The 66,836-nt window shown below is 42.2% G+C and overlaps 1 protein-coding gene across 1 annotated transcript; it reads right to left on the bottom strand.

The window, feature by feature from the left end:
• Positions 1–8,086: 8,086 nt before the first annotated feature.
• Positions 8,087–59,430, bottom strand: poc1bl (POC1 centriolar protein homolog B (Chlamydomonas), like). Its single transcript, XM_084080933.1, has 11 exons — positions 59,289–59,430; positions 46,095–46,617; positions 41,505–41,674; positions 35,397–35,586; positions 32,049–32,234; positions 30,069–30,186; positions 28,079–28,255; positions 20,317–20,448; positions 18,404–18,514; positions 12,412–12,564; positions 8,087–11,423 (listed from the first exon to the last, which is right to left on the bottom strand). Exons 2-11 carry the CDS (start codon positions 46,535–46,537, stop codon positions 11,292–11,294), a joined length of 1,812 nt encoding a protein of 603 aa, XP_083937059.1. The 5' UTR covers positions 46,538–46,617; positions 59,289–59,430; the 3' UTR covers positions 8,087–11,291.
• Positions 59,431–66,836: the final 7,406 nt, after the last annotated feature.

Here is a 66,836-nt window from a genome sequence, read left to right as displayed (position 1 = left end):
ACCAGGGCACAGAACATTTATGACAATTTGAGAACCGCTGGTTTAAAAAATAATTTACAAAAATTGGAAGCAAGCGTAGATAAGCAACTACACTTTCAAAGTGCAACAAGTTCAAATAATCAACTTGCACTTTAAAAACAAGCCCAAAAAAAACGCAACCCGCAACAATTACAAGCAACTTTACACAAAAAATAAGCCCAACGTCGCTTTATAATAAGTGGACATGGCAACCCCGAGAGAAAGTTCAACCCGGGAGTGTCGAGTCAGGAGAAATGTGTCAACGCTGTTTCCGGTTTGTTTAAAAAAAATAAAAGCATTACCTTCCCACGACTGACTTTGGTTTATGTTGTAAACTCTACTATGAATAAACAGGCTGCATAGAATCAGAAAGAGAACGTTTAGAGCAGTGGTTTTCAATCCTTTTCATATCAAGGGGGTTTTTGAGCCACAGAACCACCATTTGATGAGATTTAGCCTCTCAGATCCAAAACTTAGAATATTTTGTTATCGTTGGATAGGATTTTGCTGTTGCACCATAGGAGAAATAACAGGCAAACGTTGATCAAAATAACAATTCTTTAATTCACTAGGCCTAATGCAGATGTTTAACAATAATTTAACTAGGGGTCCATTTGGTTTTATTGTACACTCTCAAGAGTCAAAGATCTACCCATAAGGGTCCATTTGGTTACCAACTCTCCATCATTTAGCTGGGGACCACCTGGAACCCCCTCAAGGACCACTGGTGTTCCCTGGACCACTGGTTGAGAACCTAGCAAGAGTTCCCAAAACGTTCAGGCCGGTGAATTATTGATCAATATTGTGATTGGCTGAATTTGATGTTTCCATGAAAGTTGCCCACTTGCAGTGCAAACTGAAGTTCCCCCACGGGACAAAAAAAAGGTCAAAAACAAAAAGGTGGACATTTTTAAGAACCACTTGTGGAATGTCTTAGATTTCTTTGTGTGTGTTTTTAATCATTTGAATGTTTCATGCTGCGTTTGTATTTCTGTTGTATGTAAAGCGCTCTGTGAGACTCTCTGAGAGAAGTGTTATACACAAATACAATGTATATACTTACTTACTTCACCACAATACACGTTATTAAGACTTGTTGAACATGTTTCACCAGGCAGGTCATGTCATTTGTTAATGAGGAAATCAAACGTGGCACTGCACTGGCTATGACGACATTAGAGACAATGGATAATGATGGTGCTGTTGTTCCCCAAATGGAAGGGAAGTTTTAAGCCCAGCCTGCTCTTAAACTAACAGTGTCTGCCTCCTGGACCAAACCTCCAAGATGGTTCCACAGGAGAGGAGCCTGACAGTTGAAAGTTCTCTAGGTCGAGATTCTAGACCACAAAGTAAGCCTTCATAGCCTACTGGGAATGCAGGGACGCACACACTTGTATACTCACACACACACACGCACACACACACACACACACACACACACACACACACACACACACACACACACACACACACACACACACACACACACACACACACACACACACACATTAATAGTACAAAGCCTTTGAAAATAGCTGATCTTGATATTGATAGGCCTATGTTTTGTAAAAAAAAATATCCAAAACTACAAAATCACTAGTAACTAAAGTTTTAGTTAGTGGAGCAAAAGTACGATGTTTGCCTCTGAGGTGAAGTAGAGATAAATTAAAGCATTAAAAACTGGAGATGCTCTCGTAGTTAAAAAAAAGGAAAAAGAGTACATGTACTTAGTAACTTTACAGCAGAATATAATGTATATGCTATAGCTTAGCTTGTACATACAGAAGAAGTTAATGGACAATGAGGCAGATGTAATCTTTTGTTTTGTCCACACTGTCACGAGATGACATGTTTATAATCCCAAAACAAACAAGGCTTATCTTCCATTACACCTGCAGTATTATCCATATCGCTGCAGGCTATACACACTGTGTTAATGCCCTTAACACAGCGTCAAATGGACTGTGGTGTTCCTTCAGTCATAAAGGACTCGCAGTGGTGGAAAAAGTACTCAAATTCTTTACTTAAGTAAAAGTATCAATACTGCAATATAAAATGACTCTGTTAAGTAAAAGTCCAGAATAAAACATTTACTTGAGTAAAAGTACAAAAGTATTGGCATCAAAATGTACTTGAAGTACCAAAAGTAAAAGTACTAAATATTTGAAAATAACTGATCTACAAGCTCACAACGCGTCGCGATGCGACGCGTTGTGAGCTTGTAGATCTGCTATTTTCAAATAGCCTATGTATAAAATAGGGCTAAAGTGGTTAATGTATGTTTCATTATCATAGTTTATATCTGAAAAGTAACTAGTAACTAAAGGTTTCAAATAATTGTAGTGGAGTAAAAGTACAATATTTGCCTCTGAGATGTAGTGGAGTAGAAGTAAAAGTATTGGAAATTGGAAATACTCAAGTAAAGTACAAATACCTCAAAATTGTACTTAAGTACAGTACTTAAGTAAATGTACTTAGATACTTTCCACCACTGCCAATATGGACCAAAGGTTTCCAGTGGGAAGTCAATCAAATGTATATACAGTATGAGTGACACATCCTACTACTGAAAGAGCGACAGCTCGTGTGTTTTCCAATGTTGACGTTTCTCTCAGAATGTATCTCTCCCCTGTCTCAGTAGCAGGGAAAGAGGATTTTGCAAACTGGAAATTATAAAAAAAAAAATAGACTTAAAGGTAGGGTAAGTGATATTTTTTGGTTAAAACAAAAAGTATTTTGTTAAAAGGTTAAAATATTATATTCTGATAGTAATCATTGCTATAGAGTGTTTGTTCAGTAACAGGAGTCTCCCTGTCTCTTCAGCTCTTTAATAAACATTTTAATAAATACATTTTTCGGTAGGTGTCAAAATTTCAGCCAATCAGGAGAAAGTACCCATTTTTAAGCTTAATTTGTATAGTATTCCAGTTCCAATTTTGTCTGCTCATTTCTTAGTGTCATCACTTCCAATTTCACTTGTTTAATCTATATCCTGATTGAGTTCTCTGTCCTGGTTGGATAAAATTGGAAATGAAACTGAAACTGAAACGAAAATGCATTTTCTGTTTTATAAAGAGGTGGAGAGACAAGGAGACTCCTAATACTGAACAAACACTCTAGTCTATAGCAATGAGTACTATCAGAATATAGAGCTATTTAACACTTATTTTAACCAAAGCAAATCACTTACCCTACCTTTAATAGGAGTGTATCGATTCATGACAGACTGAACCGTCTAACTTGTCCATTGAATCACCTGTTGCATCATTTGGATCTGTCCGACCTTATAAAGGACTTTGCCTTAAAAGAAAGCAGTAATCATAGGTCACACATTAAGTCGTAGGTAGGACGGTGTCCTGGAACCGAAAATAGCCGATCTACAGCTTTGTAGATCGGCTATTTTCGCCGCAGGTCGCCCTCGTACAGTACGATGACGCATAATGTTATTACAGCCATTTTTAAAAAATATATTTTTGGGGCCTTTTATGCCTTTATTGATAGTACAGGAGGTAGACAGGAAACAGGGAGAGCGAGGTGGGGAGTGACACGCAGGAAAGGTCGACGGGATACGAACTTGCGACGCGCTGTCAGGCTGCATTAGAGCCTATATGTGGTATGCAACCCGGACCGCTAGGCCAGCGGGCCGGGCGCCCCCATGCTATTACAGTCTTGACACAGTCTGATTGAATGTTGTTCCATAAGGCCCGTAATAAAAAGTTAATTATCCAGACACGTTGAAATCCATCTGGCACAAAAATGTATGTTTGAGGATTAAATTAAAATGATAAATAATGCAATGCCCTCCATTCAGGGGCCAGAGGGTAATTCGAGGTGCATTACTGGTTTGAGTTTGATTGAGGACATGTTATTGTTGGAACCACAAAAGCCACTGTGTTGTAATGTGGCCATGCTACACTGGCTTTATTGTACTGTCAACGGATCTCTCTCTCTCTCTCTCTCTCTCTCACACACACACACACACACACACACACACACACACACACACACACACACACACACACACACACACAATGTGTTAATATGAAGGTGATATGTGGTCTGATCATGTATTAATAGGGTGTTAATTAGCTGTCAGCAGATGGTAATGATTAATACAGCGGTTCCCAAACTGGGGGTCGGGACCCAAATGATTTTGGGGGCTCCCCAGATGAGTATCTTAAAAGGGATAGTTCACCCCAAAAAAATACTTATTTTCTATCGATTAGCCTAACTCACCCCATGGAGACTTCAATTCATGGATTTTTTTTGTCACATTCCTAAGCCAATAATTTGATGACGAGCAGTGGGTTCCGGTAGGAGACACAAAGGAGACTCTTTGTGTCTCCTACCGGAACCCACTGCTCGTCAGGAATGCGACAAAAACTAAAAACATATCCATGAATTCAAGAGTCCACGGGGTGAGTAATCGATAGAAAATAAGTAATTTTGGGGGTGACCTATCCCTTTAATGTGCAACATCTGTTTTCTCACTGAACAGTAAACAGACCAACATGCAGTATAAGTGTATACAGGGTATCACATATAGCACATTTCTAAAGTTACAATTTAATGACTTTTAAGACCTTATTGATAACAAATTGGCCACATCGTCAAATATTACATACTGTAAGAAAGTGCAAGGCATTGTGAGCTTGTAGTTTGGCTATTTTCACAATATTTACCTGTGGAACCGAGTCAAACTAAATGTAATTCCTGCAATTCCAAGTGCTTGTCAGGGTGGGGGAGGTCCCCAGTTCAAATATGATTATTTTGGGGGGGTCGCGGCCTGAAAAGTTTGGGAACCCTTGGATTAAATACATCATTGTGATGGAGAGCAGAGAAGAGGGTAAATCAATATCCTCAAAATGTTATATCAACGAATAAATGCTATAGGTTTGTTCCGTCTGGAATGTCTAATCATGGCTCTCTGATTGTCTGATATCCACTCCTCTGAACGTCTTCTTAACCCATTGAGACCTGAAGCCGATTCTACATGTCTCAACAGTATTCTGAAAAACGTTTCTATGTCAGTGGTGCTCAATCTTTTTCATGTCAAGGACCCCCAAATGATATGTATTTGGCCGCGGACCCCCATCAAAATATTTAGTTCCAGTAACCCCCCAGAAGCAAATATTTGAGTTAAAAATGTTCGCTTTAAAAATATATATATTCAAAGATTTGCACACATTTTAAATATAATAGCAGAAATAGCAGATCTACAAGCTCGTAGCGCGGCACTCGGTGCCGCGCTATGAGCTTGTAGATCTGCTATTTTTGAATAGCCCAAAGTGTAAAATAATGCTTTTTAGCTCAAATCTAAAATTGTCTGTTCATCACAGAAAGATTAATCTTTTTATTTTTCAAATTTAGAGTGGCCAATTATTTTTTACCCCTTTTCTCCCCGATTTAGTCGTTATGCCAATTGATTCCTCCCCACACACATTTCTGTGTTGTCACTGCTGTCGTATCCTACTGACTCACCTGCCAGTGAGGAGCCCCCACCGGGAGGACGTAGAGCCTTGGGCCTACTCCTCCCGCCCAACACTCCCTGCTGACAGGAGCCGTCACCCCCCAATGACCGATATCACCCACCCCGCCCCGGCTTCCCTCCCCCGAACACGGGCCAATTGTGTTCGCGTAGACGCTCGACAAAGCCGGATGCACCACGGTGGATTCGAACCCACAACCTCCCTGGTGGTGGGCAGCGACTTTACCACTGCGCCACCCCAGAGCGCCCTATCAAAGAAAGATTTATGACACCGGTGGTGCAACCTGTGGTTTATTTATGACACCTGTGGATGCAACCTGTGGTTCTCAAAATGTTTTAATTTCATGGACCACCGTAACTCTGAGAGGGTACAAACGAAACCAAATGGACCCATTGAGGGTCCATTTGGAACCCCCCTCCTCAAGGAACCCTGAGGGTCCCTGGATCCCACTTTTGGAGAACCACTGCGAATATAGGCCAATCTCAATCCCTTCATTGATCAAAAAAGAAGGGGGAAAAAAACTGTTCTATGCATCATCTTTATGGCAGTGTTGATTTTGTCGACTAAAACTATGACAAAAAATGTTGGTCGACTACCTTTTTTCACTGACGAAAACTAAATGAAAACTAAATAAAAACTAAGCTACGATGACTAAAACTAAGACTAAATTCGTCAACAAATAAAAACTAGACAAAAATGTTAGTGAGGGACGAGTGGAGAAGAGATCCAGTATAACTAAGACAAGTCATTTTATGTTTGGTTGAGCGCGGGTGTTGTGCTCTGAAAATAGCAGATCTACAAGCTCACAACGCGACGCATAGTCGACTATAATCTTATGATATTTAGTCGACGAAACTAGACAGAAACTAAAACATTTCAGATGACTAAAATATGACTAAAACTAAAATCAATATTTGCTGTCAAAATCAACACTGCTTTATGGTTCATTCCCTATCTATTTAAATCTACTATAATAACAGATTATCTGGTTTGAACTTTGAGCAATGATTCTACTGTCTCCTTACGTGGACAGAGGTGTAGTTTTGCTTTCCTGTCAGTAGATGGTGCTAAAGGACTGAGCATAGGCATACCTACAGTGGTTACAGTTTCAGAATGATAAAGAGTTTGCCATTTAGTATTCAGTAAATGCCAAACTTATGTTCACAGATTGGATTCACGTGGCTCATACCAACATTTCGGTCAAAAGCACATGTATTGGAACAGTATTGGCTAGATACAAAGGGCTAATCAATTATGTCTGTTGTTATAATTGTAGTGAATGTTATTGCCCCCCAAAAAACAATTGTTTGAATGTACAAGGAGCAAAGGACAAATATACAGCACAAGTAATTTCTTTTCAGCTTCTTTTTTTAATCTTTCCATCATTTTAACAACCTTGATCCCTGAAACAAATCACAAGACACCCAATCGCCCATCCCAATTCAGTCATTATTTTTCTTCAATCATACCCACACCATGAATACAAGAACGCTCGCCCCAAAAACACGCTCGCCCCGGGTCAAATCCGGCCACCTCGGAACGGTCACCACCAGGTATTCCTAAACGTGACCTCAGTTTAAAACTATGCCTAAACCTAACCTTATTACTAAACTTAACCCATGTAAGGCCTGAGGCCGATTCTAAAAATGCCTTCTAAATCCTAACAGTTTTCTGAAAAACCTATGTTGCTATAATATCAGTGGTTCTCAAATTGTTTCCATGTCAAGGGCCCCCAAAATGATATGTATTTGGCCGCCGACACCCATCTCAAAATATTTTGTTCGCTTTAAAAAATATATAGATATATATTATATTCAAAGATTTGCACAAATGTTGACAATTTCTCTAAAATAGCAGATTTACAAGCTCATAGATGACACAGGAGCTTTCCCGTTCTTAACGGGTTAACCTCAGTAAAACGAACCTCAGTAAAGAACGAATTTTGGGGGCGAACGTTTCCGGTTATCCACACCACCAAACATCCCTTGTGCTTAATAGATCAGAGGTTCCAGAGATGCACTGTCCCACTCAGGTCCCTTTTAAACCATAAAACACAGCATATTAACAAAAGTCGGTACAAAACAGCGCCAACTAATTGGAGCCCGACGGTGTCTGGAGTCATTTTCAATGATCAGTCACCCCCCCCCCCCTACACACACACACTGACTAGTATGAATATTTGATATTCATAAAGGTGCAAAAGGACTGCGCAAAGGAAACCGAGCAGTCTTCAACAACTACGCAGCAGCAGCTATTCAGCGAGTTAGCGAGAAATCCTTGTTTTTCTAAGCCGTTCTGTACAGCTCCATGCTGAGACAGGTGCTTATTGGAGAAAACGTACGCCCCCCCCCCCCCCCCCCCCCCCTCTCTTGTAAAACTGGACTGGTAAAACTTGGTGAAAGTGGTGCAACACCTTTTAAGCCAAATGTATGATTGATCGATCGATCGTTTGATGATACTTTATGGTCGGATTGCTCTGAATGGTGCGGTGCATGTCACCCGAAAATAGCCGATCTACAAGCTCACAACGCGTCGCAATGCGACGCGTTGTGAGCTTGTAGATCGGCTATTTTCACCAAGCATTGGAGCTGTTAAGTGACGCGAAGGACACGCCGTACAACATGTGAATGCATTTGACCTCAAGAGGCACAGTTCTTTTCGGCACAAACAGACTAACCCAACTAACATGAAATAAAAAGAAGAAGGCACAGCGATGGATTTTACATCTCCAAGGTGCAGTAAGTGATTTTCTTTTGTTAAAGTAAGTGTTAAATAATAGCTCTATATTCTGATAAGTAATCATTGCTATAGGGTGTTTGTCCGGTAAAATACGTGTCTCCAGCTCTTTAGCAAAACGGAAAATTCATTTTCAGGTCGGGATAACAAATGCATCCAATCACGATGGAGAAACTCATACAGGACACGGCGTAAACGAGGGAAATTGGGAGTGAGGACACAAAGAAGTGAGCGGGCAAAGAGCTGAGGAGACGGGAAGACCCCTGTTACTGTATAAACACTCTATAGCAACGATTACTATCAGAATATAGAGCTTCTTAACCAAACAAGATGACTCCTTAACCAACCTTTAAAGGGCAAGACCACTTTGGTAGAGGTTTGGGTTGTGTATTTACCTTGCCATGATGTACTGTAACTCCAAAGCTGGACAAGAAATCAAAAACTGTCAACTTCCTGTTGATTTTTATTAGGAAGTAAAACCCGGGCAGGATCTGAGGATCCGGATCTTCAAATAGTAAAATCAACAGGAAGTTAACATTTTTATCAAAAAAGAAAAAGAAAAAAAAGATTTGGTGATGTTCTATATTGTCTGAATCAACTTTGTTTGCGTTCATTTATGTGCTAAAAGAGTGACTTTGAGGAGAGCTGTTTCACCGTACAATGTAAGTCAATGAGGAGCATATTTTGAATTATCAATTCCTAATCAATGGAGCAATTATTTTTGATTTCTTGTCCACTTTTGGAGTTACATCACGACAAGGTAAACACACAACCCAAACCTCTACCAAAGTGGTCTTGCCCTTTTAACAGAACAGGGCAGACAACTAACTGTACACTAGTAAGAAAGATACTTGCTTTCGAGTTGGGGGGGAAAAAAAAGAAAACAGGCTGACATCGCTGGCCCACGTTGCATCATCTCCGAGCCACCATTACCGCCCCCCCCCCCAATTTTTTTTTAATAATTATATTAAACAATCGGTAAACCTTAAGACTCCCCCTTCATCAAATTGAGTAAACATTAGGATTTCATATAATTTGTGACCACCCAGAGTTATCAAAAATATTAACCCATGATGACACTTTTATGCCGTGCAACATGACGTCCAACATGACGATTTAACATCTTAGAAAAATAAAAACCCAAATGTTTGTCTTAGAAACTCTTTGAGGAAAGGCACTTTTTTTTCTCCTTTTTTCGTTTACGTGCTGGACTGTTTAAATCATCCCTCGCATCCCGCATTCAAGTCCTGTCAGTAAGAGGAAAAACAGTTTAAAATATTTTAAAATCAAAACAAGAACAACATTAAATTGTGGAATGATACGGAAAACATGTGCTGGACTCCCATTGGCTGCTTTGCACAGGCACCATTCAAAACCGGGAACGCATCTGTGTCATTTTTTTTATTTCTTTGGGCTATATTCAAAAATAGCAGATATACAAGCTCATAGCGCGGCACCGAGTGCCGCGCTATGAGCTTGTAGATCTGCTATTTTTGGGAGAAATCGTGGAAAAATCTGTGCAAATCTTTTGAATATACATATTTTTAAAGCAAACATTTGTCACTTAAATCTTTGCCTCTGGGGGATTCTACTTTTGATAATAACGTATATCGCTATAATATCAGTGGTTCTCAAAAATGATATGTATTTGGCCGTGGACCCCCATCTCAAAATATGTTGTTCCAGGGACCCCCCAAAAGTTGTAACATAGTTAAAAATGTTCACTTACAAAAAAAAGATTTTCAAAGATTTGCACACATTTTCACGATTTTTCAAAAAATAGCGGTGCCGCGCTATGAGCTTGTATATCTGCTATTTTTGAATAGCCAAAGAAGTCTTAAAACGACACAGATGCGTTCCCAATCTTAAAGGGTTTAAAAACCACTTCAACCCCATAGCATCCGTATCGTGGGGAAAGCTTTCGTCAGGAAAAATAGCAGATCGACGACGGCTTTATCCCCAACAATAACAGAAAGCATAAAAGACACTAGTGTCGAGCCCTGAGGGACTCCCGCTCAATCCATATTTGGGGTTAAAGTGGTTATGAGATGAGAAGCACACGCTTCAGCAGCAGTGAACAGAGAGCTCATAGTTCAGCGTGGTCCCCCTTCACGAGAACCCAGTCCTCATCCACTCTCTTAAGGCCCTGTTCAAACATTACATTTTACATTACATACAGACCCCCGACGAGACCAGTTTCATCCACTCTCTAAGGCCCTGTTCAGACCCCCTCAACGGTTCCAGTCCTCTTCCACTATAAGGCCATGTTCTGTTCAGACTGGCCTCCCAAAATCCAGCCCCAATTCTCCTTTCATATCCAGATTGGAGTCAGATAGGTTTTTAATGCAGTCTGACTCTGAACAAGGCTAAGGCATGTGATTCAAATCTGATTAGCAAAAAAACAAATCTAGTTTCCATGTGTTTTTTTTTGCCGCTCAGACGGCGACTCCGATAACGCCCTAATTTAACCTATTTAAAACGGGAAAGCATCTGTCATTTTTAGATTTTAACCACTTTAACCATCATCTTATACTTTGGCTGAACCCCCGGGGACCCCCACCAGAAGCAAAGGTTTGAGTTAAAGATGTCCGCTTGAAAAACAATATACATATTCAACGATTTGTACACATTTTCAAGATTTTTCTTTTAACCAAAAGCGCGCTATGAGCTTGTATATCTGCTAATTTTTGAAGAGCCAAATACTTCTTAAAAATGGCACAGATGCTTTCCCGGTTCTTAATGGGTTAAAACAAATAAAAGAAGGCAATTGGGGAAGAAATAAGGCCAAGAGCGTTGGCCACCAAAACGACATTTCCAGCGCAATTATCGTCCGTCCGTCCGTCCGTCTGTCCGTCCGTCCGTTGACCCGTTCACTGTCAATTCCCAGTTAAAAAATGGAGTGCAGGTTTCAGAGGGTTCTGGTAACAGAGCGCTGCGCTCGGCTGGCAGAGAAGACGACGACGAGGACGCCGGCCCCCTGCTGGTGGTTTAGTTTAATTGCACTTTGGGGTATAAAAAAGAATTGTTTTTCCCACTTTTGTCGTCCGTCTACCATTCGAACGTCCACTGCTGGTGTCTGTCTCCCGGCGCGCAGGGCCTCATCTGGACGTCGGCGCGTCCCTCCGCCGTGCGGAACGCCGAGACGCACGTGTCCGAGTGCGGGTGATATATGGTGCCATCCTGGATGGAGAGAGAGAGAGAGAGAGACGAGAGAGGAGAGGAGGATTAGAACTTATAACCCAGACCCATACCCTAGGTGGGGTCGGCGAAAGGGCGTACTCTGTGTGGAGTTTGCATGTTCTCCCCGTGTCTCCTAGGGTAGGGGGTAGTTAATACCCTCACAAAAACATGTAGTAATCCTGGTCTCTATACTGCCTCCCCCTGGCCAGCCGGGGCGCCTGATGGAGAGGAAGGGAACTGGTTGGAATAACGTGTTACTTCCACGCGCTACGTCCAACCGGGGAAACTCCCCCCTGTCAGGTGACAAGAAGGTCAGTTGGCTCTCATGCATTGAAGGAGGCATGAGCTCGGCCCTGGCCTCCCTAGGCTGGTGGGGGGAGTGTAGTGCCCAGGATCACTTAGCAAATTGGCACCGGGTGAAAAAAGGGTTACAAAATCGAGGGATAGAAATTATAGAAACAAAAAAACTAACTGTGCTAAAATACCTAAATTGGAAAAGTGTGTGTGTGTGTGTGTGTGTGTGTGTGTGTGTGTGTGTGTGTGTGTGTGTGTGTGTGTGTGTGTGTGTGTGTGTGCCCGTGCGTGTATGTACTGTACTTGTATTACGATACGTGTGAGGTCCAAACGTCTCCCACAAGTCCTGTAAATTTGAGAATTCCCCAAAAGTCATTGTGGAGACAATTATCCATGTCCTCCTCACAAGATAAATGGACGGTTTTATGGTTACAGATTTTTAGAGTTACTGTAACTGTAGTCGTACAATTAGGGGAAAAGATTCAGGTTGGTTTTTAAGAGGCATTTAGAGGTTAGGTTTAGGGGCTGGGGTTGGAGCCATGCCTGGAAACGACCAATCGACGAGCTCCGCTTGTTGAACATCAGCTATATTCTGTGCAAGACGCCGGGCGGCAGTGGTGTAAAAAGTACTACATTTTTTTAACTTAAGTAAAAGTATTAATACTGCAATGTAGAAAAGCAGAAAGGAGCTTACGTCTCTGAAGTGCCACGTGATTTGTGGCGGCGTGGGGTCTCGGTCGTGGGGGCAGTGCCTCATCCCGATGCCCTCCTGGCCCTCGGCCACCTGGGCACACAGCTCCGTCACGGAGTTGAAACGGATCTCCTTCTGGGTCGTGTATTCAAAGTACTGTGGAGGAGGGAGGGAAGAAGTTAAGTGTTCATTTTGTCGACTAAAACTACGACTAAAAATGTTCGTCGACTACCTTTTTTTCACTGACGAATAGTAAATAAAAACTAAAACTATGACTAAATATACTAGACAATTTTCGTCAACACATACAAACTAGACTAAAATGTTAGTGAGGGACGAGTGGAAAATAGATCCAGTAGAACTAAACTAACATTTAAAACAATATCTCATTTCTTCCTTACTGTAGTCCATTGATTTGGTAATCTTTACATAATATATATATTTTTTGTCTTTTTCTTCTTTTAAGTAGTTTTTGTGTTTTTATTTATTTATTTGCACCACTGCTCCCCTTGGAAACTTGTATTATTACGGGGCCAGAGCTCTGCTCTGGACACGTATTGTTATTCGCATTATTCTGTCACTTCTTCTTCTTCTTCTGCCACTTTTCGCAGTTCTGGCTGAACCGCGCTGTCGGTTTTTACGAAACTCGGCCATATGGTAGATGGTCATGAAAAACGATCAAAAAATAATTCTCACAATCTTTCGTCCAAAGGTGGCGCTATAGCACTCAATTGAAAATGCCAACTTTGACCAGGTACAATTCATGCCCTGTTTGACCTACAGCCATGAAACTTGGATACACATATGCGTCTCCTCATGCTTAACAACTTTCACACTCTGACTTTTGACCTCTGACCTTTAGATCTCCCACCATTTTGAATTATATGAAAAACAGTCATTGGCTCCTAACTTCTGCATTTTTTCACTTATGGAAAATCCGTTGGAAATTTTTGTATAAATTGGTCCAAAGTTCAAGTACGAAACGTTTCGTGCAGATTGCTCAAAAATCCCAGGAGGAGATAGATTTTAACTATTACAGTTTTATGAAAATTATTCATCTGTGCCTAAAACATACATGCAGACTCACATTTCTTTGAAACTTTGCAGAAATGTACAGGGTCATTCCAAATATCACTGAAACCAATCTTACTCCAATTGGCCAAAAGGGGGCGCTATAGCAATTTTTTTAAAAGGCAGACTTTAAACAGGCATAAGTCATGCCTCGTTTGGCCGAAAGTCGTGAAACTTGCTTACACATGTGCCTTGACTCATGAGGAACACACGTATCGATTTGACCATTAAGCTCCGCCCTTAGATTTTCCGCAATTTTGAGCAGTTTGAAAAATACTTGTTTTTGCCAGTTCTGGCTTAACCGTGCATACGCTTTTTACGAAACTCGGCCATATGGTAGATGCTCATGAAAAACTACCAAGAAATAATTCTCACACTCATTCGTCAAAGGGTGGCGCTATAGCACTCAATTGAAAGTGCCAACTTTGAACAGGTACAACTCATGCCCTGTTTGACCTACAACCATGAAACTTCGATACACACATGCGTCTCTTCATGCCCGACAACTTTCGTGGTCTGACTTTTGACCTCTGACCTTTAGATCGCCCACCATTTTGAATTATATGAAAAACAGTCATTGGCTCCTAACTTCTGCATTTTTTCACTTATGGAAAATCCGTTGGAAATTTTTGTAGGCAGTGGTCCAAAGTTCATGTGTAAAATGTTTCGTGCAGATTGCTCAAAAATCCCAGGAGGAGATAGATTTTAACTATTACAGTTTTATGAAAATTATTCATCTGCCCCTAACACATACATGCAAGACTCACATTTCTTTGAAACGTTGCAGTAATGTAGAGAGTCATTCCAAATATCACTGAAACCAATCTCACTCCAATTGGCCAAAGGGGGGCGCTATAGCAATTTTTTGAAAATGCAAACTTTAAACAGGCAAAAGTCATGCCTCGTTTGGCCGAAAGTCGTGAAACTTGCTTACACTTGTGCCTTGACTCATGAGGAACACATCTATCACTTTGACCAGTAAGCTCCGCCCTTAGATTGTCCGCAATTTTGAGCAGTTTGAAAAACACTTAAACCCAGGATTTTTCAGCTATTTGCGTGAAACTGTATCATCTGTGTGATCTCCTTTTTCACTTTACTTGTCTGTTGGGCCAATGGCGTCTCCCTTAAATGAATGCCTCACAATCTCAAGGTCGCCAGTTCAAGCCTCACTTGATGCAGACTTCATTTAAGTTGAATTGCAAACAACATGACTGTATCAATGAATACATGTGCAAATGGTAAAGATAACCTGAAATGCTTATTTGAGAGTACGTTTTTTCAACGTATGACATACTTCATTCTGAAAATAGCTGATCTACAATCTCACAACTTTTCGTGGTTTGTGAGCTTGTAGATCGGCTACTTTCACTAGTTTTGGTTCTGAGGAGATGTACAATTTCTTCATTGGTAAATGGTTTGTGAACGAGTGATCTTAGTGTTAGTGAAACAGGGGCTTGGTTCATGAAAGAAGGCAAGAGTTTATGATCTTCAACAGACAATATCAGCCTGGACAAAGCTATAGCACTATAGGTAGTGTTGCAGCCTATTAGTCTGAAGGTTGAGAGTTCAAATGCTGTTAATGGCAGTAGGTTGAGATTTCCAATCAAACCATTATGTTTCCATCTCTCTCTCTCATCAATCTATTGTTTCCATGTCACTCTCTCTCTCTTCAATCTATTCCGTTTCCATGTCTCTCTCTCTCTCTATTCACTGGCCCCGTATTATCGCTGCTTGCAGCTATATTTTTGTATTGTTCTTATTGAACTTTTAATCCTGTTGTTTAATGACTTCTCTGTTTAATGAAGCTGGCTTCTTCCTTTCCTTGCACGGCAACTTGTCATTTAATATGTATTGTTTCTCTATATATTTTTTTATAACAATGTGCTAATAAACTAAACTAAAGCGTCTGCCCGATAGTGACAATATGGTTCCTTTCTCGGCTTTAAAAATCCAGTATGCTTTATTCAAAGGGCTTGGCCCTCCTCTCAATCACACAGACACTCTCAATCACACAGACACCTAACGCATTAAACTCCACTCCCCATCCCTGTCTGCTGTGGTTTCAACATCCCAGCCCGTCAGGACAAAAGGCTGGCCTGGCTCGCCGGGGCTTGCTGCCCTTTAAAAACACGGAGGGCCAGGTAATCAATCTTCATACTTTTCAGCCGTCCTTTTCTCTTCACATCTAACCCTGCTCTGGGCCCCTGTCCGTGTCCAGTGGCTTTCAAACTTATTTACCCAGCAGCCCTGTGTGCCATTCAGTCTGCCTATGAAGGCTCATGTATCTTTTAACCCATTAAGACCTGGAACGCATCTGTGTCACTTTTTCATTTGAAAAAAAAAGCATTATTTTACACTTTGGCTATTCAAAAATAGCAGCTATACAAAGTCATAGCGCGGCACAGAGTGCCGCGCTATGAACTTGTAGATCTTGTATTTTTGAAAAATCATGAAAATGTGTGCAAATCTTTGAATATATATATATTATTTTAAAGCAAATTAACTCAAATCTTTGCTTCTGGGGGGTCCCTGGAACAAAATATTTTGAGATGGGGGTCCGCGGCCAAATTCATATCATTTTGGGGGTCCTTGACATGAAAAAGTTTGAAAACCACTTATTATAGAAACATACGTTTTTCAGAAAACCGTTAGGATTTAGAAGAGATTTTGCAGAATCGGAACCTCATGCAGGCCTCAATGGGTTAAATGGAACCTGGGTTCTTTGGGGGGTTGGGGGGGCGGGGGGGGGGCCCTCAGGTTCCCGTTTCAACGACCGGCCATGGAAACATTGATTTTCAATCACACATGCTGCTTTTTGTGGCCCCGGCGGGACACCTGATGCGCTGCATCAAATGGGTAATAAGAGATATAGGGCGGAGAGAGGATTCACAGATAGAGAGAGAGAGAGAGAAGAGCCCTGCTTCTGGGGCTATTGTCCTGGGCCCACATTAAAAATACATTGTCGCAGACAGATAACCCCGCTGCCTGGCTGTACCCTCTATCAAATATGGACGACCAAAAGGATTAAATCTAGCTGCTGAGTGCGCTTGTGTGATATTACAGCTGGCCTAAATCAACGGTCCTACTCGATCGCACCACGGCGCCACACACAACAGCATCAAAAGCGGCAGATCCGCAAGATCGAAACGCGGCACGCGGCGCGAAGCGACGCGTTTCGGGCTCGCGGATCTGCTGCTTTTGACGCTATAGAATTTGAATCCTGAAAAACGCCCGAGTGCGCGTTTGTGTGATATTTAAGTGGTTATTTTTTTTTTCTTTAATTTTTATCCCACGATTTTGTAACCCTTATTTTTCACCCGGTGCCAATTTTCTAAGTGATCCTGGGCACTACACTCCCCTCACCAGCCTAGGGAGGCCAGGGCCGAGCTCATGCCTCCTTCAATGCATGAGAGCCAACTGACCTTCTTGTCACCTGACAGGGGGGAGTTTCCCTGGTTGGACGTAGCGCGTGGAAGGAACACGTTATTCCAACCAGTTCCCTTCCCCTCCATCAGGCGCCCCGGCTGTCATGGGGGAGGAGTTTAGTGACCAGGATTACTACATGTTTTTGTGAGGGTATTAACTACCCTGAGAGACACGGGGAGAACATGCAAACTCCACACAGAGTGGGCCCTTTCGCCAACCCCACCTAGGGTATGGGCGCTGATGACGTGGAGGAGGAGACACGCCCCCAGCGCCCACAGCGTCCCCGGCGGGAATCGAACCCAGGACCTTCTAGCTGTGAGGCGACAGCACTACCGACTGCGCCACCGTGCCCTTATATTTAAGTGGTTATAAACGCTCGCAGCATTGGAACCTAGAACCTGGCTCTCCTCACTTTAATCATCGTGGTCGTTGTATCTCCCATATTTAACCTTTTATCGTATGTTTTCTTGTTTTCTTTCATGAATTAATCCTTGAACCGCTTAAGCCCTATTTTATAATTACATCATACGTCGTGAAAAAAAAGTATGCCGGAAATTATTTAAAAAAACAAGCAAGCAAGCAAGGGTTGCGGAGAGAGAGAGAGAGAGAGAGAGAGAGAGAGAGAGAGAGAGAGAGAGAGAGAGAGAGAGAGAGAGAGAGAGAGAGAGAGAGAGATGGATGGAGAGACGGAGAGATTGAGAGGGACAGCGATGAGGTGCAAAGGTGTTTTTTTGTAACCGTATAGACTAGAGGGAGATCATCTGACCTCGTTTCCCCCAAAATTCAGCTAAAAACATGGGGGGGGGGGGGGGGGACTGCATTCTACTAAGCTGCCACCTTAATGCTGAATGTCCAAAAGACATGAAAGATATCGACTCCGTACCCAAAGTCAAAACTAACCTAATCTCTCAAGAACAGATTCTGCTCTGCGTTTGAATCTGTCGGTAGCCGTGTTGACAACCCCTGCGCATTGCTTACAAGTGGGCGTGCTATCAGATCAGGGAGCAGGCCGCGCTTTACCCAATCAAATGTAGTGGGCGGGATTTACGTGTGTGCCGTTCCTTCCCCACTAGAAACAAGCCGAAACTCATTTAACAATAGCTTCCTCGAAGCCGACAAGACTACGGAAAGTTAGAAACATTTTAAATTGCTCTTTCATCATAAAAACAAGTGGGCTTATAACCAAAACGACCCATGTTCTTTGGGAGAATTGGTGTTAGTGTTCCGTGGAGAAATCTACATACATCTCAGAGACAAATATTGTACTTTTTACTCCGCTACAGTTATTTGAAAACTTTAGTTGCTAGTTTGTCGATTCAGATTATTATTACAAAACATACATTAACCACTTTTCAAAACATATGTATACATGACGAACTTGTGAATGGGACATGCTGCCTAACGAGTACTTTTACTTTTGACACTTTGAAAGTATATTTTGATGCCAATACTGGCATCAAACACAGTTGTTTTTTGTTGTAGTCGTTTCCACACGGACCTGGTTGCCTCCCTGGCCGTGGCAGCCGAACAGGGAGATGTGGGCGCCGGTGGGGCTGTGCTCGGGGGCGTTGTAGTCCAGGCATTCTGAATGGATCCCGGAGCTACGCACCTGTTTGGGAGGAGATAAAAAACAGTTTATAAACGGGGAGGAGGTTGGTGCACAGACACCAGTGTTGATTTCGTCGACTAAAATTATGACAAATAGTGTTCGTCGACTACCGTTTTTCACTGACTAAAACTGAATCAAAACTAAATCAAAGCTAAGCTATGACGACTGAAACTAAGACAAAATATAATGACAATTTCGTCAACAAATAAAAACTAGACTAAAATGTTAATGCGAGGGACTGATGGAGAAGACATCCAGTAGAACTAAGACAAGTATGTTTGGTTGTGCTCAGGTTGTGCTCAGGTGCGCTCTGAAAATAGCCGATCTACAAGCTCACAACGCGTAGTCAAGGCACCACCAAAATACATTTTAGACGACTAAATCAACTGTAGATTTAGTCGACAAAAATCTTATGATATTTAGTCGACTAAAACTAGACAAACAGTAAAACATTTCAGATGACTAAAATATGACTAAAGCTAAATGGAATTTTATTCAAAAGACTAAAACTGAATCAAAATTTGCTGTAAATATCAACACCAACAGACACCACCAGTGGTGAATCCTTCTGCAGACTCATCATCTATAAACGTCTGCAGAATCAGCTATTACTGTATATATATAATGTTATATATTGTCACATCACAGGTTTACAGAAGTAAAACAAAAGTGGGTATGTGATGTTGGATTTGTTTTCGTGCATCGTTCCCATCGTATAAGTTATTTCAATAGGAAAAGAAGGGGAAGAAGAAGGGGCGGGGGGGGGGGGGGCAAGTGGGGAAGGAGATAAAAAAAGAGAACAAGAAAAAAAGTTATCTACATATTTACACTAGTAACAGAGATAAGATATAAAGGTGCTTGAGCATAGCAGCAATGTATACTGTGCATGATATGGACGCTACTTAACCCATTGATACCTTGAACGCTTCTGTGTCACTTTAGATGTCTTTGGCTTTTCAAAAATAGCAGATATACAAGCTCATAGCGCGGCACCGAGTGCCGCGCTATGAGCTTGTAGATCTGCTATTTTTGAAAAATCGTGAACAAATATTTTCCAGATTTTTTTCAAAAAACTGTTGAGATTTAGATTTCTTTAAAAAAAAAGTCAAGTCATTTGTCCCCGGTATAATCCACAGGCGGGTCGAAGGAAGAGCAAAGGTCCGAGACCAGCCTGTCGTCAGGCTGCTGAACAAGGCTCATGCCTAGGGGTTTGAACAGTGTGTGACTTGGGTGCTGCTTGTCCTTGATGATGCGCTGGGCTTTGACTACACAGCGCTTGTTGTACATTTCTCCAGTCATGCAGGGGTGTGATGACTCGGGGGGGGGGGGGGGGGGGTGATCTCGCTCTCTCTCTCTCTCGCGCTCGCTTTCTCTCTCTGACACAGCTGGACTGTGCAGTGTGCTTGCTTGTTTACAGAACTGTTTACAGATCACACATCACGTGTGATCTGTTCACATAATTATTGTTATCCTACATATAAATAAGGAAACATCTGTCCGTCAGTCACGATCACTCTGTAACGCACGGTTCTCCTCAGTGGATTGGGCAATTGATATGAACTTGCACACACAGGCATTGACCATTAGCACATGCAGACACTGCTGACAAAGCCCGTTTTTTTACTTTCCCAAAACGTAATGAGAGTTTTTGTGTAAACACCGGATATTCTGAGTTCAGGCAATAGGATCTGTCTCACATTTCAACACCAGACCAAGAGGCGGTGCACTCAAGAGAGTGGGCGGGGTCTATGGTTTGGAACCAGGCTGTAACAGGGATGCAGATATACAGAATGACTACTCACCGCTCCGTGCCAGCCCTGGCGGTCCTCCGGGACGTGCAGCTCGGGGTAGATGTTCTTCAGGTACCAGTCGAAGCTCTTACACTTCAGCCGGTCCCTCAGCAACACCCTCTGGGAGATGTCCCCGTACGTCTCCTGTGATGCAGAGGAGAGGACACGTGTGTCAACGAGCCCATATACCCCAAACCAGACCTAAAAGAATGGCTTACCCTTAAAAGGATAGTTCACCCCCAAAATGACTTTTTTTCTCCGATCGATTAGGCTCCCCCATGGAGTCACCCCATTTTATATATCTAACCCATTAAGACCGGGAACGCATCTGTGTCATTTTTAGATGACTTTGGCCATTCAAAAATAGCAGATCTACAAGCTCATAGCGTTAGATTATTGGTTTACTTATGTATTATTTTATTATTAGATTACTATTTGTATGCATTAGATGTATTATGTGTATTATGAGGTATCATGATGTTTTATCTTGTGTCCTTGCTTACTGTAAATCGCTCTGGATTGAGAGTGTCTGCTAAATGCCTAACCTGTAAACTGTAAAAGTTTTGCAAATCTTAAAGCGAACATTTGTAACTAACATCTTTGCTTCTGGGGGTCCCTGGAACAAAATATTTTGCAAATGTTCGCTTTAAAAATACATATATTCAAATTAAAACATTTAAAAAAATAGCTGATCTACACTATTTTTTGAATAGCCAAAGAAATCTTAAAATGACACAGATACGTTTCCGGTCTTATAATGGGTTAATAAAGTATTCAATCAATGAATCAAACACGGAAAACCTTTTTTCTGTTGTCGTCGTTTGTTTTCCATTGGCGTGAATGGACAATGTGTGTTATTATTCACAAGGGCACGTCACACGAGAATTAGTTTTCTTCCATTGGCGTGAAAGAGAATAAAGGGTTATTATCTCGTTCACCAGCTCGCCTCTTTGTTCCCCAGAGACTCTGACACGCCGTTGCTTTTATTGAGATCCAGGCGTTTTCCTGCAGCCATTGGGAAATATGAACCCATTTAGACCCGAGGCCGATCCTACAAAAATGTCTTCTAAATCCTAACAGTTTTCTGAAAAAACTTAATGTGTTGCTTCAACTTTTTCATATCAAGGACCCGCAAAATTATATTATGTTTATGTTATATTTTGTTCCAGGGACCCCCCCAGAAGCAAAGATTTTAGTTAAAAACGGTTTACTTTAAAATAATACATATTTATTCCAAGATTTTTCACACATTTAAAAAATAAATAAAAAAAATAGCAGATCTACAAGCTCATAGCACGGCATTGTATATCTGCTATTTTTGAATAGCCAAAGTGTAAAATAATGCTTTTTAGCTCAAATCTAAAAATGACACAGATGCGTTCCTGGTCTTAATGGGTTAACAAAATGCTCCAATGCGGTTGTATAATGTTGCTGTATCTCCTTATATCTCCATATTTAAAGGTTTTTTTTTCCATAAAATGAGTGCCCTACTTCGTCATACTACAGTGTCAACACAAAAGTAGCAAAAAAATAGCCGGTCTAGCTTGTAGATCTGCTATTTTTTGCTATTTAAAAACAAAAAAAAATAGCAAAAACATGTCAGTGAAAGTTGGTTAAGTGTGCCTATGAGTTTTCTTTTATAAATATTGAACCAATGAAAAGTATCAACAGTGACTAAACAATAACTGCACTGGATCCATTGTTTTATTACATTTCCTGACAACTAACAGTTTGGGAGATAATGATGTCTCCACCCGACAGTGACAACAATAAAGGCTAATATTTAACCTGTGTCCTATACACACACCCCGCAGGGCATGATGTACGCAATAGGCCGCTTTCTGAGAGGCGATAAGATAAGAAATGGATGAAAGGTGTTAGCTGGAAGTAGTGTTTGCTGAGCACACTCAGCCTTTGACAACCGTCAGATACAGTACACACACGTACGTGCACGTACTCACCAGTGGTGTAAAGTAACTAAGTACATTTACTCAAGTACTGTACTTCAGTACAATTTTGTGTAATATTGTTGACAAAGCACCATTTCTGTAGTGAATCACCGTTCATTCAGTACAAGCACCACTCAAGTATTGTGTCGCATTAATAGAAATAGCAAGACCATCAACAAAGGAGTTGACCAAAGGATTGTGAATCCAAATGCAAAGCGAACATTTGTAAAATATGTTGTTTAACCAGTTAGAATCACCTTCAGGGGGCTGCAATTGGGCCCCTGTCAAAGTCTTAACGTACCCCCCCCCCCTCCTAAAACTGTCTATTGTACATATTTCTTGTTTTTCATACCAGTAACCTGTAAACTGATTGTATGACGTTCTGCATAGTAGTGTATATTTGTATGTCTTCTTAAATGTCATCATGATTTGAGTGCACAGGGATCTTAATAATCCAAGTGCTTTTATGAGCGATCCAGTTTAGAGGACCTTGTATTGTGAATTGTACTTCCATGTACTTTTACCATGTCTTTCTAAATAAAGTATTCAAATCAATCAAACCAGGGACCCCCAGAAGCAAAGATTTGAGTTGCAAATGTTCGCTTTAAAAAAAAAAATATATATATATTCAAAAATTTGCAAAAAAAATCATGATTTAAAAAAAGAAAATGCAGATCTACAAGCTCAAGTGCGGCATTCGGTGCCTCGCTATGAGCTTGTAGATCTGCAATTTTTGAACAGCCAAAGAAATCTAATTTGCCCAAATTTTAACGATATATTTAAAATAGCAGATCTACAAGCTCGTACGAGCTTGTAGATCTGCTATTTTTGAATAGCCAAAGAAATCTAAAATGACACGAGATGCGTTCCTTGGATTGAATGGGTTAAGAGCAGACATAACAGAGCAGTCTGTTGAAAAGCAGCGGCGCCCGTATGACTCTGGAGTGAAGGCACTTTGAAGTAGTGCTCTTCAGGCCCGAGGCTTTTGGTTCTTGCACAAACATCAAAGCGCTGGTGGTGTCGACGTCTAGCCAAAACAAGCCAAAACAAATCACTTTGTAATCCTGCAATCAAGGCCCGCTGAACAGCGATGTGATAGAGGATACGGGCAGAATCAGACAAGCCCTCTCCCCATGCTATATGTAACTCATAACACCCCTTGGAAAAACAACGGTAACAAGGTATATTTACTTGAGTACTGTACGTAAGTAAATGTTTTGAGGTTCTGCACTTTACCTGAGCATTTGTATTTTTTGAATTCTTATGACTTTCACTCCACTACATTTGAAGGATAAATATTGTACTTTTGACTCCACTACGTACAAAGTACATTACAATTTAACCACTTAAGCACTATTTCAAATTAGACATATATATATATATATATATATATATATATATATATATATATATATATATATATATATATATATATATATATATATATATATATATATATAAAAAATTATATAATTATAATTATAATGATATATTATTATTTGTATTTATTGTATACTTTATTGTGATGTTACTCTTCTGTGTCTACTGTACTTCTATGGCCTGTATCTGTAACTTGTACTGCTTGTGATGTCTGAGCGCCTGAAATCCCCCCCCCCACGGGATCAATAAAGGCATCCATCCATCCATCTATCTGTCTAATCCATCTATCTATCTGTCTAATATGTAACTCAAAGCACCCCGTGGAAAAACAATAACATTGCCGTGTCTCTGACTGCCCAAGCCGCTACCATTGTTTATAGCTCAGCGGTATGGACACTGTGAGGATTGCCTTTCTGCAGAGCAGCGTCTGTCTTTGTTGTGATGCCAGTATAGGGATGACACCCAGTGGTGGAAAGTAACTAAGTACATTTACTCAAGTACTGTACTTAAGTAAAATTTTTAGATACTTTTTAGATACCCTATTTACACATTGGCTATTTGAAAATAGCAGATGCGACACATTGTGAGCTTGTAGATTAGCTATTTTAAAGAGTTTTATACATTTGAAAACTTTAAATAGGACATTTTGTACAATGAGTACTTTTACTTTTGCTACTTTAAGTACATTTTGATACCAATACTTTTGTACCTTTCAGAGTATTTCTACATTGCAGTATTGATACTTTTACTTAAGTAAAAAAAAAAAAGTCCACCACTGGATGACACCCAGCCACTTTGTTTGCGATGGCAGTATACGGACGACATGCCAGACAGTTCTGGGCACCGGCCTTGGCTCTGCTCCGGCTGCCCTGTGATCAATCTGTCCGACCGCGGGCGGCTAATTTATTGTTTGATCAAAGTTCATTTCCACATTAATAATGCACTCCTTTTTGTCTCTCTCTCTCCCTGTCTCTCTCTCTCTCTCTCTCTCTCTCTCCCTCTTGTTTTCATGGAGGTGAAACTGAGATACCATGAAAGTTTGATGGCGGGGGAACACTCCCGAACCCGAGAGGAGAGGCTGGCATGGCTGGCTTTGCGCTGCCTGGTACGAAAAAAAAATAAAAAAAATAACCCTCTGTAAAAACAACTCGATCGTGGCGCGTTCTCACTCGAGCCTGAGCTAGACTAGACTGACGGAATCAATCAAACGATGATATCTGGACTGGGGGACGGGAGAGAGTGAATCATATCGCACGGTGCCATCTCTGATTCCCATGGGTCCCCCGAGTTAACCCTGCTCTCGCTATGACATGAACACGGTTCTTGCTCGGTGTTACATGGCAGCTTGGCAGCGATTCAGCTCAAGGAGGATCATGGTCAACGAGGCTATGGGCCCCTGGTGAGGTCGGGTGAGGTCGGGCAGAGGCTTTGGGCCCCTGGTGAGGTCGGGCAGAGGCTTTGGGCCCCTGGTGAGGTCGGGTAGAGGCTTTGGGCCCCTGGTGAGGTCGGGCAGAGGCTTTGGGCCCCTGGTGAGGTCGGGCAGAGGCTTTGGGCCCCTGGTGAGGTCGGGCAGAGGCTTTGGGCCCCTGGCGAGGTCGGGCAGAGGCTTTGGGCCCCTGGCGAGGTCGGGCAGAGGCTTTGGGCCCCTGGTGAGGTCGGGCAGACCTCCAACCTCACGGAGAACAGGTAAAGGCTGACACCTGGGGCAAAGATGAGGGCTCACAGAGGCACGAATTGCTGGATTTAGAAAGTACGCCTAATACCATATAGCTTTGAGTGCATAATCACATTTGCACAACCCCCAAAGACGTTTTAGGAATCACCAGCACCTTCTTCTTCTTCTTGTTCCCCCATCCAATTTTTATTTTGTTAATTTGGGTTTCGTTTACTCAAGCATAATATACTTTTTTTATTTTTTTTAATCAAATGGTCAGCAATAACAGGAACACGCATATATTTTCGTCAAGGTGAGGTAACACTTCTGTGCGTACTCATGATGCCATACATATCATACTAATTAGCGTCGTAGCTATTAACCCCCAAAAGGCCCGTTATTCTGATCCAGGAAAAAAAACGTTACAACATCAGGGTCATCTGGCCTGGTATGAATCATTTGGGGGAAACAATTACTTTTAACATTGTTGCCGTCGGGCAGAAATCTCCATATTTTACTTTTCGTAAATTAACAAGAGCAGCAGTTCTCAAACTTTTCAGACCCCCCAAAATAATCACAATTGAACTGTCTGACAAGCACTTGGAAATTGTAGGAGTTGAAGCATTACATTTAGTTTGAGGCGTTGTGAGCATGTATTGTGAGCTATTTTCACAATATTTGCTCATTTCTTAGTGTCATCACTTCCAATTTCACTTGTTTAATCTATATCCTGATTGAGTTCTCTATCCTGATTGGATAAAATTGGAAATGAAACTGAAACTGAAACGAAAATGCATTATCTGTTTAATAAAGAGGTGGAGAGACAAGGAGACTCCTTTTACTGAACAAACACTCTATAGCAATGAGTACTATCAGAATATAGAGCTATTTAACACTTATTTCAACCAAAGAAAATCATTTACCCTACCTTTAAATGCATGTAATCAGTAAACTCATTCATGAGATTGCAGCATGACTAAAATATTCCCACACAGACTGCACAGACTGGAACTCATACAGGCTGCTTGAATGCAGAATTCATATTTTGTTATTGAATGAATGTTAATAAGCATGGTCCTAATTCCAGCTCGGCATCACAAAGCTACATTATAATTCTCCCTCCTGTCAGAGGAGTCATTCATTCACACAGATGCCCAAATATGGATTACTGATGTCATAGTATTGACACAATTCAGATAGATTTAGCTAAAATAGACATTCAGGTTGAGTAACGTCATTAGCTATTCCATATAATGATGTCATCACGTAGTGATATCACAATATCATTATTACATCAGATGTAAGTCCTTTTAAATGTTGTTATTGTATTTTCCAACACAACGCCATTCAGCAACTTCAGGAAACTAATTGGCCCATCCTTCTAACTACCTCTTCTGTAAATTAGTTGCACTGATTCACAGTGGTGCTGGTGTGTGAAATGTTTCACTGGACGATACATCTGAAAGGACCTAAGAATTCCTACCCAGCTGCTGTTGTAGTCGGACACAAGCTGTACTCATTTGGAGGAATAGGATACAGTAACAAGAACAACAGTGATCAGATTGATGTCCACATCTTCCACACAGTGTCTCTACGCTGGAGGAAGTTGCCCCCATGGACAAATGGAAAAGGAGAACATGACCTTGAGGTTCCCTGCCCGCACGGGGGCCACACAGCTGCTCTGTTAGAAGATATTGTCTATATCTGGGGGGGATACACTTACAGTAACGTGCTTTATTCATTTGATGTTGACAACCACAGATGGTCCAAGCCCAATATCGCCGGTACCGGTCCAAAGGCGAGGCGCCACCACTCAGCCTGTGTCTTGAGGAAGGCCATGTATATCTATGGAGGATACACCCATTTGACTGGACACACTAATGACATCTGCAAGTTGGACACCGGCACAATGGTCTGGTCTTTAATTAACACCGGAGGAACTCCACCACCTGGACACTCTGCCACCATCATCGGGACAAAGATGTTTGTATTTGGGGTCTATGGGAACCAGGGGGCCTTCTACAACAACATCACAGTGTTTGACACAGAGACCAACAGCTGGCTGAGCACACCTTCTGCACAGCTTCTTCCAGAAATACGCTGGGGTCATTCAGCCTTTGCCTACAATGGAGAGCTGTACATATTTGGTGGCTACAACTCGAACCAACACTTCAATGATCTGTGGAACTTCAATCCACAGACCTGCTCATGGAAGAAGATTGAGCCCAAAGGGAAAAAAATGTGTAAGATGTATTGCGATTGGATGGGTTCTTTTATGGTGGGAGATCGTATCTTCATCTTTGGAGGATACATCACACCTGATGACATGTATATCTTAGATTTAAGTCCTAATCTGAAGATGTTATCCAAGCTAGCAGTTATTCAGTACGGTGTGGAGCAGTCTGAACTCCCACATGACATCAGGTGGGAACTGGCTGTCATGACTGCCAACAATAGCTGAAAATAACATAGCCCTATCTACTTATACAAACGAGGATTGACTTCCGCCTCGCCGCTGACGCCATACCCACAGCACTGATTTCGACTAAACACAACAACTGCACACCAACTCTCGCCACCACAGTAGCCACAACGTGCGCGCTGAATTTACGTGGGGATTACGCAACTTCACATTGGTTACTACACATTGTCCACGTCGCAACATAATTAATTCCACTCACCACATTACGGCCACAACGGAAGGGGAAACAGTTTCGCACCGTTTACCGTGCGCACCACCGAACGCCGACGGCCACAGCCGAGGGGGGTTCTAATAGCTCCCCATTATTACCTTTTTGGCCGGGGGGTTCCTGTTGTAGAAGTGCTGCTTGTAGGAGTCCATCCAGACCTCGGCGGCACGGACCGTGTTCTGGAGGAAGTTGGGCCGGGCGTACGGAGCTTTCTTAGGGAACACGTGTCCCACGTGGGAGCAGGGATGGATCTCCAGGCTTCCCCCGCACTGCCACACCTGGGGGGGGGGGGAGGGGGGTTGGAGGCGTTAAGAGCGGTGAATACTGAATACTAGACAGTACACCTGGTGCTTGATTTGGTGTTTCAATAATCTCCTCAACAATTTGAGTGTGTATACACTGTGTGCGCCAACTTGCTCCATGGAGAGGTTTTCGTAAAGTGTCTGGTGTTAGATAACTAATAGAGCAATCAGGCAGACACGTTAGCCAGTTGTGTGGAATGCGACTTTTGCGGTTGTGAAAACAATAGATAAAAACGGCATGCAATGAATTATCCAGGTAATAGCCACTTTAAACCTGGAGTCCGTATTTTGGGGATGTTAATAAAGGTAAGAAATGAGGCTATTTTTGTACATTTAAGCTGTAGGTGTAGGGCTAGGTGGTTAAGAAATTCTAACAGAGAAACTTGACCTGGAGTATCTATACTTTGACTCAAGTACTGGAGTTGAGTGCTTTGTCCACCCCGGTCTGTGAATATCAATCATTGGTGTGTGTGTGTGTGTGTGTGTGTGTGTGTGTGTGTGTGGGTGTGTGTGTGTGTGTGTGTGTGTGTGTGTGTGTGTGTGTGTGTGTGTGTGTGTGTGTGTGTGTGTGTGTGTGTGTGTGTGTGTGTGTGTGTGTGTGTGTGTGTGTGTGTGTGTGTGTTCTCTCAGCCATGTCTTCGTGCCAATTTACAGGTTGATCCTGTTTTTTTTGAGAGACGCTTGACTGCATGGGAAAATCTGTCTGATTTATGGCATCAATTTGCATTGCGTAATTGCTTGATTTTTCACATAGCAAAACAAAATCGGGTGAAGGGGTGGGGGGGGGGGGGGTATGCCTTGGAGAATGAGAGACTGCTAACTGGGTGCTTCTTAATATTGGGCTGAGTTATATTCCAATTAGGCCAGGCGAACACACTCTCATATATCCATAGCTAAATGGCAGTTTAGGTGACGCTGCTTTCCATCTTAATACACAACACACTTCACTCAACACCGTATTTTTCTCCCTTAAGTAATCTGAAGGAGAAAAAAAGGAAAGAAAACGCAGGCGCAAACCAATTGGCTAAAGATAAATGAGTAGCATGCAGCGGGCCCGGTCTCTTCCACACACAAAACACATCAGTCATGGGAAGAAGGGCCCATCTTCTCTCTGCAAACCACCGACCGGCGTGCCAGAAATCGAGGTTCACACCAGTCCAACACGGGTTAAAAAAAACTGTCCTTCGCACCGCTGGCCTGAGCTGGCGGTCCGGTCACGCAAACGGGGGGGCACTTTAGTTTGATTGACGTCCAAACACGGCCGAAAAAGGTGACTGATGACCGTCTGAGGTCATACAACTGCTTGACAAAAAAAATAAAAAAAACGATCCGCTCGACACCGAGTCGTTTGTCTTTTGAGTCGGCATTGACTGCATAATGGGAAGGCGTAGCTAGATTGATGGACTTTCCGAAGATTATGAAGCCCCGAAGGCTTTTTGTGGCGCTGGGTCAGATTACATTACGCGTTCATTGATGAAACAATAATAGCTTGCCGTCGGTCTCAAGGCGGTTCCGAGAGATATCTTTTCAGCGTGTTGTGACACCCTAGCAAGTGACACCCTAACAAGTGACACCCTAGGGTGCTGTGACGCGGGTCCAGGGGTGCCGCAGAATACTTTGATAATATAATGTATTAATATCCCTTCAGTTTAATCACGTACACCTCGCGTAGCACTTTGTAAAAAACTGACCTGAGTTGCACTGTACTTGGTGCGTTCTTTTTTCGATCTACACCAAATCTCTACGCCATGAATAGCAGATCTACAAGCTCACAAAGATGCGTCCTCACCCTGAAGGAGAGCTCCAGGTTCTCTCCTCCCCACACCTCCATGCCCATGTCGTACGTGCCCAGGTACTCAAAGTAGGCCTTGCTCACAGCAAACAGGCCGCCTGCCATGGTGGGAGATCTGTGATGAATAGAGAGGAGGACGCAGGTTAACGCTTGATACTAATCCATATCATCAATGTCATCAAGATTTCTTTGGCTATTCTAAAATAGCAGACATGGTACGCGTGTTGGTGTTTTCAGTGTTTACGCTAGGCGCCACTCTTCGCTGACCTATGAGTCACCATTTGACTAGTCTCGCGTAGCCAGACCCCACAGAAAATGAAAAACAGCGACCTCTGTTTTCTGATATTGTCTGTGGGGTCTGGCGGGAGGAAAATGGAAGACCAGTGCGCAGGGAAACTCCGGTTTCATGTCTGCCTTCAGCGCATCACTTCCGGTTGGTGCGACTACGTTTTCATTCCCACTAACAATATTTCTACACGGAACACTAACACCACTTCTCCCAGAGAACATGGATGGTTTTGGTTATAAGCCCACTTGTTTCTATGATGAAAGAGTAAGTTAAAATGTGAATATCTTTCCGTGGTTTTGTCCGCTCCGAGGACGCTATTGTTAAATTAGTTTCGGCTAGTTTCGAGGGGGGAAGGGTGGATGGACACGTGAATCCCGCCCACTACATTTGATTGGGTAAAGCGCGGCCCGCTTCCTGATCTGAAGGCACGCCCACTTGTAGCCAATGCGCACACGTTATGACGAACCCCTCCGACAGATTCCACCGCAGGGCAGAATCTGTTCTTGAGAGATTACCATTTGACTCCCAGTGAAGGAGGAAATCACATGATCGCAGAAAAAAACAGCCACATTCACTGGCAGTCTAATGGATTTGTAAAAATGCCCTTTTCTCTGCTTTCTGTTGTCTTTGGCGAAAAAAAACCTACATTCAACAGCAAATAACGCTTACATTAACGCTTATAACGCAATAATCGCTCGATTCTACGAGACTCGGGTATGTCTTTGAAAGCGATCGTTGTATGGATCGTTGTGAAGAATAATATTCTATGGTTTTTCAAAGGTTATAGTGAAAACGCTCGGAATCGCCGGCAAGGGCAGCTGATCCGGTAGAACTAAAAGACAAGTCATTTTATGTTTGTTGCGCTCTGGTGTAATAGCCGATCGCAGCACAGCGCGTTTTGCGCTTGTAGATCGGCTATTTTCGGCACGCAACCAAGTGCAAAGTCAGCCATTACGACGCCATCAAGGCACCGCCAACATACATTTTAGTCGACTGAATCAACTGTAGATTTAGTCGACTAAAACTAGACAAAAACTAAAACATTTCAGATGACAAAAATATGACTAAAACTAAATGGAATTGTATTCAAAAGACTATGACTGAAACTAAATCAAAATGTGCTGTCAAAATCAACACCGCGTCCTACCTCACGGTGTGGATGCGAGACTTGTGTCTCTTATACTTCATTGGTTCTACTTCAAGTGGGGTCTGGGGACCCCCAGGGGTCCTTGAGGGAGTTCCGGGGGGTCCCCAGCTAAATGATGGATAGTTAAGAACCAAATGGACCCTTAAGGGTCTGTAACTCTGAGAGTGTACACATGGAACCAAATGGACCCTTATGGGCCTGTAACTCTGAGAGTGTACAAATGGAACCAAATGGACCCGTTAGGTTCCATTTGGTTCCATTTGTACACTCTCAGAGTTTGTACACTGTCAGATTAACATTGATTTTACAATATACATTGTGGTCCCGATAGAAATACCATTAAATGGGGGTCCGTAGCCCTAATGCATGTCAAACTGGGGGTCCTTGGAATTGAAATGGTTGAGAATCTCTGCTAGAGCCGTAAAAAAAAAAAAATCTCTTATTGGGGGTCCCTGGCATATCTTTTCAAATGGGGGGGGGTCCGCGGGCTAATAAGTGTCAATGTGGGGGTCCTTGTACACACAAAACCACTGTCTCTTACTTGATGGGGTCGATGCGGGTCTTGCGTCTCTTGCGCTCCACCTCGGGCACGGCGTGCCACTGGAAGGTGAGGCGCCAGTCGAAGCCTCCGATCATGGGCTCGTCCGTCTGCATGTAGAACTCGAAGGTGTTCCAGTCGATGGTGTCGATGACGGGGCACACGATGGTGCTCTCGTTCTCGCCGATCCTGGTTGACGGGCCGGGCCGGTGGACAGAAAGGGGAAACAAAACGATGTGAAGCACTGGTTATTATTATAATAGCTTTTCCATCGTACATACCGTAGGTGGTTAACTGGCTGCCCGGGGGCCACATACGGCCCCCACCTTCACTTAATGCGGCCCACAGGTTAATATCGGAATACTGATGTATTATTGATTTCAGCTGTTACAATTCCAAACATGCAAACATGACTCCCTTTAATTACTTCAGTCTATATTAGTAGCTTAATGACTATAGTATTAAAGTGATACTGTCTTTTTTATGTACTATGTATTTGTATTTAAGTTCATAAAGTTAACATAAGTATAACTAAATGCATTTGAAATTAAATAAAAATTCCAATTAAAGAATAGCAAAAAAAAAACAGGATTCCAATTAAAAAATAGCAGATCTACAAGTAGATCGGCTATTTTTGCTACTTTTGTGTGACAATGGCCCGACAGTATATGCAATGTGGCCCTCTGGAGTGAGTGTGGAAATACAGTGGCCCTCTCCATCATCAAAGTTGCATCACCCCTGTTGTAGGTGATTAATGTTGAGCTTCAAGCTTGCAACGTTGGCGCGCTGCGGTACGTTGTTGTGACCTTGTAGATCGGCTATTTTCACCACAGAGATTTGGTGTAAAACAAAAAAAGGAGGGGGCCAAGTATAGACCTCTGTGGGAACCACGGTCAACAAAGTAGCCTATATAAGTTGTGGCGTAATTGGCCATCATTTACTAAACGCATAGCATGAGGATTTAAAAATGACTTTAAACTAGTGATTGAAAACATAAAATGTGTATGAAAATGTTTATTAAAGATAATAAAATCAAGTATAAAGTCCGGCCAAAACCTCGTTCACTTCTATCGAGAGTAATTACTTCTGCAGCCTGCATGCACTGCTCTGCGGAAGGTGTAACAGCGATATCTGCTGGGCCATTAATAGGAACTGAATGCTTTAAAGAGAACCAGGAAATGAGCTTCGATTCCAGCGCCGGTCACTTGGCCCTTCCTTGTAAACGGCTGTGGTGTTGGGTTGCCCTCTGTGGTTATCTATTGAACTATGTGGGGTATCGAATTGAACTTCATGTGGTTGTGATATCTTTGGCAACACCACAAACTGTGTCTGATGATGAACTGAACGAGGAACATCAAACTTTGGGTTTTGGTTTCACCTACGTATATATATTTGAATACACCGTGGCAAACGGACTTACATTGTGTGTGTGTGTGTGTGTGTGTGTGTGTGTGTGTGTGTGTGTGTGTGTGTGTGTGTGTGTGTGTGTGTGTGTGCGTGTGCGTGCGTGCGTGTTTTCTTTCCTATTTTCTATGGTAGTGTGTGTATGCTGTTTGGTTTAGTGGTTGATGTGGTATTAACCCATTAAGACCTGAAGCCGATTTCTACAAATGTCTTCTAAATCCCAACAGTATTCTGAAAAACGTATGTTTCTATATCAGAGGTGCTCAAACTTTTTCATGTCAAGGACCCCCAAAATGATATGTATTTTGCCGCGGACCCCCATCTCAAAATATTTTGTTCCAGTGACCCCCCCAGAAGCAAGGATTTGAGTTAAAAATGTTCGATTTAAAAGAATATAAATATATTAATTTGCACACATTTTCTCGATTTTTCAAAAAAATAGCAGATCTACAAGCTCGTAGCGCGGCACTCGGTGCCGCGCTACAAGCTTGTATATCTGCTATTTTTGAGTAGCCAAAGTGTAAAATCATGCTTTTTTTTAGCTCAAATCAAAAAGTGACACAGATGCGTTCCAGGTCTTAAAGGGTCGGTCGCTTGTAGGGTTGTTGTTGGTACTATTATTATTACCTTTTGTCAGGCTTATGACTGTGACTGGCACCCCGGCACTTAACCGGCAAAACCACTACAAAGTTTAAGTGTTTAAGTGCATGGGGTTCAAGTGTCAAAGACTAGTAGACTATTTTCATTCCAAACAAAGAATTGCCCATGGCAATACTAGCATGAATCAGCTACGCACTTGGAAGTTTACCCGATACACCCTATGGTGTCTTTGAGGCACCACATTCTTCTCTTTGCACTCTACTGACGTTTGTTGACTAGGGTTCACGCTTTCTCTGGTCTCGCACTTGTAAGTCGCAAAATGAGTAAGAGCGTCTGCTGAATGTAAAAATTGTATTCAAAACCCTGCCCCAGCAGAAACACACATCCAGCAAAGTGCAACTCCTCTCTGCTGGCTGTCATGTAGGGCGGGGCGATCAAATCATATCAATATCACGATTATTTCAAACTTTTGCCTCGATTGCGATTAATTAACTTTTTTTTGTAATAGTAAAAATAGCAGACCTATTGATAGCAGATTGACTATTTGTGTACGCCACCATTGTACAACAAAGTATAATACAGGGCTTAGGTGGTTTATTGTACTGTATATATAATCGATTTAGTTCTAAGAAATAGATAGATTCTAAAAAATAAGCTATTCAAATTTTTGCGTGTTGATTTGCTGATATATAAGAAACAAAACAAAAAATAAATAAACAACCTGCTTCTCGATTATACGATTAACCTTACATGAGCCAGATTAAGTTGGTTATTATTGGTTCCGAATGGCGGTTTTCGATATGTTTTTGGTTAACTGTTCGCACGAATCGAACTGGGTTCGATTGAAGAAAAAAAAAACGCATCACCGCATCGCATCGCCGCACGGTCAATTCGGAGCCGGTGTGCATGAGGTCATTGAGAACCAAGTGTTCATTTAAAAAACGATATTGTCCTTTTTTTCCGTGCGAAAAATCGCACCCTGTCTGCAAAGGCCTTTACTGCATGATGCTGAAGCACAGGAAAACCCTCTGTGATTAACAACCATCAGGGGATCGATCATACTGGAGATAAATATTATGTGACTACTTGAAAAGGTAAGAAAATCGCTGGCAGTCTGGGCTTTATTCATGTATTTACTCTGGCAGTGGATGAGTTATACCCCAGCCTCTGTATTGTGGGGAAAGCTTTCCCTGAAAATAGCCCATCGACAAGCGTTGCGTCGCGTGCTTTGTCGATCGGCTATTTTCAGCGATAGCTTTCCCCCACGATGACAATACAACTGACAATACACTAGTATAGAGCCCAGGGGGACTCCGCTCAACCATATGGGGGGGGGGGGGTACCCACCTCTCCAAGAGGGGCTCCATCCAGCCGGGGACGCACTCGCAGTGGCAGTCCAGGAACGTCAGTACGTCCCCCGTGGCGTAGGTGGCGCCGATGAGGCGGGCCCGCACCAGGCCCTCCCGCTTGTTGGTGCGTATGAGACGCACGCGCTCCAAGCTGCTGATGTACTCCTCCAGCTGGGACTTTAGGTAGCCTGCACACGCACACGCACACACACACACGCACACGCACACGCACGCACGCACGCACGCACGCACGCACGCACGCACGCACGCACGCACACACACGCACACACACACACACACACACGCACACACACACACAGAGACACCCCTTCATTTTCCATTTGTTTTTTAAAGAAAAGATAATGTGTAAACAAACAAACAAACACAAAACATGAATTTACACAACACTGATGATAGTGCTGTCAAACAAGCAGCACAAGTTTAATAAGAATACAAAATTGTAAACAATATGTAGTGGGGGGGTATCCAAATGTATCAAATGTAAAAGTACTAAAAATGATTGAAAATAGCAGATCTACAAGCTCGCAAAGCTTGTAGATCAGCTATTTATAAATAGCCTAAGTAAATGTACTTAGTTACTTTCCACCACTGCAACTAAGTATAGAATAGGGAAAACTCTAACCCCAACCTGGATCCTTTTTCTAATTCTCAAAAAATATTTGTATCCATAAAACAACCATTACACACACACACACACACACACACACACACACACACACACACACACACACACACACACACACACACACACACACACACACACACACACACACACACACACACACACACACACACACACACACACACACACACACACACACACACACACACAACTCTGTCACTGCTGCCTGGCCAAGTGACCTGTCCAAGATTCCATCTGACCAGGGCTGTTAAAGACCAGGAAATGATGTCATTGGGAGGTCAGCTGAAGTCACCGTTATGGAGTAACGTCTCGAGAATCCTCATCATCAATGCACACACACACACACACACACACACACACACACACACACACACACACACACACACACACAGATTCCTTTCACAGACGGACACCCAGACACACCTAGATCCGGTGTCGGACACAGAGCGGTATCATGCTCAGTGACCGTCCTGCTATCCAGAAGCTTAAGTCTTGCTTTTCTAAAGATGTTCGGGCCGATCAACAATCATGTGAGAGTAGATTGTCGAGTTCCGTTCTGCTTCGCTTCGCCAACTAGGCTCCTCAGGGAGGACCAGTTGCACTACCTCACACTAAGCCTCAAACTTAGGCTAGTTATAGCTATTCAAAAATAGCAGATATACAAGCTCATAGCACGGCACCGAGTGCCGTGCTATGAGCTTGTAGATCTGCTATTTTTTGAAAAACCGTGAAAATGTGTGCAAATCTTTAAATATATATATATATATTTTTTAATATATATATTTAAAGATTTGCCAAAAAAAAAACCTTTAAAAAAAATAAGTAGATCTACAAGCTCATAGCACGGCACTCGGTGCCGTGCTATGAGCTTGTATATCTGCTATTTTTGAATAGCCAAAGAAATCTAAAATGACACATATTTTCATGGCTTTTTAAAAGCCATTAAGCTATAACTAGGCTAAGTTTGAACTTAGTGTGAGGTGGTGCAACTGCCTCCAGGCGACTATGGTCCACTCCAGAGACCGAATCTGAGATGCCGAGACACCGGGAAAATAGGCTACGTCTTGTTGTTAATCCTGGAGTCCCTATTTTGGGCATCTTTTTGGGAAGTTTTCAAACATTTTCAAAGACATTTTTTCTTTTCTCCTTTTTTTAAATAGCTGATCAACAAGGTCACAGTTTGCCATCTACTATCATGTTGTGACGTGGTAGATCAGCTATTTTTGCTAATTATTGAGTAAGTATATATAGGGCTTAAACCCACTTAAACCCTCGCTGACCGGGGTCCTCCAGGTCTCGATTACATGGCCCACTTTTTTTTACCTCCACACCAAATATCTTTGCTGAAAAATTGCAAATATACAAGTTCACATCACATCGCATACAATGTGAGCTTGTTCAGTAGGTGTACTATTTTCACCTATTATGACATGCCCAGAATATGGATGCTACAGCCCATGTGGTCAAGTGGTTCACAATTAAAGACACGTGGACCGGAAGTGGAGGGCTGAGGGCGGACCTAACAGCCGACATACTGTTATCTACATTCTATTGGGAGTTCCCCCCCAGAGGCAAATTCAAAGAAAAAAAACAGCAGAAGGCGCTGTTTTTTCCTTTTATTTGACTCTGGGTTCACAGATTGGATAAAGCTAAGAAAAAGGCTAGTCCGGAATTCTCCTTTAACCAAGAGACGGCCAGAGCTTCTATAGGGGTATGTTAGATGAAAATAGTAGTAATTCGCGAGGAGGGAGAAGTCTCATGCTTGCCACGCGCGCACACACCAAGGGGCAAGTCTTAGATATTTACGATGAGGCCGACAAAATGGCCAGAGTGGCGCTGTTTTACCCTGCGCCGACCTGCGGTGTCAGAAAGAATTTATTTGTGAATGGGTTTTTTGACAAACTTTAGACTAGATTTTCTTACTGTAATAAAAATTGTCATAAATTCTATATGCTTCCAGTCGCTAGTTTAAAGTCTCCTTTCAATCATCAGGATATGCGTTTTGCTAAATTATGGTCCTATTTATTATAAAATTGACGATAAAGTAGGCTATTCTCTAGGAGGGGCGGGATGATTTGATTGACAAGCTACACAACCAATAGCATTCATTCCCCGCCCCCCGCTCTTGATTGACAAGCTACCCAACCAATAATGGTCTGGTCTCATTCTGACGCGTATTGAAAGATGGCGGACCTACAGTCTTGGTACAATCGGCTTCATTTTCGGTCTGTAGAAAGCAGCGGAGTGGGTTTGTCCATCTCATTTATACAGTCTATGGCACACACACACACACACACACACACACACACACACACACACACACACACACACACACACACACACACACACACACACACACACACACACACACACACACACACACACACACACACACACACACACACAGATTGGGGAGGCAAGACAGGCAGAGTCCCGCAAGATTCCAGTAGTCTACAGGAATGTACGCCATTGTGTGTCTCCCATTGTTTGCTTCTCATCACGGTAGTGATGATGATGATGGCACTGACACAAAGCAACCTGCCTGACTGTCCGGGAACAAGGGCCTGGGGGCCCCCGCATTCATTCATTGCATCACCTTTAGACTTAACCCATTAAGACCGGGAACGCATCTGTGTGTCATTTTAAGAATGCTGTTCAAAAATAGCAGATCTATCAAGCTCATAACTGTGCTATGAGCTTGATAGATCTGTTATTTTTTTGGAAAATCTTTTGGAAATTTGTGCAAATCTTTGAATATATATATATTTTTTTTTCAAAGCGAACATTTTGGGACTCAAAATCTTTGCTTCTGGGCGATTCTACAAATGTCTTCTAAATCCTAAAGCTCCTTACACACCGGGGGCGAATTTTTCAAGCGTCTTTTAATTATTCGGAACAAGTCCAAAGTTTGCGTATATTCGCATAATCGCCGGTGTGTAATGAATGACCTTAACAGCTAAAAAAAAACTAAAAACATATGTTGCTATAATATCAGTGGTTCTCAAACTTTTTTTCATGTCAAGGACCACCCAAAATGATATGTATTTGGTCGCGGACCCCCATCTCAAAATATTTTGTTCCAGAAACCCCCAAGAAGCAAAGATTTGAGTTAAAAATGCTTACTTTAAAAGTATATATATATATATATATATATATTCCAATATTTGCACACATTTCACAATAGCGAGTGCCGCGCTACAAGCTTGTAGATCTGCTATTTTTGAGTAGCCAAAGACATCTTAAAAATGTCACAGATACTTTCCCGGTCTTAATGGGTTAAGCTCGTCCAAAAAGGGGTTGAGCGCTGTTGTTCGTTCACCGTATCACCGGGAGGATCAGAGAGGCAAACGGCCGGGCCGCATTCCATCGCGTGTGTGTGCAGAATGCGTCCCGTCTCGTTCCCCCGGCTGCTGTTGTTTTTGTCGAGGTGACAGCTTTGTTTCCAGCACACTAAATGTCCGTCTCTGTCGGGTGGAAAAACCTCGTACTGTACGTCCAAACAGCAAACTGTTAACTTTTCGGGATTCAAATTCAAAGATAGCAAAAGTAGCAGATCGACAAGCTCAAAACGCGTCGCTTCGCGCCCGCGTCTCGAGCTTGTAGATCTGCTGCTTTTGATGCTTTTTTTTGCGACGCTGTGTAGTGTGATCAAGTAGGCAGTGGTGGAAAAAGAACTCAAATGTTTTACTTGAGTAAAAGTATCGATACTGCAATGTAGAAGTACTCCGTTACAAGTAAAAGTCCCGAATTCAAAATTTACTTGAGTTAAAGTACAAAAGTATTGGTATCAAAATGTACTTAAAGCACCAAAAGTAAAAGTACTAAAATGTTTGAAAATAGCATATCTACGAGCTCACAACGCGCCGCGATGCGACGCGTTGTGAGCTTGTAGATCGGCTATCTTCAAATAGCCTGGGTATAAAATAGGGCTAAAGTGGTTACTGTATGTTTTTTAATGTAATAATTTACATCTGCAAAGTAACTAGTAACTAAAATTGACTAATAATTGCAGTGGAGTAAAAGTACAATATTTTCCTCTGAGATGTAGTGGAGTAGAAGTAAAAGTATATACAATTGGAAATATTCCAGTAAAGTAAAAGTACCTAAAAATGGTACTTAAGTACAGTACTTGAGTAAATGTACTTAGTTACTTTACACCACTGCAAGTAGGGCGCTAATTTTATGAGAAAAAAAAAACACGAAAGGTTAGATTAGAACATGGAGATAAGAGGTTCTGCGCCGACAGCAACGATTTAATCTGTCGCTCGTTCGTCAGGTGGGGTTTTGATAGCCTCGATCTCCAGGCTTTTATTTTTTTAGTTTTGCTAAAAAATAAAAGCCTAGATCAGCGCGTCGTCGGTGTACCCGGTATAGGAAGTGCTTCATTTCCCCAACCAACCAGAGTGCAGTGGGCGTCGCTCGTAATGTTGTGTTGGCGGGGCGGGGGTTGACGGACAGATCGGAGAACCAATGGGATCAGTCGCATTCTCTCCGCACTGATTTTAAACCCGCCCCGCCTCTATACACGAAAGCAGGAAGGCTAGTGGCAGCCTAGGGTTTTGATGACTTGTACTGTATGTAAATCACAAGAGAGAGAGAGAGAGGCCTGGAGATCCATCGTGGCGGCTGAATTAGAAACCTAGGCTGAGGCTGTCGCTCCTCTTCTGTTTCGAGCAATCAAGCCTGTACAATAAGGTTTTCGCTCTTTTAATCCGTCTGCCTGTCTGGGTCTGTCAAACGCGCACACACACACTGACACACACACATCAATTTTTGCCCCCATCGCCGTCGTTGCTGTCTACCATGCTATCACATACATCAATTGGAGCAGGGAGCTCTGGGTGTTTTCATTTAACCCATTGAGACCTGAAGCCGATTCTACATGTCTCCTAAACCTCAACAGTTTTCTGAAAAACGTATGTTTCTATATCAGTGGTGCTCACTCTTTTTCATATCAAGGACCCCCAGAATTATATGTATTTAACCACGGACCCCCATCAAAATATGTTGTTCCAGGGACCCCCCAGAAGCAAAGATTTGAGTTAAAAATGTTCGCTTTAAAAATATATATATTCAAAGATTTGCACACATTTTCACGATTTTTCAAAAATAGCAGATCTACAAGCTCGTAGCGCGGCACTCGGTGCCGCGCTACGAGCTTGTATTTCTGCTATTTTTGAATAGCCCAAAGTGTAAAATAATGCTTTTTACCTCAAATTGAAAAATGAGACAGTTCCAGGTCTCAATGGGTTAAGAGAAAAAAAACACACTTGTTGTGTGTGCGTGCATGCATGCATGAGTGTGTGCATGCCGTGCGTGCATATGTGCTTGTGTGTGTGTGTGTGTGTGTGTGTGTGTGTGTGTGTGTGACTGTGTGTGTGTGTGACTGTGTGCGTGCGGTCGATTCGGTTCGGTTTTCGGTTGGGTTGGATGACCTCTGACCTCGGTCGCTGTAGTCGTCGATGAGGATGACCTCTTTGAGCAGGACGGCGGGTGTGGTCTCCAGCACGCTGTGGATGGTCCTCAGCAGCGTGGACCAGGCCTCGTTGTAGAAGGCGATGATCACAGAGGTGGTGGGCAGGCGGCGGTAGTCAAACTTCTTGGCTCGGCATCTATCGGGAACACAGGCAGAGACTGTGTAAAGTAACGAAGCACATTTATTTTGGAGGTATTTGTACTTTACATTGAGTATTTCCAATTTCTAATGCTTTTTACTTACTACTCCACTACATCTCAAGAGGCATATATTGTACTTTTACTCCACTACAATTATTTGAAAACTTTAGGTAGTTACTTTGTAGATTTAGATTGTTATATTATAAAACATACATTTAGCCGTATTTTATACCTAGGCTATTTGAAAATAGCAGATCTACAAGCTCACAACGCGTCGCGATGCGACGCGTTGTGAGCTTGTAGATCGGCTATTTTCAAACATTTTAGTACTTTTACTTTTGGTACTTTAAGTACATTTTGATACCAATACTTCTGTACTTTAAAAAAAAAATTGTATTCCGGACTTTTACTTGTAACAGAGTACTTCTACATTGCAGTATTGATACTTTTACTTAAGTAAAAAATGTGAGTACTTTTCCACCACTGGGACCAGGGCACATAGACATCAAAGGGGGGCTTGAGTCTCTCTCCAGACCATGAATGCAGTTTTTTTTAACCACTTCAACCCCAACAGCCCCTATTCAGAGGGGATTCAGGGCTCACTGCGAGCTTGTACATCTGCTGTTTTTGAATAGGTTTTAAAAAAATAGGGAAAATGTTCAGACAATTTTGAATAATGTTGATTTAGTTCTTTTTTTCCTCCATAAAATCATGAATCTTCTCTTCTGGAGGTCCCTGGCACAAAAATAAAATCAGATGGGGGTCCGTGGCCAAATACATATCATTTTGGGGGGTCCTTGACATGAAAACGTTTGAGAACCACTGATATAATTCATCTATTTGTGATGTCTTCCAGCACGCGCGCACACACACACACACACACACACACACACACACACGCACACACACACACACCATCAGGGGATCGATATTCTGTGAGTAGTCGCAAAATTCTGGCACTGAGACCACACAGCCAGAAATAAGTTTGCCAGTGAATGATATAAGTGTGTGTGTGTGTGTGTGTGTGTGTGTGTGTGTGTGTGTGTGTACATGTATATGTATATGTGTGTGTTAGGGGTGTGCCGATACACTAATTTCACCAAACGATACGATACGATATTTGGCTCACAACTTCGATACGATTTTTTTTCAAAACGATAATTTTTTTCCCAAAACGATACATATCGTCACGAAAACGTATCGCGATATATCGTGGGACGATATATCGGCACACCCCTAGTGTATATATATGTATATGTATATGTATATATATATATATATATATATATATATATATATATATATATATATATATATATATATATATATATATATTTGGTCGAGGTGGCTTTGGCGAGCTAGCGTGGGAGTGGTGTGTGTGTGTGTGTGTGTGTGTGTGTGTGTGTGTGTGTGTGTGGAGGGGGAGTGGTGTGGACGGGTTCGTTTGGTCCTATTCCAGATGGGAATCATTAGAGTCAATAAAAAAAAGAGCCAGAGAAATATGTGTGCAGAAGAAATCACACCAATGATCAACATACCACAGAGCAGCTCTTAGAGAGAGAGACCACAGCAACATGGACAGAGAGAGAGAGAGAGAGAGAGAGAGAGAGAGAGAGAAGGGGGGGAGGGAGGGAGACAGGCCCAGCTGGATGAAAACGAGAGCTAGAGGCGAGCTAGGTTGCGAAAAATGCAACGATAGAGAACAAGGAGAGGACACTTTGCAGTGTGTCTGTGTGCTAAAAAAGAAACAGCTTGTACTTTTAAAAAGTAAAAACAAACACGCTTGCTCGCACACACGTGCGTACAGACACGTACACTCATACATGTGCGCGAGCGAGCGAGCGCGCGCGCACACACACACACACACACAACATTACAGTCATTTAGCAGACGCTTTTATCCAAAGCGACTTACAATAAGTGCATTCAACATAGGTAGGGAACGAAACTACTAATCACCAGAAGCATTTAAAGGACAACTTTATTTTTTTACAACCAAGGTTTATGTTTTAGAGAGTAATTAAAGTAAATAAAAGATGAGTGTAATTTTTTTTTAATTTACTGCTTTCTATAGTTTTAGCAATTTTCGCAACCTTTTTTACAGTGGGCGGGGGCATTCTGTCCGATGGCTAAATATGTCTTTTTTTTACACAATAACCCGGTGTTTTCTTTATTATTATTTACAGTAGCTCTTCTAGCCCCCAATAACTCACATCTGGCCATCAAAGACCACAGGACCTTTTTTATTGTGTAAAAAAGGCATATTTAGCCACCGGACAGAATGCCCCCGCCCACTATAAAAGATATTGCGAAAGCTGCTAAAACTATAGAAAGCAGTAAATGAAAAAAAATGACACTCATCTTTTATTTACTTTAATTACAAGCTAAAATATAAACCTTGGTTGTAAAAAAAAAAAAGTTGTCCTTTAAGTGCATTCTCTTCTAAAACAAACAACCAAGAGTATACCTAGTGTTAAAGTAAAAGTGCAATATATCAGCTACCAACTTTCATAAACAGATGAGACAAAATAGGAAAATCAACTGAGCAAGAGCTAAAACAAATAAGTGTATCGAATAAACAAGATCCAATAAAACAGTAAGACAAGAGTTCGTACAACTAGTTAACAACAAGTAGGCAAGGCGAAGAGGAAGGGTGGTGTTTCCCGAAGAGGTGGGTTTTCAGCCTGCGGCGAAAGATGGGCAGTGACTCTGCTGTCCTGACATCACAGCAGAGTCACACGCACGCACGCACGCACGCACGCACGCACGCACGCACGCACGCACGCACGCACGCACGGCGGGCTGCCTGTCCACATGCCTAGACACAATCTTAAAAAAAAGTGGGCTTAACCCATTAAGACCTGGAACTGTGTCATTTTTAGATTTGAGCTAAAAAGCATTATTTTACACTTTGGGCTATTCAAAAATAGCAGATATACAAGCTCATAGCGCGGCACCGAGTGCCGCGCTATGAGCTTGTAGATCTGCTATTTTTGAAAATTTGTGAAAATGTGTGCAAATCTTTGAATATATATTTTTTTTTTAACATTTTTAACTCAAATCTTTGCTTCTGGGGGTCCCTGGAACAAAATATTTTGATGGGGGTCCGCGGCCAATCCGTCCAGCCCAGTGACAGACAGACAGTAAAGGGATAATTAGTGTTCTACTCCTGAGCGCTGCGCTGGGCAGCTTTCTTAGTTAGCACCCTCTCTCTCTCTCTCTCTCTGGGGACAGCTTATCTGGCTCGTCTAAAAGTAAAGAGAACGGGGGGGGGGGGGGGGGGTAAAAGAAATTGTCTTAAGTGAGCCGGGCCGGGTTCTCGCGGTGGAGATAGATAGCAGGCCTGGGTTTCATTAAGGGAGGGGGGGGGGGGGGGGGGGGGGGGGGCTGGGGAGGGAGCTGGGGGTGGCTCATTAGGGGGAACAGGCCGAGGAGGCGAGAGGAGGAAGAAGTGGGTAATAAAAGACATTACTACTACAGTCCATGGGCGTCAAGACTCACTGCCAACATCACTGACTGAGCAGCAAGCTGAGCACAGCTGGAGACCATGAGGCCAGATGGAGAGAGAGAGACAGAGAGAGAGAGAGAGAGACTCACAGACAGACAGACAGACAGACAGACAGACAGACAGACAGACAGACAGACAGACAGACAGACAGACAGGCAGGCAGGCAGGCAGGCAGGCAGGCAGAGTGTTTATTTTGTTTTCGTCAGTGAAAAAAGGTAGTCGACGAACATTTTTCGTTATAGTTTTAGGGAAAGTCAAAGGGGTTTTGAGTTTCCAGATGTGCGCTCCTACTGTACGTACAACTTGCAGTTTTTAGTTTTTTTCTCACACCTTAACTAACGTCCATAGCATATCATGTGTACACAGTATATCCGCTGCTATGCTCGCACACCCTCACGTATACCTCAGGTACTTACCGCTGACCCTGGCCCATAAACAGTAAAAAGGATGGACAAAGGAACGCCCATAGACTGGATGCAGGACGTAAATGAAGCCTATATATATTTTTTTTTAAATGTACTTGAGTAAAAGTACAAAAGTATTGGTATCAAAATGTACTTAAGGTACCAAAAGTAAAAGTACTAAAATGAAGAGAAAAAAAATAATAGTAAATAGCCTAGGTATAAAATGGGGCTAAAGTGGTTAATGTATGTTTTATGTAATAATGTATATCTGCAACGTAACTAATAACTAAAGTTTTCAAATAATTGTAGTGGAGTAAAAGTACAATATTTGCCTCTGAGATGTAGACGGAGTAGAAGTAAAAGTATAAGGCAATTGGAAATACTCCAGAAAAGCAAAAGTACCTCAAAATTGTATACTTAAGTACAGTACTTGAGTGAATGTACTTAGTTACTTTACACCACCGGCTTGTTCCACACCCAGTAAAACCCGACTCCTAGTACTCACTCAGCCATGCGGTGGTCCTGGATGTGCCGATGGAGGGAGATCTTGTCGCTGGCGTAGATGTTGATGGCGTACCTCTCCACGCTGTCCTGCTCCAGCTTCTTGTCGTCGGGGCCCAGGTTGTTGAGGCGCGTGGCGTGTCCCCACTCGCCCGGTGCGCCGCCGTCCGGCGCCGGCTTCACGTACACGGGCCGCGCCAGCTGGCCCTCCGCTCCGGCGCCACCGCTCTCCTCCAGCGTGAACTGCCGCACCAGGAGGCTGCGGCCACCCCCGTCCTCCTCCTCGCCTCCTCCTCCAACTCCTCCCGCCGCCGCGGCGCCGGAGGCGGAGCCGCCACCGGGCGACAGGGACGAGCGGCCCACCACCACGTAGGCCAGCCACAGCAGCCACAGGAAGAAGGCGGCCTTGGCCAGCGTGCCCAGTTTGCGCGAGCAGCGCCCCCTCATGGCTCGGCTGGGGTGTGGGGGCGGCGGCGCGCGAGCTTCTGCTGCCTGGTGTCAGGGTGTCCTCTGCAGGACACGGCCCTCTGCGGGGGACAGGAGACGACAGCAACCTCATTACAGGACAATTCTTAACACGTTCACTGCCAGGTATTCATTCATTCATTCATTCATTCATCCGCCCCTGCCTGAGGTTTTACCGTGTTTTGATGATCCACGGGAGAAAAATTAAATCAACGCGGATGTAAACATGTCTGGGTGGAAAGACGAGTCTCTCTTCTGGGTGAGGGGGGGGAGGGTGGGAGAGTGGGAGAGTGAAAGAGCGAGAGGGTGGGAGGGTGAGAGGGTGAAAGAGCAAGAGGGAGAGAGTGAGAGGGTGAGAGAGTGAGAGGGTGAGAGGTAGAGAGATCGATAGGGTGGGAGGGTGAGAGAGATAGTGACAGAGGGTGAGGGAGAGGGTGAGAGAGATGGGAAGAGTGGGAGGGTGAGGGAGTAAGAGTGAGAGAGAGTGAGAGGGTGAGAGAGGGTGAGGGAGAGGGTGAGAGAGATGGAGAGAGTGGGAGGGTGAGGGAGTAAGAGTGAGAGAGAGTGAGAGGGTGAGAGAGATAGTGAGAGTGATCCAATACATGAATGGATAAACTTGTTAAAGTGATTGTGATGCTGTAGACTATTAACTACTTTTGCTGCAGGGACCCCCTGAAACCACCCCAGGGGGGTTTCCATGTTGAAAAAATGTTCATACTTTAAAAAGCAGAAATGGCTGATCTACAAGCTTACAACGTTGTAAGCTTGTAGATCAGCCATTTCTGCTATTTTTTTTAGCTTTTCTTTATATAAAATGAATAAATCAGTCAGTCATTTCTTTATGCATTTCAGTTTTGGCAGATCTTCCCTGTGCAATTCTTTATTACAACGCCTCAAAAGGCAAACAAAAATGCATTTTGCATTCATACGTTTCAATGTTTAATGCCAAGAACACAATTACATTGTTTAAATCGTTTTAATCGTCAACTTAACCCATTAAGGCCTGAGTCTGATTCTTAAAATGTTTTCTAAATTAAAACAGATTTTTGAAAAGAAATATAAAAAATATTTTTTTTACGATTTTTCAAAAATAGCAGATCTACAAGCTCATAGCGCGGCACTCGGTGCCGCGCTATGAGCTTGTAGAGCTGCTATCTCTAGCGAGAGAGAGAGCCGTGTAGTCACTGTCAGCTGCACCGCACGGTCGTCACTCATCTACACTTGACGTTCAGAGTGTAATCACACAATTCTGTTGCATTAATATTACAGCAGGGCGGCCACTGTTTAGGGCCCTACGGTGTGGCCTGTGCTGTGCCAGGCAAGAGGCTTAGCAGAAACATTGATCCCTCTCTCTCTCTCTCTCTCTCTCTTTCATCCTCTGGGGCATCGCTTTCAGTGTTGCCAGATCTTGCAAGAAACACAAGCAACCAGGGCTATTATACGAAAACAAGCCCAAAAGAAGCGACTATCAATTTTACCACTGTAAAACCTATATGCATCGGCTATTTGAAAAATCGGCCGATCTACAAGGTCACGGCGCAAAACTACGGATGCGCCGTTAGTGAAATGTTGGCCCATATCCCAACATAAACAGCTCGAGCGCTGTATTTTTTATTTTTAAACGTTCCAACTTGTTGACCCTTTTGAAAGCCTACCCAGAAAACACCGATTGAATCTGCAGCCTTTCAACGTCACAAAAGGCTTTTTCAGCTTCAAATTCAAAACATAATTATTATAAGATAAAATATCTGTCTAAAACCGATTATATTATTTTGATATCGGTTCGATATTGCATTTTAAGGCCAACATCGTCCGATACCGATATGACGATCGATTAATTGTCCATCCCTATTTAGAAACAAGCCCCCCCCCCCCCCAACTTACACGCATCACAAATACAGCTGCTAAAATCATCGGTCTCCCTACACCCAACCTCACAGAACTGAACAATAGATCCATCACACGCATAGCTAACTCCATAGTTCAAGACACCACCCACCCACTCAACAAATTCATCAATCTCCTACCCTCAGGGCGCAGGTACAGAACACTCACGTTTAACAGGGCCCGCTTTAGGAAGAGCCTGGTCCCTGCAGCTATCGAGGTCCTGAACAAAAGGCCCCGCTGAAAAATCTGTCCTATTAACACCAGTTGTCTTGTTGCTTGTTGTCTGTCTTGTGTGATGTGTAATGGTCTTTTTATGTAATGTACAGTCAGTGAAGACGAATTTCCCCACGGGGACCAATAAATCTAATCTAAATCTATCTAACCCCCCCCCCCAAAAAAAAACACGCAACCTACTTACCGGCTTTACAGGAAAAACAAGCCTAAAGTCACTCACAATTAGCAGACATGGCAACACTGATCGCTGCCAGGCAGGCCACTCCCCCTGAGCCCTCCTGATAAAAGTGGAGCGCCACACACATGCATAGCTCCAGTGTGTCCCCCAACAACCACCATTCACACAGGATGCTAAGTAGTAAAGTACGCTTCATGTCCAGTTCGCCCAGTGTTCACTGGTTGGTTGTATACCTCGGCTGTGTGCCATGTCACGCACCGGGGTAAAAAAAGAAAAAAGCAGACTTACAAGGTCACACACACACACACACACACACACACACACACACACACACACACACACACACACACACACACACTAAGTATACATCAGGCTTGTAAATGAAAGGAGTCGTCCACAGACTCTGAGAGCTGTGGTCAAATAAGAAGAGACAAAAAATATGGGGGGAGAGAGAGAGAGAGATGGAAAAAGTGTGTGTGTCACTATACTTGTGAGGACGTCACAATGTCCCCACAAGTATAGTAGAATATGAGAAATAGACGTTGAGAGGACCGTTTTCCTGGTTTTATGGTTAAAAAAAGACAGACGTTTACAATTAGCAAAGGATTCAGGTTGGGGTTAGTGTTGGAATAAAAGAGATAAACATGTCGATTCATATTTAGTTGCGTGCCAGACTAGTGTCGCGCACCGAAAAATAGCCAATCTACACGCTCACAACGCATCGTGCTTAGCAAATTATGTTTTATTTATTTCCGGCAGTCAAAGAGTTATAAATGGTATTCATAAACTCGCTGTCCTAAAAATGTTCACGTCCTCGCAACTTAAGTATAGTAATGCAAACCTGTGTATGCGCGTGTGTGTGCGTGCGTGCGTGTGTGTGAGCTGCTAAATTAGTTACTACAGCGTCACAATCGTTTTAACCACTTGAACCATATTTTATACTTTAGCTGTTCAAAAATAGCTGATATACAAGCGCTGTGCTACAGTATAAGCATGTAGATCTGCAATTTCTTTTTTGAAAAATCGTGAACATTTTTGCAGATCTTTAAATGTATATATTTTCCGTTTAACTCAAATCTTCGCTTCTGGGGATTCTACAAATGACTTCTAAATCCTAACAGTTTTTGGACCACCCACGTTGCTGCAGACCCCCATCTCAAAATATGTTGTTCCAGGTTGTTTTCAAAATCATTTGAAAATAGCAGATCTGCAAGCTCATTGTGAGCTTCGGCTAATTTCAAATGGCTAATTTCGGCTATTTTCAAATGGCCAAAATATATATAGGGCTGAAGTGGGTAAAGTATGTTTGTTTTGTAATAATCATCAAAATCTACAAAGTAACTAAAGTTTTCAAATAATTGTAGTGGAGTAAAAGTACAATATTTACCTCTGAGATGTAGCGGAGTAGAAGTAAAAGTATTGGAAATTGGAAATACTCCAGTAAAGTAAAAAAAAAAAAAAAACTAAAAATTGGACTTTAGTACAGTACTTGAGTAAATGTACTTAGTTACTTTACAGCACTGCTGGCTGGGCCACTGGCCAGAGGAGTGACTCTCTCCGGGAGTCCTGAGGTTACTAAAATGGAGAGAAGGAAGGCCTCTCTCTCTCTCTCTCTGGGGGCTCGGCGAGAGCACAAAACCCCCTTTTATTTAGCAGCCCGTCACACCTTCCTTTCCTCACTCTGCTCTGAATCAGATATACTAGAGGGGAGAGGAGGGAGCTGTTTGGGAGCGAGCGAGGTCTGTGACAAGAGGGCTTAAGATGCAGCCTGAGCCTCAATCCTGCCCCACTTTTTTGTCTAAAGTGGCACCGCAACAACAAAGAGAGCGCGAGAGAGAGAGAGAGAGAGAGAGAGCGAGAGAGAGAGAGAGAGAGAGCTAGGGAGAGAAGCCAACGACGGATAAGGTTTGCATTCATCTCCAGCGCAGGTTTCACCCTTTCACCTAAAACCAATCAACTGCTACAAAGAGAGTGTCCATTCGGAGTGCGACTGTACACGTCGGTTGCTGTCGGGGCAGGAACCTCTTATCTCCATTATTCTAACTTGTTTCCGTACATTAGCGGCCCTACTTGATGGGTATACAGCGTCACACAAGGGCATCAAATAAAGTAGCAGATCCACAACAAGATGTAGATCTGTTTCTTTTGCTATTTTTTGGAATTTGAATCCTGGAAAAGTGACAGTTTTTGGACATAATGAGGTTTCCACCCGACAGAGAAGAAATATTATTTCTAAAGTGTAACGGGAAAGCACCATGGCCGTGGTGTGTGCTTATTATAGCCTACGTATGAGAGCTTACTATGAGCAAGCGGACAGATACATTTCAATATGTTAACAAATTCATTGCCAGGTAGTAATTAATTAATTCATCTGCCACTGGCAGCAGTTTTACCTTATTTTGAGTCTTTTTGACGATCGACAGAGAAAAAAAGAAATCCACACGGATATACAAACAATGTCTCGTGGAAAGACGAGTCTCTCTCGTTTTCACCAAAAACGCAATCTGGGAAAATACATTGGAGGTAAATGTATTTTTATGAATCTGATGACATTGTAGCGGACGGGGTGAAAATGTCATTTTCGGGTGGACCCTTCTCTCGAAGTCAAGGCATCATTCTTAGGCTGGCGAAGAGCGCCCTCTAGCGCAATCACTGAAAAACACCTGATGACGTAATATTAGGTCATTGGCGGTAAAGCGTTGGATGACGTAATATTATGTCCACATGGATTAAAGCAAAATAAAATCTCACGACTGATAAAAACGTTTGTTTCCAGGCCATTTCCTAATATGCAATTTGTGAAACAGCGTGAAAGGAACACACACACACACACACACACACACACACACACACACACACACACACACACACACACACACACACACACACACACACACGTTGTGTTTCATAATTAGCACAATATGTATAATTATGATGTTTTGGTACTGTAGCTATACAACCAACCAGTTGAAGAAATTGCAGATTGATGCTAAAGTCAGCCATACCAGCCCTGACAAAAAAAAAAGGTAATTTAAAACAAAATGCCAGACGCCAGAGGGTTAACCCTTGCTTTTATGAAATATCTGAGATCATTAGGATTTTCTGGAGGATTGAGCCACTTGTTTGACCAGTTTGACCACTTCAAGTACTCTTTAACACATCGCTATTTTAACACTTAAAATAGCGAATAACCGGAAATAGACAATCTACAAGCTTACAACACGTGCAGTGCAATGCGTGGTAAGCTTGTCGATAGTCTATTTTCGGTGCATGATATTGCTTCCATAGAACATCGGTTCTCAAAGTGGGGTCCGGGGACCCCCAGGGGTCCTTGAGGGAGTTCCAGGGGGTCCCCAGCTAAATGATAGATTAGGCACCAAATGGACCCTTATGGGTCTGTAACTCAGAGAGTGTACAAATGGAACCAAATGGACCCTAACGGTCCATTTGGTTCCATTTGTACACTCTCAGAGTTAAATTGACATTGATTTTACAATATAAATTGCGGTCCAAGTGATAGAAATGCCATTAAATGGAGGTCTGTAGCCCTAATGCATGTCAAACTGGGGGTCCTTGAAATTAAAATGGTTGAGAATCACTGGAGCCGTAAAAAAAATCTTCTCCCTGGCATATCTTTTGAAATGGGGGTCCGCAGGCTAATAAGTGTCAATTTGGGGGTCCTTGACATGAATAAGTTTGAGAACCACTGCCATAGAAGACATGCTGACTTCTATGGAATCCGAATGACTGAAAAATCAGTCGTGGCGACTGAGAACTTGAATCCATGCGTCCATGGCAGTGAATGTGTTAAGTGCATAATAGCCTACAAGTATGTTATGACGAGCCTATGAGCAAAGAGACGGGCATATTTCAACATGTTAACTACATAATAGCAGCATACATGTAATTATGTGAACTTGTGAGCCAAGAGAGATGCATTTTTGTAACACTGTTATGTTGTCATGTTGGACATGGGTGACAGAGCCACATGATTAGCCTTGGTTAGTCTGGGATGGATGGAGAGAGAGACCACACTGACTCAACTTCAAGAGCTATGTTATAAAGAGGGAAGCGATTGGTTCTCAACTTTTTTTGCAGGCATTTTGAACTGGGGATCCACTTTAGAAATGTGCAGATACCAGATAGCCTGTATGTATACACTTATACTGTATGTTGGTTTGTTTACTGTTGAGTAGGAAAACAATGTTGCACATTAATAATAAGTCATTATCTGGGGAGTGGGGACCCCCCCAAAATCATTTTGGGGGGGTCTTTCATTTTGGGGGTTGGGACCAGGGGGGTCCCAACCCCCAGTATTGGGAACCACTGTTGTACACCATGGCATGCACCATAGATGCAAACTGGAGCTGGAACTTCATTGAAGTCAACGAGAGCCGGTTTGACCAGCTTATGAACAAACATTTGTTTAACGCACGCTGGATAAATCTGTCATCCCCAGTCTCCACACACACACACACACACACACACACACACACACACACACACACACACACACACACACACACACACACACACACACACACACACACACACACACACACACACACACACACACACACACACACACACACACACAGTGATATGATATTTTGTATATGTATAATAGGGGTGAGTGATGGCGTATTTAAGCAGCCACGCCTGCCCCAAGTCAAACGAATAATTGGGCTAATGTGGGCTGGGTGTGACAAGAGAAGACTGCTTAAAATGTCCCATCGCCACCAACCTAGCTCTAACAATAGCAGCCTGTTTCATCATCATCATCAGGAGACCGGTCCTGAGAGATGGGCGAGTCAGCTTTAGCCAAGACGAAAAAAAGAAAGAAAGACATGCCATCTCCGGTTTACTTCCCGCAGGTTGGAGCCTTATTATTTCCAATGGAAGAGTGAACGTGAACACAGCTTCTGAACCATTCTTTGGCCCGGGTGGTCACTGAACTAAATATTGGAACCCGATCGTCACAAGCCACTAGCCTCGCGTAGCCAGACTATATCACTGCGTGGATACGAGTCTGGTGCTTCCGTGAGGACGTTTTGTTTTCCCAAGGGGCGGGATCAAAACAATGGCCCTCGACGCAATTGGTTAGACCTACAACCAACTACCAATTACAGTCTCCCATATTCGAATACTGGGCCCTGATTGGTCACCCACGTCTTCTGGAGCAGGAAATGGATTCTCTAGGGAGCGGTGCCAGACCCAAATCGCAGAGTGCAATTTTTTTTTGCACTCGCAGATTCGTCTGGTCCCAGGCTAACAAGCCACCACAATCCTCCCAAGATTTTTACCCACTAAAATGGCTTTTTTTCAGGGAGACAAATCAGGAGAAAATCTACTTGACCTACGACCTTTCTCTGTCCCGGGCAACACACTCTCGTGGGATCTAACACCAATAAAACATCGGACGTTTCGCGAGAGTAGACTGACGCCCACTTAGGAGACCATGGGTCGGTTGCACCAAGAGGGATTAAGCTTTAACCTGGTTTAAATCAAGGTTTATCTATTAATCCAGTTGCACCAAACTTTAAACCTAGTTTCCACTAACCAGGTTTAGTTTTAAACCATCCTTTTAATCTTGGTTTTCATTTTCACAGTAAACCTGGATTAATGTTAATCCTGTTGCACCACTACTTTAAACTCCAATTTAAATGTCAGTAAGGGATTAATTTTAAACTTGCAGTACAGGTGGTTTAAATGTAAACATGGCAGCATATATCAGATGGCTCCATGAAAACGAAAGAGTAGCTCAAAGAAAAATAAGGGACCGTCTAAACCCAGTCGAATGTTATGATAATGCTGAATTTAAAAGGCGGTACAGATTCAGCAAAGAGTCTGTAATGAGAATAATTGATACATTATCTCAAAAGCCCACATTATCTCAAAAGTGAATAAAAAGTAATTCTAATGATATTTGGCTCAAGAGAAGAAGTATTCCTTTTTATTTACAGCGCAAATCCAAGATGGCGGACACACAACAAAGTTTAATCCATGAAATAATCACTGTTTAAAGTTTTAATCACTGTTTAACGTTTTAATCACAGGTTAAGGATTTAAATCACAGATTTGTTAAGCAATGCTTAAAATTAAGTGGTGCAACACAACTCGAATTAAAATAAATCCTAGATCAACAAATCTTTGATTAACCCTAAACTAAGCTTTATTTAATCCCTTTTGGTGCTGCACCAAGAGGGATTAAGCTTTAACCTGGTTTAAATCAAGGTTTATCTATTAATCCAGTTGCACCAAACTTTAAACCTAGTTTCCACTAACCAGGTTTAGTTTTAAACCATCCTTTAATCTTGGTTTTTATTTTCACAGTAAACCTGGATTAATGTTAATCCTGTTGCACCACTACTTTAAACTCCAATTTAAATGTCAGTAAGGGATTAATTCTAAACTTGCAGTACAGGTGGTTTAAATGTAAACATGGCAGCATATATCAGATGGCTTCATGAAAACGAAAGAGTAGCTCAAAGAAAAATAAGGGACCGTCTAAACCCAGTCGAATGTTATGATAATGCTGAATTTAAAAGGCGGTACAGATTCAGCAAAGAGACTGTAATGAGACTGCCACGCCTGCCCACATTATCTCAAAAGTGAATAAAAAAGTAATTCTAATGATATTTGGCTCATGAGAAGAAGTATTCCTTTTTATTTACAGCGCAAATCCAAGATGGCGGACACACAACAAAGTTTAATCCATGAAATAATCACTGTTTAACGTTTTAATCACTGTTTAAAGTTTTAATCACAGGTTAAGGATTTAAATCACAGATTTGTTAAGCAATGCTTAAAATTAAGTGGTGCAACACAACTCGAATTAAAATAAATCCTAGATCAACAAATCTTTGATTAACCCTAAACTAAGCTTTATCTAATCCTTCTTGGTGCAACCGACCCCATGTGTAGGATTTGTGTACCCATTCGCCTCTAGTGGCTCCAATTGGGATGACTTTATTAATCTTTATTAATAATTGAATGTCTTTGGCTTTAGTTTAAACCACCGTCACTCACGGCAGGGTGGTTGGTCTGTCGCGGGACTACTGGTTTGACACTGAACACCCCCACGTCCCCACGTCTGCATCCCCATCCCATGAAGCTGAGCCAACTTTGAGAACTGCCACATACCGATGGAGAGAGTTGACTCACTGTAACCGACCACCAGAAGTTACAACAGCACAGTGCAGACAGACAGCTCTTGGTGGGGTGGGTGATGATTACATTTGGTGTATACAAGAGAGAGACAGAGAGAGCTGGAGAGAGATGAGTCAGTCTGCGGAAGTGTAAGGATGTTGGACACACACACACACACACACACACACACACACACACACACACACACACACACACACACACACACACACACACACACACACACACACACACACACACACACACACACACACACACACACACACACACACACACACACACACACACAGCCTGCAGGGCGATAAAATGAAAAACTATTTCACTGTTAACAACTTGTATAAGCTACTGTTTGGGTTACATAAGTACGTCTGTTCTTTTTCCTTCTAGTAGCCTTGGGGCTACCTACTCCGATGGAACACATCTGACAGCCTGGTTCATATGCCATAAGATATTATTGTAATCTAATTAAAGACAAAGTTAGACTGACTGGTCTCTAGGTTTAAAAACACAGGTTGCAGGTGTCACTAAATAGTGTGGTAGTAGTTGGATACGAATCTCTAGTGGACTTTTATTATAGTCTAATTAAAGACAAGTCAAGTTAGATTGACTCCTACAGTGTCGTCTAGTGGACTTATTATAGTCTAATTAAAGACAAGTCAAGTTAGATTGACTCCTATAGTGTCGTCTAGTGGACGTATTATAGTCTAATTAAAGACAAGTCAAGTTAGATTGACTCCTATAGTGTCGTCTAGTGGACTTATTATAGTCAAATTAAAGACAAGTCAAGTTAGATTGACTCCTATAGTGTCGTCTAGTGGACGTATTATAGTCAGATTAAAGACAAGTCAAGTTAGATTGACTCCTATAGTGTCGTCTAGTGGACGTATTATAGTCAGATTAAAGACAAGTCAAGTTAGATTGACTCCTATAGTGTCGTCTAGTGGACGTATTATAGTCAGATTAAAGACAAGTCAAGTTAGATTGACTCCTATAGTGTCGTCTAGTGGACGTATTATAGTCAGATTAAAGACAAGTCAAGTTAGATTGACTCCTATAGTGTCGTCTAGTGGACGTATTATAGTCAAATTAAAGACAAGTCAAGTTAGATTGACTCCTATAGTGTCGTCTAGTGGACGTATTATAGTCAAATTAAAGACAAGTCAAGTTAGACCGACTAGTCTAGGGCAAAAAAACAAAAACACAGGCTGCAGATGTCACTAAATAGTGTGGTGGCTAAAGATGGATGGGGGGGAAGGGGGGAAATGTCTAGTGGACTTGTTATCATCTGTCATTACTAGAGAAGAGAGTGAGACAGAGTTAAAATTGGGGCAGAGAGAGAAGAGGGAAAACTTCCAGATCTGTCATTAAACCCTCTCATCAAACCACACACAGCTGAGAAGCAGGCTGACTGTGTGTGTGTGTGTGTGTGTGTGTGTGTGTGTGTGTGTGTGTGTGTGTGTGTGTGTGTGTGTGTGTGTGTGTGTGTGTGTGTGTGTGTGTGTGTGACACACACAACAGACACACAGCTGAGCAGCAGGCAGCACGCCTGACTGTGTGTGTCTGTGACACACAACAGACAGTGTTGCCAGATCTTGCGAGCAACCGGGTCTAGGAAAACAAGGCCAAAAGACTATTATGGGCCACGTTGAGCAATTTCAACCTATATTTGAAAATAGTAGATCTAAAAGCTCACAACGCGTCACATCGGCTATTTTCAAAATAAACTTCTTTTTTTTCAAAAGAAATAAGCCACTACACTTTAGAAACAAGCCTAAATAGGCAACTACACTTTAGAAACAAGCCCAAATAGGCAACTACACTTTATAAACAAGCCCAAATAGGCAACTACACTTTATAAACAAGCCCAAATAAGCAACTACACTTTAGAAACAAGCCCAAATAAGCAACTACACTTTAGAAACAAGCCCATATAAGCAACTACACGTTAGAAACAAGCCCAAATAAGAAACTATACTTTAGAAACAAGTCCAAATAAGAAACTACACTTTAGAAACAAGGCCAAATAAGCAACAACATTTTACAAGCGAGCCCAAAAACCCGCAACCACCAATAATGTACAAGCGACTTGACAGAAACACAAAAGTCGCTTATAATAAGCGGACATGGCAACACTGCTCACAACAGAACAGGATGAGACGAAACTAAAATTAAACCTTCTCCATCTCCACTCCTCCTATCAGAAGAGGAACTATATGCAAATCTCAGTGGCCTGTACCATGACTCTCAAACTTTTTCGTGTCAAGGACCCAAAATGATATGCATTTGGCTGTGCCCGCCCACCACCACACCACCCATCTCAAAAATGTTTTGTGCCAGGGATTTTTCAAAAATAGCAGATCTACAAGCTCATCGTCGTGCGGCACTCGGTGCCGCTATGAGCTTGTAGATCTGCTATTTTTGAATAGCCAAAGTATAAAATATAGTTAAAATGGGACCTCCCCCACATCTGAAAAGGTTTTGTACCAGGGACACCCCCAGAAGAGAAGATTCATGTTTTTTTTTTAAATACCATATTTTTCAAAGATTTTTTTTTTCCAAAAATAGCAGATGTACAAGCTCGTAGATCTGCAACTTTTTTAATAGCCACCACACATATACATATATATACACATATATATTGTGATGCTATGTTAACTACTTTTGCTGTATATGTATTATGTATATGTAAATATATGTATGTAAATGTGATATAGGGCTGTAGTGGTTAATGTACGTTTTGTAATAATAATCAAAATCTACTAAGTAACTAGCAACTTAAGTTTTCAAATAATTGTAGTGGAGTAAAAGTACAATATTTGCCTCTGAGATGTAGTGGAGTAAAAGTAAAAGTATTGGAAATTGGAAATACTCAAGTAAAAGTACAAACACCTCAAATTGCAGTACTTGAGTACAAGTAAAAAGTTACCTTCCACCACTGATAATAATAACATACACACATAACCCCTTCTTTATCTGAATTGACAGAGATTATAGAAACAGCTTTCGGTGGGGTCACGAATTTCGATGCAACAGCAGCAACAGCACCACCGCACAAAACGTTGGTCAAAGTTGGTCAGGAAGTCTGTCGTTACATTGAAAATCACACTGAAAACTGTTAGCACACTCAAAACATGCACATGGCAACAATAAACACATGTATTTATGACTACACAACATGTCCTCTGGAAAAAAAAGCTATAGAGTCGAAGTCATGGTATAGTATGACGATGACAATTTAAAACAAACAAAACTATTCCATTACCGTACCTTTATTTATCACAAGCTATACATTCCTTGTGGCTCCATGTTTTAGTTCCTCTGGTTCCTCTGGGTGTTTGCAATAGTGTCAGTGTGGGTCTACACTTTGTTAAAGCTCCTCTCTCTCTCTCTCTCTCTCGGTCTCTCTCTCTCTCATCTCTCTCTCTCTCTCTCTCTCTGTCTCTGTCTCTGTCTCTCTCTCTCTCTCTCTCTCTCTCTCTCTCTCTCTCTCTCTCTCTCTCTCTCTCTCTCTCTCTCTCTCTCTCTCTCTCGCGCGCCCTGGTTATCCTGGATGGTACGAAACAAAACCTCCCATAGCCCAGGGGGATGGTCGGCCTCACTCTGATTGGCTTTGACTGGTTGTCAAGGCAATACTCTCTCTCTCTCTCTCTCTCTCTCTCTCTCTCTCTCTCTCCTCTCTCTCTCTCTCTCTCTCTCTCTCTCTCTCTCTCTCTCTCTCTCGCTCTCTCTCTCTCTCTCTCTCTCCTCTCTCTCTCTCTCTCTCTCTCTCTCTCTCTCTCTCTCTCTCTCTCTCTCTCTCTCTCTCTCTCTCCCTTAACCTCTTTCTCTCTCTCCCTCACTGGCTCACCCTCTCTCTCGTGTGTCTGTGTCTGTCTGTCTGTCTGTCTGTCTGTCTGTCTGTCTGTCTGTCTGTCTGTCTGTCTGTCTGTCTCTCTCTCTCTCTCTCTCTCTCTCTCTCTCTCTCTCTCTCTCTCTCTCTCTCTCTCTCTCTCTCTCTCTCTCTCTCTCTCTCTCTCTCTCTCTCTCTCTCTCTCTCTCTCTAACGTTGGAGCTTAATTATTAACTAACTATTAATTAAGAGGTATATTAGCCGTTAATGCCTCTTCAAACAAGAACAGGCTGTACTGCCTGTCTTGCAGTAGCTGGCGAAAACTTCTGGGAACTCAGATTAGTCTTACAGTAGCTTTATAGCTGCCGTTTGGAGTAGTGCTTTTAACTGTGCGGTAAATTGTATGTATTCCCACAGAGTCCTCAACGTTATTTATGACTCATTATTTATTATGAACCAACAACAAGTCACATCCAGTGTTGTGCCTGAACGCGTTCAATGAACGATCGTTCATGAACTCGTTCGTATTTTGGGCGAACGTGAACTGAACGTACTGTATATCCGCTAGATGAACGTTATTGTGAACGCGTTCATTCTGGCGTTTGTGAACGGCGTTCTCTCTTCGTTCAAACTTCGTTCAAGAGTGTCCCAAAATTCCATGGTTACATCGGTTTGTCATGTTGTATTTCATCCTATTCTGTGTTTCCGAGACGTCTTGAACGCACCATCAGCCAAAAAAAGAGAAAAGCAAGGCGGCGTCTCACATTCATGTGCGCAGCGCGGAGACCGACTCCGAGTGAACAGTCTCATTGCAGCGACAGCTAGTGAACAGCGCAGACATTTACGGCCACTCGGCCAGGGCGAAGAGCTGACACTTTATCCGCTCTGCGAAGCTCATTTCCCGGCCACAAGCATTTGGAAGTTGACTTGTGTCTCTTCCAAAGTATCGGTGTTGTTTCCTTGGCTTCACTGCCGACAAAATTAACTTGAAGCTGGGCTGAATTAATAAAGTAAACACCGCGGAACGGCGAAATGAGTTTGGGATGTTACAACAACATGTCCGGACCGTGGCTGATGCGTCGTGCACCGTAGCCTACAGCCGACTTTAGGACGGTAGCCCCGGCCCCCGAACCTCTGAATGAACGTATTGTAGTCTGGACGTCCGACCCGACTTTATTTTGGCATTAAAAGTGGACTTCTGCACCTGGCTTTTGATGTTAACAGTGTCATACACTCACTTTGACAAGCCCCCAGCCCCCCGCCAAGATGAATGAAAAATTAAAACACCATTACATTATTATGCATTACATTAGTATTAACCACATGAACCCCAGATGGGGGGCACATAAGCCAAAAATAGCCGATCTACAAGCTCACAACGTGTTGCAGCGCAACGCCTTGTGAGCTTGTAGATCTGCTATTTTTGGCAGAGAGAAAAAAAGCGTCCAAGAAAAGTAGGCCTCCCACCAAGATGAATGAAAATCTTTAGAAAATAGCAGATCTACAAGCTCACTGTGTCGCACCGTGACCTGTTGTGAGCATAGAGGTATAGGTTGTGAGCTTGTAGATCGGCTATTTTCCAATAGCCAAAACTTAAATAGGGCTGAAGTGATTCATGTATTTGCAAAATCTACATAGTAACTAGTAACTTCAGTTTTCAAATAATTAAAAATAAGTACAATATTTGCCTCTGAGATGTAGAGTAGAAGTAAGTAAGTACTGAAAACTGCTAATACTCTAGTAAAGTAAAAGTACCTCAGTCAAAATTGTACTTAAGTACAGTACTTGAATAAATGTACTTAGTTACTTTACACCACTGGAAATAATAAATATAGGGTGCTTTGTGTATGTACACCAGAGAGGATATAATGTATAAGAAAATCAAATAAATAACATTGGTTTTATAATGTATTGGATAAAAAATAAAAGTATAGTAATAATAATAAATAATAGATTCGGATGCATCCTGCTCCATATACAATACAATACAATGCACTGCTTTTCAGTTAATCATTCAAGTTTGAGACAATAAAAATATGCGATTAATAAGCGATTAATCGCGTGATTAACTACACAAATCATTCGATTAATCGCGATTAAAAATTTTAATCGCCTGACAGCACTAATATATATTGAAAAAAAAGAACGAAAAAGAACTGAACTAGTTCATTTTTTGAACCATGAACTTTAGTTCAAAATTTTGAATTATGAACTGAACTTTGAACTAGTTCATTTTAAAATTTGTGAACTGAACTTTGAACTAGTTCATATTTTAAGTGAACTTTCCCAACACTGGTCACATCTCGACGGCTCTTATCTCTATCTGTGGGGTTGACAGTTCACTCAGTGACATGATGACAGCCGTGTAAAGCGGTTGGCCAGACGACCCGCTACAGCTAGCCAATCACAGCGCGCCTGTCCCCCCAGGCCATGGGGCTGTTAGACGCTATAATAAATGCAGATGTCAGCAACAGCATATAACATACACGCCACCACATCCTCCTGCATGGCTGCCTACTTGTCTCAAGGCCAGTACTGTACATGAGGCCAGTAGTTCTCAAACTGTATCATGGGTTGCCAGATCTGCTTATTAATACCTCCCCGCAAGATTTTATTTGAAAATAGCCGATCTACAAGCTCACAACGCATCGCGACGCGTTGTGAGCTTGTAGATCTGCTATTTTCAAATACCACGCAATGCACGCAACCAGCAGCGGCTAGAGGCACTCGTCACCGATGATGAACGCACCGTAATGGTGAAAAATATGCCGTGAACGTCCAAATCTGGCGGATAAAAGCAGCGCAGCACAGGGCACCAACCTTGGGGGCTTCACCAAACAGCAGTTATTGTTTAGTTACTGTTGATACTTTTCATTGGTTCAATATTCATAAAAGAAAACTCATAGACACACTTAACCAACTTTCACTGACATGCTTTTGCTCGTTTTTTTGTTTTTAAATAGCAAAAAAATAGCAGATCTACAAGCTAGACCGGCTATTTTTTGCTACTTTTGTGTTGACACTCTAGTATGACGAAGTAGGGCACTCATTTTATGGAAAAAAAACATAAAACCTTTAAATATGGAGATACAGTACAAGGAGATACAGCTGTGTGGTTTGTGTGGGCTCAGTTTTAATAAATGAATGCTTATGCGAGTCCATTGAAAACATTTACTGTAGTGTTGAGGAGCATCCCTTTGTACACTTCCTCGAAAGGAAGATTGGCTTCTTTATGAAGGGCGAGCTATAAAGTAATACTGTATGTCGGAATCGGATTACAGAGATGCTTAACGCAGCAACAGGTCCTTCAATGGCTCTTGCATGTAATCTTCATTTTCTGTTGCTGTTTAACAAAATGTAATACTTTTATGTTAAGATTTGATCTATTGTTGCTGTAAATTAGATTTTATATCCTTGTGCTGCTATTTGTTTTAGTACTACATTGAAGGTTACAGGAAAGAAATTGTTCACTGCTTTGTTTAATAAACAAATATATTGACTTCCCAAGTAAGATTTCAAGCTTCAGTAGTTCTCAAACTGTATCATGTGCAGGGTTGCCAGATCTGCTTATTAATACCTCACCGCAAGATTTTATTTGAAAATAGCCGATCTACAAGCATCGCGACGCGTTGTGAGCTTGTAGATCTGCTATTTTCAAATAGCTGATGTATATGTTGAAGTGCTCATTTGGCCCATAGTCGCTTCTTTTGGGCTGGTTTTCCTAGACCCGGTTGCTTGTTTCTCTCACAGAATCTGGCAACACTGATCATGTCAAGGACCCCCACATTGATATGAACTTGGTCACAGACCCCCCCCCCCCCTCCCCATCTGAAAATATTTTGTGCCAGGGACCCCCAGAATAGAACATTTGTGTAAAAAATGCTAAATTATAAGAACATTTTCCAAACATTTTTGAGTTTTTTTAAATAAAAAATAGCATGATTATCTAGATCTGCTATTTTTGAAAATAGCCAACGTATAAATGGAAAAAGTGTTGTAAAATGACTGTGATGCTGTAAAATGATGCTATAATGAGCCATTTACATGCAGTAGCCTACTTTGCTGTTATTATGTAGGCTAATGTTTACGTCCCCTTTTTGCAAAAAAAGGAAAGTTTGTCAACGCCACACCAGTGTTCTCAAACATTTTAATGTCAAGGTCCCCCAAATGAATATGTATTTGGCCTCCCCATCTGGACATATTTTGTGCCAGGCACCCCCATACAAGATTTGTGTTGTTGGAATGTTGTTCTTATACATATATAAACTCCTGGTAGGAGGGTTAAAAATGCGACTGTTTTTGCAGTTTTTTTGTTTGTTAACTGTTTTTTGACAGTTGTATTGTTTTTGAATTGGGCTGGGCTGGGCAATTATCGAGACTTAATCGATACCTTGATATGAGACGTTCGTTTCAAGAGAGATCATCTGGGATTTGAGATTTTTTTTTTTTCTGGGTTTAATCACGTGGCTCGCTGCACTATTTCCCATTTATCTTTCTTTTCTTGTCCAAAACTACTCTCTCTGATGTGAATTGGGGCGTGTCATGTCCTTGAAGCAGTTCTGGCCGGCCTCATTTGAAAAGATGAGTAAAGAAACAACTAGATTGCAAGGCAAATCGAGATCGGAACGAATGGCTAACAATGGCGGACAGGAGGGGCCCACCTCTGATGCTAGCGCGGAGCTGGATGGCCTCGACCCAGCAACAGCCAGGGCTTTCCAGGCAATGACGGAACACATTACAAAAGCGATGGATGACAAATTGAACCCGCTTTTGCTGTCCATTCAGACTGTTGTGACTGAGCTACAAGTGGCTGAAAAACGGATTTTCGAAATAGAAGAACGCGTGGAAGCGGTTGAAAAAGACGTCACCGACAACGACAGCCGCGTACTGCTGCTCGAGAAACAACTGCAAGACACAATGGAACGTCTGGACTCAATGGAGGACAGGAATCGGCGCGATAATTTAAGAGTCTACGGTGTTAAAGAGGGAGTGGAAGGAGGCGACCCCCTGAAATACTTCGAGACCTGGATACCTAAGCTGCTGAGGATACAGACTAAGACGGGATCGATTAAATTGGACCGTTGTCATCGCCTAGGTCCTAAAACCGACCAGGGATCCAAACAACGCGACCAACCTGCCCCACGGTGTGTGATACTCAAGCTACACAACTCCAGGGACAAGAAGACGGTGATGGACGCAGCCAGACTGGCCGCGGAGAGGGGAGAGCATTCAAGGCAATTCTTTTTATTATTCCTGAAATGGTAAAAAAAAAAATGAAAATGGCCGATCTACAAGCTCAAAATAAAATGTATTCACAATACAACATTTATATTACAATAGTTGAGGCATATACGTTCCTTTTGCCACTATAAAAAAAGAAAATCACAGATGAATCCCATTTTGCTGCAAAAGCATTCAGGATAAACCATACCACTGGCCTTTTCCAAAGTACCACCAGAAGCAGATATATATTTTTTTCTTTTTTTTCATTTAGAATAGCCAATTATTTTTTTCTCCCCAATTTAGTCATTTTTAGGGTTGGGATCCAGAACCGGAACCAACATTGAGTAACCGGAATCCGTTCCAGAAGCGGTTTCATCACACTGTCACAGAGCTTCACGTCTGCTATACAACCATGACCAAACGTTCTCAAACGTTTGAAGAAACAATAGTTTATTTCCATGTCGGCCCAGCCCGTAGTTTGTACATTGTACACAGAAGTTGTGATGTTTAAATGTAAATTTGTTTTTTTGAAGATTTTTTTTAATTTATGGCTGCATAGAGAAATATCTATATTCAAAGACCCAAGTTCAGAGATTTAAGCTATACAATGACCATACCGGTGGTTCTCAAACGTTTGAAGAAAAAATAGTTTATTTCCATATCGGCCCAGCCCGCAGTTTGTAAATTGTACACAGAAGTTGTGATGTTTAAATGTAAATTTGTTTTTTTGAAGATTTTTTTAAATTAATGGCTGCATAGAGAAATATCTATATTCAAAGACCCAAGTTCAGAGATTTAAGCTATACAATGACCATACCGGTGGTTCTCAAACGTTTGAAGAAAAAATAGTTTATTTCCATATCGGCCCAGCCCGTAGTTTGTAAATTGTACACAGAAGTTGTGATGTTTAAATGTAAATTTGTTTTTTTGAAGATTTTTTTAAATTTATGGCTGCATAGAGAAATATCTATATTCAAAGACCCAAGTTCAGATTTACAAAAAATAAAATAATTCAAGTTCTGTGATTTATCGTACTACGGATGGAGATACAATAGTTGAAGACAAACTCTTGAACTTTCTCCCGATTAAGTCGAGAACGCTTGATCAAGATAACATTATCAAGATAGATAAGACTAACTTCAGTTCACAACGGATTGAAGCCTCCAGAGAAGGAGGAGCTGTTTCCTGACTCTAAACGCTGGTCAGCTCACAGAGGTGAGAAGAAAGACAAACTCTACATCAAAATGTGCTTGGCTGTGTTCAAGGAGAAAGGGGAGCTGGGACCAAGATTTGTGTCTCATTTCCTTGATGAATTACCTCCCATTTTATTCAAACATGTGGATGTCTCTGCCCTACTGGGAAGAATGCAGCAGATCAACGCAGACATTGAAGATCTGAAAACGTCACTTACCTCGCAGGCAACGCTGCTGGAGGTCTCTGGCTCCTTTAACCGGCAGCTGGTGGCGGTGGAAAACACGGTTATGGAATGTTGTTCTTATACATATATAAACTCCTGGTAGGAGGGTTAAAATGTGACTGTTTTTGCAGTTTTTTTGTTTGTTAACTGTTTTTTGACAGTTGTATTGTTTTTGAATTGGGCTGGGCTGGGCAATTATCGATACTTTATCGATACCTTGATTTGAGACGTTCGTTTCAAGAGAGATCATCTGGGATTTGAGATATTTTACTACTGCTGCTGCTGGGGCTCCGGCTCGGCAACTGCAAGGGTGGAGGTAGACTGAAAGAACGTTCCCAATCGATGG

The sequence above is a fragment of the Gymnoscopelus microlampas genome, assembly GCF_963454915.1.
Source record: "Gymnoscopelus microlampas genome assembly, chromosome: 15".
Classification (NCBI taxonomy): domain Eukaryota; kingdom Metazoa; phylum Chordata; class Actinopteri; order Myctophiformes; family Myctophidae; genus Gymnoscopelus; species Gymnoscopelus microlampas.
This window is presented reverse-complemented; position numbering and strand designations above follow the sequence as displayed.

Excerpts from the sequence above, each read along its gene's own strand:
- poc1bl (XM_084080933.1), bottom strand. The coding sequence starts at position 46,537 with ATGAGGGGGCGCTGCTCGCGCAAACTGGGCACGCTGGCCAAGGCCGCC. Across the intron at positions 18,515-20,316 it reads GCCAGGGCTGGCACGGAGCG|GTGCGTAGCTCCGGGATCCA; the intron begins GTGAGTAGTCAT and ends CCTCCCAAACAG. Across the intron at positions 11,424-12,411 it reads TCACGTGGCACTTCAGAGAC|GATGGCACCATATATCACCC; the intron begins GTAAGCTCCTTT and ends CTCTCCATCCAG.